General features: G+C 37.7%; 3 protein-coding genes and 1 pseudogene across 3 annotated transcripts; 1 reads left to right on the top strand and 3 right to left on the bottom strand.

The window, feature by feature from the left end:
* Positions 1 to 33,431: 33,431 nt before the first annotated feature.
* Positions 33,432 to 34,703, bottom strand: LOC114530808 (annotated as a pseudogene).
* Positions 34,704 to 35,077: 374 nt separating this feature from the next.
* LOC114530809 lies at positions 35,078 to 37,685 on the bottom strand. Its single transcript, XM_028552424.1, has 3 exons — positions 37,454 to 37,685; positions 35,320 to 35,691; positions 35,078 to 35,205 (listed from the first exon to the last, which is right to left on the bottom strand). The coding sequence occupies exons 1-3, from the start codon at positions 37,683 to 37,685 to the stop codon at positions 35,078 to 35,080; spliced, it is 732 nt and encodes a 243-aa protein (XP_028408225.1).
* Positions 37,686 to 54,041: 16,356 nt separating this feature from the next.
* Positions 54,042 to 55,927, top strand: LOC114530810. Its single transcript, XM_028552425.1, has 4 exons — positions 54,042 to 54,185; positions 54,436 to 54,679; positions 55,043 to 55,174; positions 55,267 to 55,927. The coding sequence occupies exons 1-4, from the start codon at positions 54,047 to 54,049 to the stop codon at positions 55,925 to 55,927; spliced, it is 1,176 nt and encodes a 391-aa protein (XP_028408226.1). The 5' UTR covers positions 54,042 to 54,046.
* A 771-nt stretch (positions 55,928 to 56,698) lies between these two features.
* On the bottom strand, positions 56,699 to 58,211 carry LOC114530811 (ATP-dependent DNA helicase hus2/rqh1-like). Its single transcript, XM_028552426.1, has 3 exons — positions 57,709 to 58,211; positions 57,541 to 57,626; positions 56,699 to 57,327 (listed from the first exon to the last, which is right to left on the bottom strand). Exons 1-3 carry the CDS (start codon positions 58,209 to 58,211, stop codon positions 56,699 to 56,701), a joined length of 1,218 nt encoding a protein of 405 aa, XP_028408227.1.
* Positions 58,212 to 72,089: the final 13,878 nt, after the last annotated feature.

Raw genomic sequence — 72,089 nt, forward strand, 5'->3', positions numbered from 1 at the left:
TTATCGAAATCTGTTGTCTTCTTTATAGTTTATACAATTCTATAGTATTCATACTTAGTTATGGACTTATGGTAAACATGTCATCATTTTTCTATGCATTATTCAAATGACTAAGTGAGTATTAATAAATAAATAATAAATGCAAAAATATGCAAAATAATGCAATGATTTTAAACCTCGTCTCGCGAGCGGCTGGGATTTCTGCTCTTTCAAACACTTGAAACATGACACTTCTTGCCCAAATCCTTCTTCTTCATTGTTTCCTTCCCCGCAAAATACGTGAACAAATTTGTCGCAGAGTTTACATTTGTGTGCAGTTTCAACCTTTTTTTCACAAACGGCACATCTTTGTCTTTCAGACTCAGATTGCACGTCCGCCATTTTGTTTCGCCACTGACCGATATTTAACAACTATACCGCTATTTTCAAGCGAAACAGTACGTTGAAAATTCAGTCAAAATTGTACGTTTCAATAAGAAAAGAGTGTTTGGACAGAGAAATATTAGCATATATTATTTTCTGAATAGCGAATACTTCATATTTGTGGGTGTACCGTCGCAAGAAAGTAACTCAAAAAAATAATGTGCAATGTGCATGATGCACTTGGGCAGTCGTAAGTCACACTTGGGGTAAATTTTACAACTCTTCAGGTGCGCACCTGATGTTTTAAAACACACTTGCACCTGAGAAGTCAAGTCTAGCGCACCTGAGATCTCATCGAAATGTGTCACGTTCTGCAAACTGGTCTGCTACTATTGGCATACAATTTTCAAGCTTGTTTTTACAATGGTCAGTGCAAATTGGATCACTGGTGGTTAAGGAACGCTGAATTTCGTTAACAGCGTATCTAACGAATGAAGAAATTGTCTTAACTCCTCGTGAGACGACGCCGCCATGACGGCCATGTTTGATGTTGAACTTTCGAACTACTTACTACTTGAAGTAACTTGAAGTATGGAGCCTAGTATTCAGTGATACCGCTGACCACATGTACAGTCACACTTCTCGTCTTATGTTTACCGTTTGCAAAACTCGCTTTACGCTTCGACTGTTTTCGGATTATGATTATCCTTCTCGACTAATGACATGTTTCTCGCCTGCTGATCGCTTTTCAACAGTCGATTTGTTTTTCGACACTTTATTTTTTTAACTCGTATGTCAATTTATTTGTCTCAACCATCGATATATTACCCTGGTCCATCGAATTACGGAACTAGACTATTGATTTATATTTCTCGAATAGTGAATTGAAACTCGATACACTTTTGTCAGCTTTGGCTTGCCATAACCCTGCGAGTAAAATCTCGACCCTGCGAGAAAAACTCGAGAGCTTTTGTCCAAAATTGCTTTCCATAATATTGCATGTTTCCACTCTCACCACTCTTTATTCCGGGTTTCGCCATGTTGGATTATATCGTGTTTTTGTCTTGCTTAAAATTTGTGGTTCTAAATAGTTTGTACCAAGAAACTATTTTAAAGCCGAAACAGGTTCTCCGCCTTGAGAACATGTATCTTAAAATGGATGTAATGTGCGTTTTGCCAACAGGTTATGGAAAATCTTTGATTTTCCATCTCCTGCCGATGTTGTTGTTCGCAAGGTTCAAGTTACGTGGCGATTTGCTTCTTTCGTGGAGATCGAAGGGTATTTGGGAGTGATTGCAGAATACCCGTCCATTTGAAGGGCGCATTATTGAGTGAATACGCAGATACATGGCTACGCAGTGAGCAGAATTTTAAATGACGTAATGAGCAGATAGCTGTAGGTTTTAATGGATACGCGGATACGTGGCTACGCAGTGAGCAGAATTTTAAATGACGTGATGAGAAGATAGCTGTAGGTTTTCAATGGATACGCGGATACGTGGCTACGCAGTGAGCAGAATTTTAAATGATGTAATGAGAAGATAGCTGTGGGCTATTTAGTGGATTCCCGGCTATGCAGTGAGTTTTAATAGGAGAAGGAAGCATATTTTCATTTCTAAAGCATATTTCTTGTGAATGCCTACGTACCCAATTAATGGAAATTAACTTGGTGTGGTTTTTTATTAAGAAATTATAATGTTTGACATCGATGAAGAAATTGCTACCCTAATCCTTATCGCAACCCTATCCCCTACCCCAAACCTATTTTCCCTAACCTTAACCCTAACATTAACCCTAACCTTAACCCTAACACTTAAAGAATATTTAATTTCCTTATGTCAATCATTCCAAGGGGGCCAGGTTACACATTTTTGGGATGAGTGGACAAAAATAACATCAGACAAACACATACTTTCAGATGTTGGTGGGATTAAAATTGAGTGTACTGACACACCAACCCAGCACAACGTGTATCATATCCCAGATCCTGCTGAGACTACACATATGCAACAGATATTGACCGAGATGTTAAACAAGAAAATTGTCAAGTTTGCAAGTAGTCAGCCAGGACAAATTATATCTAGTACCTTTCTCTGTCCCAAAAAGGACGGCAATTATCGTCTTATCTTAAACCTTAAGAAATTCAATGAAGTTGTTAAATATCACCATTTTAAAATGGATTCGTTGACAAACATCATTAGGTTGATGGATAAAGGATGCTACATGGCATCTATTGATATAAAGGATGCTTACTTTTCATTTGCCATAAACATGCATGACCAAAGATTTCTTTGTTTTCAATGGGAAGGTCAGCTTTATCAATTCACTAGCTTACCAAATGGCCTTTCTTCTGCACCCCAGAAATTTACAAAACTCCTAAAAGTTCCTTTATCTCACTTACATAAACAAGGACACATTTCCTTGGGTCATTTAGACGATTTTTACTTGCAGGGTAAAAGTTTTCAACAGTGCTTGGAAAATTTAAAAGACACAATTACATTATTTACTAGACTGGGCTTAGTTGTTCATCCTGACAAGTCGTGTTTTCTCCCATCACAAGTCATTACAATTTTAGGGTTTACACTAAATTCTTTAACAATGACTGTTAAACCTACTGAGGAAAAGGTCAAGGGCCGGACACAAGTTTGTAAAAAATTATTAGATGCGAGAGTATCATCAATTTGGGAAGTTGCTCGTGTTATTGGGAAAATTGTATCAACCTTCCCAGGTACAAACTATGGCCCACTTTATTATAGATATTTGGAAAGGGATAAAACATCTGCCTTAAAATATAACAAAGGAAATTTTGATGCCAGTATGACCTTGTCCACTCCTGCCAAAAAAGAACTTAATTGGTGGATAAGGAACATAGCCACAGAAGAAAATAATATTGTACAGGACCCACCATCCCTCCAGATTACTACAGATGCTTCGTTATCTGGATGGGGTGCTGAATGTCAAGGCACTTCAACTGGGGGGCAATGGACATTTGCAGAAGCAAAGTATCACATAAATTATTTAGAACTACTTGCTTCATTTTTAGGTTTACAAACCTTTGCTAAAGACAAGCACCATATTCATATCCGCCTTAGGTTGGATAACACTACGGGGGTCACTATTTTGAACCACATGGGCACAAGTCATTCGGAGGAATGTAATAAACTTTGTAAGGATATATGGGAGTGGTGTATTACACGACATATTTGGATAAGTGCTTCTTACATTCCTGGCATGCTTAATACAATAGCAAATACTGAATCCCGATGTAAAAATAACAATTTCGAATGAATGGTAGACACACAGGTTTTAAGTGGTGCATTGACAAAATTGTCTTTCACTCCAGAAATTGATTTATTTGTTTCCAGGGTGAATAAACAGTTTCCGATATATGCATCATATAGACCAGATCCCAAAGCTGTTGCTATTAATGCTTTTACAATGCAATGGAAAAACCTAAAACTATATGCTTTTCCTCCATTTAGTGTCATTCCATTAGTATTAAACAAAATATGTCAAGAAAAAGCCGAGGGGATAGTCGTTATTCCGGATTGGACAACACAATATTGGTATCCCAAAGCAATGCAGTTACTCAAAGAACCTCCGATAAAACTAAAGCCACGCAAAACGCTCCTTCAGCTACCACAAGATCCACAAGCGATACACCCAATGCATGCCAGTCTAACTTTACTAGTTTGCCTCTTGTCAGAGAGAGCTTAAACCAATATTCGTTTACGGATACGACTAAAGACATTTTAATGTCTTCATGGAGAGTAGGAACGATGAAACAATATAACACATACTTAAAAAAAAATGGGTGGAATATTGTGAAGAAAACAAAATATCGAAATTCAATCTTGGATTAGATGCGGCTATCGAGTTCCTGACTTTACTTTTTAAGACGGGACTGGGTTACAGCGCTATGAATACCGCTCGATCAGCATTATCGACGGTTCTTCCAGTAATTGATGGGTTCAAATTTGGGAAACATCCCCTTGTCTGTAGATACCTAAAAGGCGTTTTTGAGCTTCGACCAGCTTTGCCTCGGTATCAAGAGATTTGGAACGTTACAAATGTTTTAAGATATTTAGCATCACTTAATTCTGTTACTGATTTGAGTTTAAAGGAACTTTCACTCAGGCTAACCATGCTTCTCTGCTTACTCACAGCCCAGCGATGTCAGACATTGCATAAAATTGATGTTAATTTTATCCAGGCGTTGCCATTGGAAGGTAAATACCGCATAACTATACCACAGAAATTAAAACAATCAAGGCCAGGGCATCATTTGGATCCGATGGAACTGATAGAATTTGTGGATGATAGAAAGCTCTGTGTGGTAACACACTTACAGGAGTATCTAAAACGAACACAAGTTCTACGAGGCCCAAATAGTCAGTTATTGTTGAGTTACGTAAAACCATTTAAGCCAGTTACTAAAACAACAATATCCAGATGGGTAAAAACGGTTCTAAAACAGGCTGGCATTAATGTGGAAACATACGCAGCACATAGCAGTAGAGCTGCAGCTACCTCTCATGCTAAAAAACAAGGGCTTAAATTGCAAGAGATCATGAAGTCAGCTGGTTGGACATCGACATCCACATTTGAACGATTTTTTTCACAGACCAACAGAACAGTCAAAAACATTTGGAGAAGTTGTGTTAGATAATGTCCTTAGTTGATTCCAGCATATTAATTAAAGTTGTTTACACTTGGTAGTTGTCTCTAGTTTTGTTCACTGTCATACCATATGGGCTGAACTTTGAAGTCTCATGTGAATCCGTAGTGACGTAGACTGATGACAAGATAGAATTGATAATTAAACGAGACTTACCTGTAAGTTGAAGTTTGATTGTAATTCTGTCTTGTCATCAGTCCGGAACAAAGGAGTCACATGCCCTAAACCCTTCCCACCCTTTGTTGCGACTCCTTCGTTCCATGATTTCAGCACATATGGACTATAAAGACTGATTGGCGATGCACGCATGCGCATCTCATGTGATTCCTTCGTTCCGGACTGATTACAAGACAGAATTACAATCAAACTTTAACTTACAGGTAAGGCTTAATTATCAATTCTGCTTTACATAGGCACACAGGGTTTCTTGAACCTTTCCACAATCAGATTCTGATTTTTTGAATACTGTTCCTGTGTAAATCTCTTTGCACAGATTTGCTACATACCGGGCAAGAAATCAACTGGCAGCCTTGGACTTCAACCATCACAGAGGTAAAGGACCAGCAACTACAGCTGATGGCAAACCAAGGTAATTTTCTATTTAATCAATCATTTGCAAAAAATCTATTCAAAGTATTGATTGTACATTTTGTACATTCTGTAGGTATGGACGTTTGTTCAGCAAGCGAACAAATTGTTGGTGCCAAGTTCGTATTCTGACACCTAAGGAATATGAATACATCCCCAATCTTCTCCTAAAGGTATGTTTTATTGTACAGTATGTACAATTTGATTGAAGGCAATTTTTTGTTGCATTTCCACAAACTATAATTAATTCTAATATTATGTGTAGGTGTTTGAGCAAAGGATCAATTCTGAGGGGACAATAGACAATCGGATTGGTATTCCTAGTGATGACCCAAGGCGAATTGCTCCAAACATTGCTTCTATTCCCCCTCCCCCAGTCAGGTCACTTGTTGAAACTCATCAATCAAGATTTAATCGATGAGCATATACTAGTGCCTGTGAACCTTTGGGTAGGTGGAGCTCATTAGCCTTGGCAGGCAGTCCACCTAGGAGAAGGAAAATTCGTTGATTCGGAAAAGTCGGATTCGTTGATTATATTAATATTTCAATGTTTCCTAGGCATGCTGATGAGCTCTGATATAGAGTGAAACAGCCTTGGTTTTGCCTTACCCACCCTATTCATTAAATTTGTGTGAGAATTGGTAATAAGTTACATGTACATTTGGAACTGAAAGAAAGACAATATAAACACTGCTTCCATTTTTGAGCACCCAATATATTTGATCAATCCTAATGATGTCTTTATGTGTAATGAACATAAAATATTGCAACAGTATTAAACTAAGTTCAGCTATTCAAACTGCTAAGGTTTCCCTTTGTGGTGAAATTTATCTTTTTGAATAAATAGAATAAAATGGCCAAAGTACAAGCAGTGTGAACAATTGCCACATAACTACCTCTAGTTAATTGGCATAATGACTTTCTATCTATTTATAAGACAATATCACTTGTCAAAGGAAAAGACTAGCAGCTTTACCACTCAAATTTCTATTCAAAAAGCTATATAATATCAATTCAAATGTCTGAGTTCACAGCCTTGTGAGTTGATATCCCCTATAAAATCCATTTGGTGAAGGGTACCGAGCTTGTATTGCTGTAACACAGCAACTTGGGATGACTCGCCTGTTCCCCCTTCCAAGTCGTCTGTGTTGCCACAGTATGTATTGGCGATATGCAGCATGGTGAAAGTTTTCATTGTTCCTCGCATTGTTTAGAACAAGAAAGTCCTCCCTGTAGTGCATTACTAAATTTAGCACATTTCCATCAAGTACTAGTTGCTGAAAGAAAGGGACTGTGGTGATGCAGGGACAATTTGCTTGTGTACAGCATTTTATTTCCAACTGGGTTGGCATAGCCACACAGCGTCCACAATTACACCACTCAGGAACATTGCCAACTGGATCTGGTTGTGGTGGTGCATTTCCACCTGGCAACTCGCCATTCACCAAGTCAGCAAATACTACTGGTTGACGCCGAAGAAGCTCTAATGCAAATGCCCTCAGTGCATCAACATCCATTGCTTGGACAATATTCTAAAGGGGAAGATTCTGTTATTAGTCTTGCTAATAATCCCTCTGAAATTCCCCTCTAACATGCCCTCCTTTTAAAAATAGAAACAATGAATTTTCTTACCACTAATTGCTGCTCGTGACTGGCTACATTTTCTTCAGAATGCTCCTCTTGAATAAGTTGCCCCCTTCCACGCCCTCTTTGTCCTCCACTTCTTCCTCTTGCAAGTGCATCTCTCTGTTGCCCTCTCCCCCTGGAACGCCCTCTCCCCCTTGCACGACCTCTGGCCCTGGAGCGACCTCTTCCCCTTCCTCTAGTTATGGAACAACCAGTATCTTCCTCACTTTCCTGCTCGGAAGATGTTGAATCCTAAAAATAACAGAGTAATAGAGAAAAAGTAAACAAAATGTCTTCAATTACAAGCATAAATAAATGTTCTTTATAAAATAAACAACATAGCATACCTTGAAGTAACATATACTGCCTGGGTGGAATATTTTGCGTAAAAAAGACACATATACATACTGTACATGTATATCCAGAAGTTTAGAATACAAACTTACCGTGTCATCACTGTTGCTTTCTTGAACCCTTCTGTTGTTCATGCAACGACCAAAGTTATCGCCGTGGCACGAACTCGAACAAAAAGTACCTAGACTTTTGCACGGACAGAAGTTCCTTCCACTTGCACGCATGCATATGCCACGAGACTGGCATGTTGTCAAATTGTCAACATTTGGCACTTCTGCTGCAGTCTCCAATTCCCTTCGCTCGATATCTTCCAACGTTCCTGCCATGATAGCGATATACAGGGTGTATAAAAAAAATGTCCCAAATGTAAAATTTTCGTTTTTCAGGATATTTTGAAGAATTTGGCATTTTTTTGTGTTCCTGGAGATTTTTCATTAACAAAATGATGTTACCGGCGGGGTGGTTCCTTTCCACTTATATTGAGAGGGCTTGCGCGCGAAAATGTGAAGCTGAAATTGAGATATTATTTAGCTGTCTAAAAGTAGGAAAGCTTTTTAATAAACTGTCAAAGTTTCAGGAAAAATAATGCAAACTGGGAGCAACGTGCGACCCCTAAAAGTGACAAATATTTCATTGCACGCAGTGGATTAAATGCATCGTTGATTTTAGCGTGACCGATCTCATGTAAGGCTGGGTAAATGAATGAATTAAATCGAGAAACTGAACAAGAAGACGAAGCGATTTAATAACAAGATTTTTATTCTTGATGTTAATCCTCAACATTTCCACCATTTCTTTTTAAGCAAACGATTTTGGAATTGGATGGTTCAGCGTTTCGAATCATATAGTATTTATGCAGGTTTTTAAAAACAACATACACATCCCGCATTGTATGCCTCGTTCTTAAAAAAACGCTGTATCATATATTATCCTAAATGCAATATCACTAGCTATGTACACATCGTTTTTAAAAACCCGCATAAATACAATATATGATATGTATGGCTCGTTCTTAAAAAACCGCATCATAAATAATGGCCCGTTCTTAAAAAAAACCCCGCGTCATAGTATTATGATATGAATGCCTGGTTCTTATTACAAATCCGATCATAAAGATATGCTATATGCATGCTGCGTTTTTAAAAAATCCCGCATTGTATGCCTTGTTCTTAAAAAACCCGTATCATATTATCATAAATATAACATCCATCATAGTCTTAAAAAAACCTGTACGTATCATAAATACTATGATTTGTATTTCTCGTTCTAAAAAATAGCCCACATCATAAATACAATCGGATGTGTATGCCTCTTAACAGTTGTATTTCTTCTTTTTGAAAAACATGCAACATAATAAGCAACAAAGTTTTTTCATTAATACCCATATTACTGTTCCTATAACACATACATAAGCCTAATTTACTATATTTCAACTCAATTTACCCACTACATTAGTCAAAATAACAAAATACATGAATCAGAATGTTTTGTTAGCGTCTCCTCTACTGCTATCCACTTAGTCTTTACAGAAACATTGTAGTTTTAATATTAGAACTGTCCATATATTTTCTTCCCATCGTTCAAGAAAACTTCAAATAAATCTTCACCTTTGTGTTCATATCTCCACAGGAATTCAGCTAGATATGACGAAAACATACACTTCCTTACGCCAAAAGCTGGAAATTCTGCCTTCGCCTGATGCCAGTGTCCTTCAATTTTATTTGTGTGATCGCCATCCTTATTTACAAATTCCTTTGAGTGATTTACAGTCATATGCTTATAACCATGTTTCTCGAGCTTTGAATACGCCTTTCAGCAATCTGATATTATGGCTGTGCCCTTCGCGATGAAAGTTTCGATTATTAACAATAGCGTTGCCTCACTCCTATCTTCAACCGCAAACATAAAACTCTACGACTACCCTCTTCAATATCACCAAAAACCCATTGCCCTTCAACCTTGTGACCTCTATGATACTTGCGTTTTCCAAATTTGCTTTCGTCGATTTGCACTCTCTTATCTGGACCACCTAGTTTTTCCTCACATTCCAAATAGTTTACCTCACAGATTTCCCTACAAAAGCTATCCCAATCTACAACCGTATTTCCACTAACATCAACCTCAAACCTCATCGTTTCCTGCATCGTTTCCTGTGTTGCAACACTAGCGCATTGCAGAAATGACAATTCCGTTTGAATTTGCTTTTCTTTTCCTACCTTTCCGGCAACTTGAACCCCAATGTCAGCGAATTTTATTTGGCTAAGCATATTTTTGAAGAATTAGAATAATATCTAACAGAAGGACTACAATAATATCTGACCATAGGTTATTAAGGATAAGCTTAATTGATACGTCATTTATCACATACCTGTCAAAAATACTCAACGCGACAAAGTCATATAATATTTTGCCGCCTACGTGTCATGCCACCTAGATTTTCTTTTTTACTCTTGCGCATTGCCTGCCTACACTAAATTTGGCCATTTTTAATACTCAAATGAAAACAAAACATTTTAAATTGCGTGTGTGTTCCAAATATTTCTAAATTGTAAAATGTAACATAAAAAGACCTACAGTCCAACCTAACGCCGCTTAATGTTTCACTTGCTTAACAGGAAACTATGCATTCTCAAATATCTCACACTGTATATCACTCATACACCCAGTGCATCATTCTAACGTTTCATTGCATCATAAATTATCCTGGCGTTCGCACATAACCAAAGTTTCTCAAAGCTAAAAAAAGGATCAAAACAATGGCTTCTAATCCTATGACTAAAATATGCAGACAACAAGAAACTACGTGGACAGCTCTTCACAAACGCATTTCTGAAATATCGTATGACTATTCGAATCTTTTCGACGAAGATGTGCGACGATTCGTCGAAAATAAGGCCATTTCTCCGTGTAGCTCCATCGGATACTTCGCACCATCTCTGCTAACTTCGACAGCTTTCATTCTTGCCAATAACGGAGCTACGATTGATTGCGGGACGCACCACCAGCTACCCAATCTTTTCACCATGTTTGTGATCTACCCAGGCACTGGAAAATCCGCAACAATAGACCATTTAGCCACAACCCCTATTCTTTCCTTACCGAATTCAGATGGCGAACAGAACGACATGCTTATCGGCCGTGCCACTTTATCTGCCCTGGTTAAGCAGCTGTCGAACATTGGAAAAGCATACGTGGTTTCCTCGGAGATTTACGATGTTCTTCACAAGTCCGATGCAGAAACAGCAAGTGGAGATGTCCAACTGTTGTGTAAACTTTTCTTTGGAGAAAGAACGACATATAATTTTAGCACGGAGCAAACTCGTGAGATTGAAGCCAACACGCCATTCTCTATCCTAGGCGCAACTCAAATACAACGCCTTTGGACCAAGGTCATGGACTCATGGACAGATTTTTAATTTTCATACCATTGGCACTTCGACCTACACCACAACAGCAGACCGACGCAAAAAAACTTCATCGAAACAGAGCCTATCGACAGTTTTGAAGAAATCTTTGCTTTGATTGAAGATATTCATAAACAAATTCCACATCAGTACAAATTCCACGCAGATGCCATTCTACTTCTACAACAAATGAATACCTCATTTACCGCCGAAGTAAATGCCGCAATATTGGATGGTGTTATGCCCCCGAAATCCAAGAAGTCAGATTTGGTCCCTCGTATCGCGTTGGCGCTCCATGTTTTTACGCATGCTTCATTAGCATTGTTAATTGGACGACGCTTACATCAATTCCCTACTACCATTATGAAGAAAACTTTTCAAAGCGCGGTAACGTTTGTTGAACACCTAGAGCTGCAAAAAGATGCACTGTGCAAGGTAAAAAGCTATGTATATATATTCATCACATAATAGACATTACATAATATTACGACTTGTTTACAGCAAATAACGTTTTTCTAAGTTGAAAGTTGTAAATTAGTTGTGGGCTCTCGCATTTACGAAATTTAGGTGTGTAACTAAATTTTATCAAATTTGTTGTTATATTTTTCAGTTTATTCAATCGATCACAAAAGATTCTTGTGATCAAGTGAGAAAGCAACCGACACAGCATCAAATTAAGTCTTCAGCGTTGTTCTTCCCTGGTCCAGTTGTATCATACAGAGCATTCAAGCAGTCAGCTTCACCCAAATTTGTCCGAACTGTAACGCAAACAGAGTATGATGATGCTCTCAACCAACTTACTCCAAATTATGGCACAATGATTCTCACAAGAGTTGCAAGAGCGCAAAGACCAACACGAGTGTTCGTGAAAAAACCACCAACACAATATGAAGCATGGCCCTCAAACTCAATGATCACGCAAGACCAGTACGAAGAAAAGTACAGTCGTCAATGTCACAGTGCGATAACACAAAACATTAAACAATTATTAATTGGCCAAGGATTGCTAAATGAGGATCAGTTAAATTAACTTCGTGCAACTGTATAAATAAACCAACTAACACCCACATTCATTTATCCTATCTATGTAACATTTTTAAATAGCTATAGTTCTCAAGAATATATTAAGTACCTATATTACGTCGTATTATTCACTGCGTATCATCGTATCCCCGTATCATTGAAAAATTATAGTTACCCAGTCCTCTTTATGAAAATTTTTTAACACAACACTTAATTACGTCACTTCTTTCACTGCGTATCCCCGTATCATTAAAAATTATAGTTACCCAGTCCTCTTTATGAAATTTCTTAACACAACACTTAATTACGTCACTTCTTTCACTGCGTATCCCCGTATCATTGAAAAATAGGTACGCAACGCGTACATGTGGGTAGCCTGTAAAACATGATTAACTGCAATACTTTGTAGTCTTATGTTCTAATGCCATAGACAACAGAATAAACGCGCTATAGTTAGCTGGTTGAATACAGTTATAACGAAGTCGATTTATTACACAATCTATATATTATAATATTTTATTGTATTAAATACATTTTACGACAGATCAAAACATATATAAAAGCATTTTTACAAGAGATAGGAAATGAAACTTTTTTAAGCAGAATAGGTGAACAGAATAAAAAAGAGAGTAAGGTTCCGGGATGGTGGCACACATCGTCTGATAACATAAAGCTTAGTTTAGAAGGAGAAAAAGAAAGTTTCAGACTTTTTCAAATTATTTCGTTTTGATGTCCTTTGATTATCAGCATGTCTTTGTTACATACAAGACTGGTTCTTTTGTTGATAAATCAATGTTATAGTTATGTTAATAGTCAATAAAGGTTAAACATTATTGTTCCAGTAAGATTATACCACTTGTTTGCCAAAGTTTATTGACAATACATTTCACGATTATAACTGAAGATGATAGTATGATTTCATTGATCCAGTAGGAAGGTACAGATGGTTTGCAATGTTGATTACAGATAACTTATCAGCATCAATTAGCTGGACATAATAGCACCAGTTCGTATAGGTCCAAAAACTGCGTGGCTTTTTCCAAGTTTAAATTTATCAGTTGACAATATCTTATCCCTGTGGTGATCAGTCCGACAATCAGTCAACATTGAATGCCATCAATCATCATTGATATAAATGTGTATTGCTCAGTAGTAGTTACCATGAAGGTATGAGTAGCATTTACCAGTAAGGTTACCAGAGAACTTTGTTCTTGTTTGGCATTCGTTGCTGCGATGAACAGATTATAGTCGCGGTATGCAGAGAGAAGATGTCTGGAAAGAGGAACGAGGATTTCCGATATATGTGTTGTGGTCTTTTTATCTTCGGATTAATTTAGCGTTGATCCACGCGGTTAGCAACAAGCAACGCTGACATTTTTAAAACTTTGTGATTGTAGCTGATTCAGACCTGTAAAAAGCAAAAACTCGCGTCATCAAAGAAACAAACGCATATGTATAGCTAGTATACAACACGAATCTATTACTTACCTTTAAATTATTAGTGTTTCAGCTTCAACATCGTGTGAATAATTTGAAAATATGCCACCGGAACCTAAAAATAAAGGGAAATGGTCAAATTGCATGAGAAAAGAAAATGAAAAAAAAAACTTCGAAAAATTAAATGCTTACCTTTTGTTAAATTGGAGCCAGGCCAATAAATATTGGCCTGTGTTCATCTTACCATGTCAATACTATGGTTATTCTTGTAACATGCTAACGCTATAGTCGGACGTGATTACCTCCTTACCTGGGTTCATCTTACCATGTCAATACTATGGTTTTTCTTGTAACATGCTAACGCTATGTCTGGATGTGATTACCTCCTTACCTTTAGAGAGGCCCAAATTGCTTTGTGATCACTAAAGTAAGTTTCAAGAGTACCTGCCTGGATATCCTCTTCAATCAAATTCGTATACAGATGATCAATCAATGTTCCATTATCTGTTGTAGAACTAGTTATAAGTTGCTCGAGGCCATTGGTATTGATCATAAGATTGTACAGTGATCTTCGTTCTATCTCATCAAGCAAGTTGACATTAAAGTCTTCAATTATTATAACCTGTGGAGAAGGATGTTCCTCCAATGTCGTAGAAATGGCAGCCAAAAGAGATGACAATGCAAGTGTTGGAGATCTGTATATTCCAATTACAATTAGGTCTGGACGTTCGACCATCTTCATAATAGTTACCTCGATCCCATGACAGTTTCTTGCACAAGGATATCCAATAATCATAGGAAGTTTAGAATAAACAGCTGTTCCATGATATGGACGGTTGAGATTTGAAACGTCGTCATTTCTGAATAACTCATAGCCTTCAATTGCGTACATTTCACCAGGATCTTGTTCACGAAATCTCGTTTCGGTAAAAATTAGGATATCAGCAGACGTATAATTAATATCTTTTCGTATATCTTCAATGTGTTTGTGCAAAGATCTTGCATTAAGATAGCAAATTTTTAAATCAGTGGGATTCAGCATGTACAACGGAGTGAAACAAAGATCTAATTTATACTCATTTCTCAGTAAGTGCATTTCTTCTACAACTTTAGGATCAACGGAAATCTTACTTTCGCAAGATCAGTTATATATAGCCCTTCGATTGTTGTTACTCGGCTTAGAGCGACGTAATGAATATGAGGAATTGCTCTTCTTGTATTTAAATTAACGACGATTTGTGACTGAGTATCACCTTGTGATCGATGAACCGTTTTCGCGGCAGCTGGCCTCAAAGGAAATTGCTTTCTTACCACTTGAGCAGACTTCGTTTTACCTACAGCAAATTGCGTTGTAACAGGTTTTATTGGTGTCCAAGTACTTAGTATAGATGTACTTCGAGCATAGAGAATTCTATTTTCTTGTCGGGTTTTCTTTCCAACATCTTCGTCGTCAAACTGAACCCAAATGATGCCAGAAGGTTTAGTATTATCAGTCAATTGAACATACTTAATGACATTACTTGCACCGTTTGTCAGACCATCATCAGTGCGTATATTCACCGCAATTTCTGTTCGTTGTCCGACAGCAATATGCAGTTTATAAGCCAACTGTTTTGAATTTTTCAAAGGAACATGTGGTATTTGTCTCATTATCTTTTCTTTCAGTTCAGCTGAACATGCTCCAATTACGCTATCTTGTGCCCTGATTATGTATTTATCACGATCATCAAATGATTGATAAACTATATCATTGTATTCATCAACTAAAGCATTTTGAATGAATAAACGTGGGGCTTCTTTGGGGCAAGCACTCTCTTCAATACATCTTTCCTTTAGTTTTTGTAGATCATTCGGAGTATGATTACCTTCACGAAGTCGATTAAGTATCTCGGCAAAAATCTTGCTTTCTCTCTGTCGCATGATTTCATCAAGCTCAAACATTCTAAAATATTTTCTCCATAAGTTCGGGGCAAGGACATCATAAGAATTTAAAGACTGAATATCTGTAAATATGTAACCATCCATAACAGGTTTGAGTTGAAATAAGTCACCTATTGTGATTATGCTGACACCGCCGAAATCTTCTTTACTACCTTTTAAATCTTTCAAACGGTTGTTCAATTGAATGGTGAACATGCTGTTGCCAACCATTGATATCTCATCAAGCAATATTAACTTTAATGAACTTAGTTCGCATCTCATCGTATTCAGTCTTCCAGAATCTAATGGTTTATAATTTTTCAATGACTGACTGGCTGGAATGCGCAAGGCACTGTGAATCGTGTTACCTTTTATAAGATATGCAGCTTTTCCTGTTGGAGCAAGCAATAATATATGAACACGATGAAAATCGTCCCCTGCTCGTGAATTGTAATACTTCAATGCTGCCTGGTATATCGATTTAATAAGGTGAGACTTTCCAACACCTCCACTTCCACTGAGAAATGCGTAAAATGGTTTATCTGATGTTTTTATCAAATGCAGAGCATGATAGAAGAATTCTCTTTGCTTCTTATTCAGCAGCTGAACTAAGGCTCGATATTCGTTATCTTGCATTTCATTTAAAATTAACGGTTCATTATTTGGTAAAGAAGACGGTATGCCCAAATTTTCAGCAAGATGATCAAATGTTTCGTTTAAATCTGGATGTGTATCCACGCATCCTTCATCCTGATCATGTCGTTCAACATCTTGTGTCACAGGTGCAATGGTATCAAAAGCATCATCATCACATTCGTCTAAATGATGTCCAATTTCATTTAAGTCTTCACTACAAACAGCATATTGTTCCATTTGCTTACTGATTTCTTCATTTCGAGCTAAATAGTGCTCTTCAAAACAGGAGTAATTTCCCATCAAATCGGTTTGTTCATTCCGCCAAGGAGTAAAGAGCATAATTAACTCGCGATAATGTTTTTCAGGTTGAGTCTCTTTATTGAACCAGACACTTCGGATTACTCTAGCTCGAGATCTTTTCCTTATTTTCATATTTTCAGGAGTTTTTACAACGTGAAGATTATCGTCATTTATTAACAACTCGTCGTCATTATCTTCATCATTATTTTCTAATGGAAGATTATCAACGTCAGGCTTGTTTGTTTTCCTATATGTTTTTTGACCACAGAGTCGTACCATGCTGCCCAATCGGCCAGCGTCACATTTTGCAAACAATCAGGTCGTTCTACATATCTTTTTAAAAGACCACCAGACTGAATTTCTTCTGATTCATCAGACATTTTCTCTATTTCACTCAATGGTTTAAGTAATTCGACTCTTTCAGAAGGAGGAGATGTGTTAATGAAAATTACACTACGTGACGATTTTCGCATTGGAAGTTGCAAAACAATATACACGGCTTCTTGTGCACATATTTCAACAGAATTCAAAAATTTGTTGCCAATATCACGAACTTGCTGTTTGATATTTGTATTACCTTCTTTCGCTTCAGCACAAGCTTTACGCAGTAATTCACTCATTCCTTTTTGACCTTTGGAAATATATGATACAATATACATTGCACATGCATATACATCTAAGACATATTGAATGTCCATATTTGCTCGCCATGCCCGAAGGCAAACAGGATTGTAATTATTGATTCTTAATTCATTTGGACTTCTTTTTAAGAAGATTGTCGGAGTATTCAAAGATGATCGTATAGCAAGAATATATTGCCGTTCCGAAACACCTAACTCTTGCACTAATTCATCAAAAGTAATGTCTTTACCTTCCTTAAAATCATTTAGTTTCGTTTTAATCTCTTTCCACAATTCTTTGCTGGCTTTAGCAACAGTTGAAGAGATATCTCCATCGAGTGGATAAAGAATCTGAGTACATCTGATTGGTGGTTGTGGATAGTTGAATCTACAAATATTTTTAGACTTTTTGCAAGTATGAGAATGTCTGTGTGTCTGTCTATTTACAAGATCAAGTAATTCTGTATCATCTTCTGGTTTGCTGCAGGTAATTATGCTATCAATATAAGCAACAACATCTTCATCTTTATCAACACCAAACACAGGTGCATTTTCAAGCCATATCAACATATGAATATGAGGTGATCCCCGCTGTTGGTATTCAACTCTATAAAACCAATCTTTAATTTTTCCTAATGGAGCAAGCTCACTCATTAAGACATCTTTTAAGAAGGTATTGAACTGAAAATCAAAATGTCTTGAACAGGTTACTGGGTCACTTTGTATTAGTCGACACCTTTCCTCCCAATTAGATTGTTCAATTCCTCATCACTATAATCCTTGTGATCAATAAGTTTACCAAGAATTCTTAATAAATGATTCCATTTGGTTTCTGCTGACGAGAAGCTGCAAAATAATGATGCTGGTCCTAACTGACGAATCATGGCAAACAAGTCTTTTTTGGCTCGTTCAAAATAAGGTGGTGAACCCCTAAGAGTTTTCAAGAATCTGAAACCATCATCATGGTTTATTAAACTTTGTAAACCTTCTGTAGTTTTTAGGTCTCCAGCAGTAAGTGTTCTTTTACCTATTTTGTTTTTTCGGAGTGCAATCTGCGACTGACCAATCAAGAATTTCATTTGTAACTTCTTAGCTTTGAAGAATATATTTTCAACACACATGGCAGCTCGTCGATCAGATCTTCTTAACTCAGATTTACATATGTCACTATAGTAAACACTTCTTAACCTTTGTTTATCATCAGGTCTTTTTTGTCCAAGAAATATGCCTGGATATGACATTTCTTCAGAGTACTGATCTCTAAATATACTCAACGTCCTGTTATACCTTCACCAGGAGCAACATTATAGATTTCCTGTCTTTCACTATCACTGACAAAGTCTGGAGGAGTCAACATACTATCAATTACTCCAGCTGGTATTTCTGCTTCAGCCTCACTCCATTCATCTTCAGGGAGGTTTGATGTTAAATCATCTGCACCATTTGATGTCTCAATATCACTGGTCACATCTAATGACTCTTCCAGGTTTCTCAACCAATTCTGGTTTATAATAATTCCTTGATCTTGATACAAAGGACTTGTGTTAATTAACCATGCAGTTGCTTGCATTACTTTGTGAGGTCTTATATTCATTGAAAGTGCAGAGCTTTTGTATTGTAATCTTCGTTTAAGTTGAACTTTAATAGTACCCATCTCATCTGATAGTCTGGGCAGCACATTAACAGTGCTGTTTACATCTGCTGGAACATTAACAACATTACCAGTAATTTTGAGCTGGCCACCTCTTGGGGCCTGAAATATCTTTTGAAATGCTAACCGAGGAGCAATAAGTCGACATTCTAGTTTGTTTAGATCAAAGAAAGATGGTTTTTCTGGAAATTGCATGCCATTTGCAATTGCACATGGTGGAACTTTTCCCTTTTTTAAGTGATTATTACATGTGTTGCAGAGCCACTCTACATTAGCAATACTTCTAACACTTTGCAAATATTTTGAAATATCTGGATTAACTAGTCTTATTCGGTCAGCAGGACAGACACTGTGCTTATACCACAACTGTTCACAACAGGTACATACATACAGAGGTCCTGTAGATACAGAATTGTGAAAATTTCTTATTAGCTGTGTAATATTATTAACTCCAGGTGGACATACACTGTTGGTGTTCCTATTATTTGAGTTTGTTTTATATGTACGATTTTTCACTAAGTTTCTATAAGTTCTTTGCTTAGCCAACCTTATTTCTCGTTGCTGTGAAGATTCATTCTTTCTATTTGATCTTTGTTTAGCCAACCTTATTTCTCGTTGCTGTGAAGATTCATTTTTTCGATAAGATCTTTGTTTAGCCAACCTCTTTTCTCGTTGTTCTGAGGATTCATTTTTTTCTATTTAATCTTTGTTTAGCCAACCTTTTTTCTCGTTGCTGCGAGGATTCATTCTTTCTATAACACCTTAGTTTAGCTAATCTTTTTCTCTTGTTTCTGGAGACTCATTATCTCTCTGAGTTTTTTTGCAAATGTTTTCTTTAGAAAACCTACTTTTCCTTTCTTCAAAGCTTTCACTCTGTCTTATCAAACTTCTAGAATTCCTCTTCTGCACACGTTCTTTTTCTGAGAGGTAACACACTTCAGATTTATGATATTGTTTTGAACAAATTAGAAAAGGAGATGTCTACATTTGACAAATCAGGTCTTTTATTACATTTAACACCCTTCATTTCAAATGGAACAGAAATGTTTTGATCTGTGCATGATGTAAACTGAAAGTAGTGAACAAGATTTTGAAGTCCTTCAACTGAAGTTAAAACACAATGACCAGATGTAGATGGCATCCCATGCAAATCTCGTGAGTGAGAATCAAAAACCTTAAACACTTCAGGAAAAGGCTGGAAGATGGTTACTGTATTCATACCAATTGTTATTAAACAAGCTTTGTAATGCGAGGTAAAAAATATTTCAGTAAATGCATGTTCTAGTGTCACATATGGATCACTATTTACAGTCATGAATACTGCACCTGAAAAAGATTCGCTATACTCCAAATAAAATGCATCATTTTCTATGTCAACAAATTGAGGTACCTCGGTTAATAACAAAAAATCTTTATTCATACACTGACTAACAATACTGTAAAGGTTGTTTCTATAACATAGAATTTGGTTCATCATTGATGTGTCCCAAATGCTAACTGTTTTAATTTCATTGTACACAATAGAACTCACTGACATGGCAACACATTGTTTTCCAGCATTCAATCCAAACATGGATTGATTACCTTGATGAAAGTCAGCATGAACTGTATATGTGGGATCAACTATTTCATTAATATTGGTAGGACCTGGATTTTCTTCAACATCATTTGAAAGTCTTAATAGTAATGGTACATAAACATGATGATAGCACAGCATCCGTGCATGCCACATGCAAACTTCATGATTTTTCTCAGCTTCAGTGAGTAGGCTTTTCAAACATGGTAAATAAAATACTTTTAAATAGAACATCATCAACATTTGATTCCAAAATTTACCTTTTAATCACAACATAGCAATTTTCCCTTGTGTGAAATTGTGGTGAGTGCCAATCCTTGATCGATAGATTTCAATGGTGACACCCATATTTTTAATGGTAATCTAAAACTCAAATGCACTGCAGGTAGTTTGTGGACTACAACAGTAAATCAGCAATAGTCAAAATGTACCCAGCACAATGGCAATGGGATTGTAATATACTTGCAGAATGGCAAGCGTGATTTTTGTTTACCTGCACAATGGCAAGGTTGAATTGTTTTACCCGCACAATGGCAAGGTGTAGCTTTGGTACGTGGCCTTTCACGTAAATAGTGTCTGATCTTACGACCAGCGCGAGCACAATGGCCCCTTTTTTGATTTGATACGTGGTTCTCACGTGGATGTCTGATCTATATTGATCAGCGCAAGCACACTGGCTTCAACTACAAAATTTACTGATTAAGAAAACAAACAAAAGCAAAAAGACTTTAATACTTACCGTTCCCTTATAAATCACAGTATTCTCTGAAATAAATATTCTTGAATATAGTTGACGATATGGGTGGTTGACTACATCAATATCAACCATATCAACACAAAAGAATCTCAACTCCCAAGGCGCTTTGCTAGCTAATAAAAAGATGTCGCCAAAAGACGCCAATTGCTATATAAAATGTTTACATGAAGTAACTATCCCATGGCCTTCTTCGATGTTCGATAAACCAGTAAAACCACTGTTGATAACGCCCACTGATAACGCCCTGAGGCCAGGCAAGTTCAAGGTGGTTGATGGGATAGTTTTTCCTGTTTCCTCATGGTCTTTAGAATTTGGATTGGTCTTTGCTGGCGATATTCAAGGTAAAATACTTAAGAGGCTGTCTCCGTAAAAACCGACCGATGATCCAGAGGTAAAAATTGAAAGAAGCTTAAATCTCGATTACTGATAGCTATTTTATAGCTTTGCTAAAATACGATTTTGTGACGTTCTGGCACTCTGTTTTCTTGACGATTTTTAAACCTATTTTTATCATAATGACAGAACCGGAAATTGGCGGCAAAATCAGGAAAAAATTCCCGTAAAACTATATATTCGCTTGCTCTCCGCTTCTTTGAACTTCCCGATAAATCACTCGATCTTGTGAGAATATTTAATTGTTTAACTGGATCGTAATAGCCGTATTTTGTAAAATATACTGATATAGTTATAAAAACATTCGGTTCCAAAAACTGTACTGGAATGTCAAACTATAACATATGCTATTTATAGCAGATCTTTAATACCGAATTTTGCAAAAGTTCAGCGCACCTAGGATTTGTGCCTTGTATGGTTTTTGGTACCTAGGTTTGGAGTTTTCGTTTCAATAATAAAAGTTTGCTGCACAGCATTTTCGTCTTTAAAATCTGTTATAATTTATATTGAATATTTCGGCGATGAGGATATTTTATACTAATCAACGAATCAAAGCACTTTGTCAACACTTGCCAATGTTATCGTGGAATACGTTAAGGAATGTAAAAATGTCTTTATAAACTCTTCTATAACAAACGCTTACAGTTCTCAGGTGAATGTATACTATTTTGCAAGTCTCTATAAAATCAAAATGAAATTTAAATTGCATAGCTTTGACCCTAGAGCGCGGGGGTTCTGTATATATATAGAGAAACGTCGCGCATTATAACTTTGTGCATAACCTAAGAAATGTTGTGAATCAAACTAAAAATGATGGGGAAAAACATCAATTACATTATTCAGTGAGGCAGTGCCAAGAATAGGAGGTGTGTATTGCTGACGCTAATTTGTTGACATTTAATTAGCACAATCAATTAATGTCGATTTCAAGTTATGAGTCTTATTACATAGTGTGATAATGTCATGCCATGGAAGGCGAGGAAAGAAATACATGTTCGTTTGCTGAAAAAGTTACCTTCCCTTGTGGGAATTCTCGCGGTTGCACCGAAACTGTTAGGCTTGTAGATTGTTGTGATGATGTTTCAGCACATTTGAGGAAATATCACTTGTCAAAATCTAAAGTTACAGAATCTGAGTTAATTTTAACACGTGCCGGGTATTTTGACATCAACGATGCTCAAAAAAGGTGTATGTGGATATGTCCTAGTCATCGACATGGCTTGGGAAAATTCTGGCGTTCGGCGACACCTTGTCAGCATCCACGTCACAAGCACGATGTGAAGAAAGCATGTAAAGGACGGGAAGTAATCAACCTTGATCGTACAAAGGATATTTTTTTGTTATATGGTGTAGTTGTTCCGCTTGGATCCCGTTAGTATTCTTGTACAAAATATTCAAATTTTTATCCACCCTGTAGTTAGTAAAAACGCCATCGTATAAAAATGAAAGATATTGTACCTGCGACCTTGCCATTATTAGTGAGCTTAAGCAAGTGACGTTTCTGACAACACGTACGGCATGAGCAACGTAAAAAGACTGGGTCAAGGATTGTGATTCGCGAATTCGATTGTGATGAAAAAGTCACTTGCTTAAGCTTACTGTTGCTCACATGTGGTGACGTGGTGAATAAATTACGCGAACTCACCTGGACACTGAAGGGATATTAATATTTGAACAAGCACAATTTTCAATTTCTTGTGTGGGAAATTGTATGCTGATGCATGAAATTTCTACCTTTGCTCTGGCCTCTTACGTTTTAAATGCATGACGTGGAAGCGCGCGTGTGTTGGTAAATGCAATAATATACTACAGTATTTGGGTTGTCAATGTTTCCCCATTCCCATATGTGTTTATTCAATCATATACCTTATGGTAAGAATTGTAAACGATTATAATGTAGATAGGCCTTAATTAATCCTATAACTTTTTAGCTATTTGTACACAATGCTTAAAAAAACACACTGAAAAAATGTCTGGAACTGCAAAGTGGGTCAAATTTGATGGGCGTGCAGAGGCTACACAACCAGGTGAAGAACTTAATGAGGAGAAAGTTCAAGAAGAAAGGTAACTATCGTGCAAAAGGTCAAGCTGAAAAGAAACAAGTTTATTAGCTTTTTTTGCAACTTAGATTGGCAAAGCAAATGGCAAAAATTGCAATTGAAGACCATTTGGAACACTCAAGTGCTGCCACTCCCATTAACGTAAGGCCTTCCAGCGAAACAGCAAAGAGTCCTAACTGGATGCCAAGCTTTTCGCAAGATATGTCAGATTTTGAATGTGATATACCACAGATTCCAAAGACTACAGAAGCCGTGTATGCTTACAACAACGCTATGGAAGACGTTTCCCGTCATGCTCCCAAACATCAATTCACGCCTTTGACGTATCAGCTGAACAAGTCTTGGGAGGATACATCTGAACATGAACGTTCTGAATGCATCGAAAAAGCAGAGGAGGGAATGAAACTTATTTGTGAAATAATTGCTCCCGATGATGGTGAAGCTCTTTTTCAGTCCGTTTGCAATTTGTCGTCAGATAGGAATACCACAGAGCCAGTGTCGGATGATCTTGTCGCGCTAATGACCGCATTCAGAGACGCACCCACTAGAAATCTGAAGACTCAAATACTAAGCATTTACGCTTATGAATACTCTGCTCCCAAATTGCAGAAATTGCATGAACCATATTGTAAAGTAACGATGTGGCAAATAAAGCGAGCAAGGGAACACGCAAAAAATGTTGGCCCGGGGACACCAGTTGAGAAAGTGCATCGCCATCGCGTCCGCCTCGACATGGGTAAAGTTGATCATTTTGTCAGTTTCGTAGACAGGCCATACTTTTACCAAGACACTGCTTATGGTACAAGGAAATTAAAGTTTGATAGCGGTGAGAAAATTATCATCCCAAACGTCATTCGTACAGTGACAAGATCGACGATGATTGCCCAATACCTCGAGTATTGTAAAGAAGAATCTTTTGTTCCTCTGAGCCGAGCGACTCTATACCGTATACTTGAAGTCAGGGAAGCAGCCCAGCAGAAATCTTTAGCTGGCATTGATAACACTGCCGCGGATGGGGCAGAGGCCTTTAGCGTCCTTTCCCAGATTATCGATCAATTGCAAAAAACTGGTGTGGAGAAAAAATGGTGTTTGGATGTGAAGAAGCGACTGAACGATGGAAAGCTTTATCTCAAAACAGATTACAAGGTTCACTGCAATGAGGAAGAAAGTCCTTGTGGCGATCATTGTCGAAGATATGCCTTGAGTGATCCAGATGACAAGCACTTTAGAGAGAAATGTGACCATCAACATTCAGTCATATGCGAGCAGTGTGAAAGTCTATTTGATACATTTCATGATATTGAGAAGATGATTGGTCAACAAAAGGACAAATTCGAATCTGAGGAACAAAAAGAAGACATGCTTTGGGACTTCAAAAAATCCCAGATAACATTTTTCGTTGGAAAGCTCATGTACTAAGGTCTGTGAACCAAGAACGCGCAAAGCAGGATGTCATAGCCAACTTGCAAAGCAACTCCGTTCTGATTATTATGGATTGGGCAATGAAGTTTTTGCAGTTGAAGCACCGAGAGAAACAAAGTGACTGGTACGGTAAGAGAGGTTTAAGCTGGCACATAAGTAGCGTGGGTTCCGAGATCGTATTACATCCAAAATAAAAGTCATGTCTTTCGCCCACCTTTTCAATTCCTGTACACAGGACTGGTACGCTGTTACATCAGTTCTTGAAGATCTTCTGCATAATATTCGAAAGCAAGTACCAAATATCTCGGTGGCTTATCTAAGGTCGGATGAAGCTGGTTGCTACCATAATAATTATCTTATTCCAGCTGCAAAGGATGTTGGGGAAAGAGTTGGGATACGTATTGAAAGATACGATTATTCGGAGCCACAACAAGGCAAGGACATTTGCGACCGCATTCTTTGTCCTATGAAGCAAGCCATTCGACAACACTGTTGTGAGGGCCATGATATATTGACTGCATCGGATATGAGGGAAGCTCTCCTCAAAAAGAAGATAAAAGGCACAAGTGCCTCGGTTAACATGGTAAACGAAGCAAAGAAACCATAGAAGTTCATAAGATTGACCAAATCAGTTCTTTTCATAACTTCAAAATTGAAAAAGATGGAATACGAATGTGGAAAGCGTTTGGAATTGGTCCTGGAAAGTACATTAGTTCTAACGACATTTATGTTAATCACCAACAACCAACTGAACTTGAAACTCCTAGCAATGAGGATTTCTTTAAGTTTTCGGATTTACGAGAACTAAAACAAAAGGACGGAGAGGCTGGGCACAGCGGCGTTTTTGAATGTTCTGAACTGGGATGTATGGCGATTTTTGACACATTTTCGGATTTACAACTCCACCTGGATGTTGGGGTTCACTCAAGCGACTATAGGAACAGCGAAACAACATATGATACTATCCGACGACAGTGGGCCGAGAAACTTTCGTCTGTCGTAGAATCAGATGTTATTGGTTTATCTAGCAAAGTTACAAAATCATCCAGTGAAAAGCACTTGTTCCAGAGAGAAGGATGGGCGTTGGCCAAGGGAAGAAAAGGATCTGCGCGATTTGAAGAACACGTGCGTGCTTATTTAACAACGAAGTTTGATGTTGGCGAATTAACGGGAAATAAGTCTGACCCAGAACAGGTTGCTGTCGATATGAGAAATGCAAGAGACGAGCGTAACATGCGCCTTTTCGAAAGAGAATGCTGGTTAACAAAAACCCAGATTCAAGGATTTTTCTCGCGTCTTGCTGCTTCCCACAGAAAACGCCAGGTCGCATCTGTGGAATCGAATGTTGGTGAAGACAGTGATGAAATTCTGGATTGTTTGGCGGAAGATGCGCGACATACTGATTTGATAAACGAAATAGAAAATAGTCTGAACTTAAAACACCCTATTATTTATGATATTTATGATTTATGTTGCTACGTTCGGGTTGATAAACTGAACTCTTTCAATGTTCCAATGCTTAAGAAGATATGTGCATACTTCGAGGTCGCATTTCGCTCTACGGACAAAAAGGCTGATCTTCTAAAAAAAATACAAGAGATTATTTTTTCATGTCAGTGTTTTACGGAAAGATGACATATATTAGGCAATTTTCTTAATTTTGACTTCAACAGAAACTGATGAAAATAAAAGTTTTTCTCAGACACCTATAAGTTGTTTGATTTATCCGACTTACAACACTATTAAAACAGTAAATTAGCAAATAGTAATTGGTAAATAGTAATATATATATATATATATATATATCGACTTGGAAATTTTTCCACAGAAAAACTGTAAGCGTTTGTTATAGAAGAGTTCATAAAGACATTTTTATATTCCTTAACGTATTCCACGATAACATTGGCAAGTGTTGACAAAGTGCTTTGATTCGTTGATTAGTATAAAATGTCCTCATCGCCGAAATATTCAATATAAATTATAACTGATTTTAAAGACGAAAATGCTGTGCAGCAAACTTTTATTATTGAAACGAAAACTCCAAACCTAGGTACCAAAAACCATACAAGGCACAAATCCTAGGTGCGCTGAACTTTTGCAAAATTCGGTATTAAAGATCTGCTATAAATAGCATATGTTATAGTTTGACATTCCAGTACAGTTCTTGGAACCGAATGTTTTTATAACTATATCAGTATATTTTACAAAATACGGCTATTACGATCCAGTTAAACAATTAAATATTCTCACAAGATCGAGTGATTTATCGGGAAGTTTAAAGAAGCGGAGAGCAAGCGAATATATAGTCTTACGGGAATTTTTTCCTGTTTTTGCCGCCAATTTCCGGTTCTGTCATTATGATAAAAATAGGTTTAAAAATCGTCAAGAAAACAGAGTGCCAGAACATCACAAAATCGTATTTTAGCAAAGCTATAAAATAGCTATCAGTAATCGAGATTTAAGCTTCTTTCAATTTTTACCTCTGGATCATCGGTCGGTTTTTACGGAGACAGCCTCTTAAAATATGCATAAATATCTGAATCTGAAAGAAGTATTTACATATTTGCCGGATCGGAGGGAAATGTTTGTTTTTATGTCATTGATTTGACAATTGTTAACATTGTTGACAATTGTTAACATATTTTTGAACTTTGATCCGAGCAACACAGCTAGCCGACTTGCTCGGCCGACTTGTGAGTGTTAATATGTTCAGAAATTTCTATCCAAGTATTAAGGGCAAGCCCAATTTTGTAATATAAAGGCATCATAACTAAAAAACTGCACAGTGTCAGTGAGATCCCACTAACTGAGCTGTTTCACAGAACATGCCTGCCAGGGTTCCATATGAGCTACATTCTTGTCAGTGTATAAATAAAGAATTTTTGCTATTGACTGAGGTACCTGAATGTGGGTTGATATTTGTGGGCTTATAAAGGTCAATCTTTTCTTAATATACAAGTGTCCAATAAAATGGCAGAATATAAAACAATCAATATCAACATACACCTCGCCTAGGGGTTTATTAGTACATCAGCTACATTCTTGTTTATGTAATATTGAAATATATTGTATTCTTGTTTATGTAGTATTGAAATGTAGTATTGAAATATGTTTGTTTCATTTCTTTACAGATCCTGGCACCCCAAGTAAATCTACTTCTGTTAAGTGTTTTATACACAATGTTTCTCCGGTGAAAAAGTCTAACAATGGGAAAAGGCAGTACTTCCATTGCACATTACAATGTGCAGATAAAGTTGTGAGAGCAGTCTGTTTCTCACCTGAAAAACAAACTGAAGTGAAAGCAGTGGAGCTAACAAAAACGGCTGTTAAGATTAAGAATTTTCAGCAAAATGACCCCAAGAATGATATCTTCATAACCAAGTATACCCAAGTCACCCCACTGAAGAATGATCAAGTTCCATTCAAATTTTCAGAGGAGTTGACAAATGCCTCAACTGATACAGTCATAAACCTTTCATCAGTTAGCAGACTTGCTCCTGAGCAACTCATAGCTGTTAAAGGTCAAGTGGTCCATGTATCCGGTATAAAGCATATTACTACTAATTCTCAAGAAAAACTCAGGAAGCAAGAAATTTTAATAAGAGATCCAACAGCCTGTATGAAGGTTATCCTATGGGAAGATTATGTTGAGACTATAGAATGTGACAAGACTTATGAGTTTAAAAACCTACGAGTTAAAGGATCAGCATCTAACAGATATTTAAATACCCCAAAGTTGGAGCACTTTACTGCTTCAGAGTGTGAAGCATTTTGGAATGAACTTGTTCCGATTGAGCAAGGGCTGATGGCTTCAACTTCATTGAAGATAGCAGTGAAAATTCTTGGAATTCGTAGCACATACAAGAAGTTGGCTTGTGTATCTTGTAGACGAAATGTGGAACCAAAACCAAATACCAGCATATTTGGAATATGTCAGTCATGCAAGTTAATGCAACTCCTGTCAGCCTGCGACTCCCAATGGACACTTCGACTCTTTGTACAGAATATTAGTGTACCTTCCAACAAAATACATGTCACAGTACCACCCAACCTTGCAACAGAACTAATGAAAAATTTAGCTCCAGAGGTGAATCTTTTGACTGCATCAGAGGATGACATTGCAATGGGAATTTTGAGTGCGAATAAGTCACTGTCTATGACCTATGACACACTCTCATTTCAAGTGGATCAACTTGACTTTGAACCTGTATGTTAAATGTTCATCATTACAAGACTATTGCATGTTCAGAATATATTGTTGTGTTTGGGTTTGCTGTGTTTGGGATATGTTAAATGGTGATGATTACAAGACATGATTACAAGACTATTGCATGTTTACCATATAAATTGTTGTGTTTGGGGTTGTTGTGTTTAGGATAGGAGTATTGCACTCATTGCCATTGCAATTACAGCATATATTTTTATGTTTATATGCTTTTTTTTAAATTTGTTGTTTGTGAGGAAAATGTGTCAATTTTAAATATATGCTTGTGAAATTTGTTCTGTTTGATGTAAACATATCATTCTCAGTTTAACTCTTACTGAGACCATGAATAATAAAAAATTCTTTTTGTCGAATGAAAAAAAAATGTTATCACTTTGTGAACCATTGTGGCCTTGCCAGGCTTATCTGCAACCTCGTACACATGGGCTTTGTGTAAGAGTGGATAATGTGGTGTGGGTTAGCGTGACGCAATCTTGTTCCATGAACCTGCAATCCTTTGACCACAGTATTCTGTGCCACAGTCCACAAAGCACAGCCCAGAAAGCACAGCGACAGGGTTGAAAGGGGCCCCCAAAATGCTACAAGAATAAAATTAAACTATTTTTGTAAGAACCTGCGATCCTTTGACCACACTCCACAAAGCACAGCGACATTTCGCCGACTTTCTAAGTCTAAAACTAAAACCAAAGTGACATTTTGACATGCGTCGACTTATTATTATATTCTAAACGAAAACAACGGTATTGCCCGCCTTTATTTAAACCTGGCTGTTGTGAACCCCACAATAAAAATTTGATTTATATAAAGCTAACTTTGTGAATATAATAAAAACGAAACAAAAACATAAGAATGATCAATGAAATACTGACCATTTCTGCGAATAATTTATCATGAAAGTTTATACATGGTCACACCGATCCGATCAAGCTGACAAAATATCGGCTCTGCCCAGTCTCTTTGGTATTTAAACAAACTCGGCGGACAGACATGCATCATCGCTCATCGTTTTTTCCGTATAGCATAGTGGTTAGCCCGCGAACGGGCTACCCACAAAAATTATAGTTACCCAGTCCTCTTTATGAAAATTTTTTAACATCACACTTAATTACGTCACTTCTTTCACTGCGTATCCCCGTATCATTGAAAAATTATAGTTACCCAGTCTCCGCTTTTAATTTATTAAACACAACACTCAATTACGTCATTTTATTCACTGCGTACCCCCGTATCCCACTATTAGGTTAATGTAGCAAAAGTGACCGGGTATTCTATAATCGCTCCAAAATCTCTTTTCACATCTCTGCCAGAACTCTCTCGCAGCAATGTCCACTCTGGCGTCATCGGCCGAGTTAAGGCTGCTTTCCACTTACGCGTTTTTCTCCATACGTATACGCACGTAAAAAAACGTACGTATTTCTAATCTCCAGTGCCGCGTAAAAAGATACAAAGCGCGGTAAAATTTAAATATGGCGTTGCAGGAGTGTGAATTAACAATGCTCATTTTGCTTCGCCAAAAACGAAAAAGAAGAAATAAATACAAAAAAGGTTCTGGATGAAAGATATTCTTAAAACTCTAAAAGAACTTGGCGAATACCATCGTCTAATGCAAGAAATGAGGCTGAATGATCATGAGTCTTTTTTCCAGTATTTCCGAATGACTCCAAGCCGTTTTGACCAACTTCTTGCTCTCATTGGGCTATACTTAAGGAAAGAATCATTGCTTCGCGAGCCTATAAGGCCTGCAGAACGCTTGGCTGTAACACTTAGATTTCTAGCAACAGGAGACTCTCAGAAAAGTATTTCGCCTTGGTCATGCTAAGGTGACCAAAATTGTCAAAGAAACGTTCGAAGCTTTGTGGACGTCTTTGCAAGCCTTTATCAAAGCTCCCTCGAGCCCAAGCAAGTGGAAAAAAATCGCTATCGACTTTTGGCAGCTGTGGAACTTTCCAATGTGCTGTGGGGCCATTGATGGAAAGCATGTCGTCATGCAATGTCCTCCTTGTGCTGGTATATATACAGGGTGTATCAAAAAAAATGTCCCAAATGTAAAATTTCCGTTTTTCAGGATATTTTGCAGAATTTGGCAAATTTTTGTGTTCCTAGAGATAGTTAAGACTTATCTGGTATACCTAGGCCAAGTTTGGTTTTTCATTAAACAAAATTATGTTACCGGGGGGTGGTTCCTTTCCACAGATATTGAGAGGGCTTGCGCGCGAAAATGTGAAGCTGAAATTGAGATATTATTTAGCTGTCTAAAAGTAGGAAAGCTTTTTAATAATCTGTCAAAGTTTCAGGAAAAATAATGCAAACTGGGAGCAACGCGCGACCCCTAAAAGTGACAAATATTTAATTGCGCGCAGTGAATTAAATGCATGGTTGATTTTAGCGTGACCGATCTCATGCAAGGCTGCATGGGCAAATGAATAAATTAAAGCGAGAAACTGAACAAGAAGACGAAGCGATTTAAATCATTTAATAACAAGATTTTTATTCTTGAAGTTAATCCTCAACATTTCCACCATTTCTTTCTAAGCAAACTGCGGCTCGTCTCAGCATGGTAAACACTGAACGGCGAACCACATTTGTCTGTCCTGCCTCAAATTATCCATTTCGTTCGAAATTCTTTCTTGCAAATCGCCTACGCTACCACCGGCAAATCTAGGTGAATGGACAGACAAATGGTTCGCTGTTCAGTGTTTAGTATGCTCAGACAAGCCGCAGTTTGCTTAGAATGAAATGGTGGACATGCTGAGGATTAACATCACGAATAAATCGCTTTGTTTTTGTGTTCAGTTTCTCGCTTTAATTTATTCATTTGCCCAGCCTTACATGAGATCGGTCACGCTAAAATCAACCATGCATTTAATCCACTGCCCGCAATGAAATATTTGTCACCTTTAGGGGGCGCGCGTTGCTCCCAGTATGCATTATTTTCCCTGAAACTTTGACAGTTTATTAAAAAGCTTTCCTACTTTTAGACAGCTAAATAATATCTCAATTTCAGCTTCACATTTTCGCGCGCAAGCTCTCTCAATATCAGTGGAAAGGAACCACCCCCCCGGTAACATAATTTTGTTAATGAAAAACCAAACTTGGCCTAGGTATACCAGATAAGTCTTAACTATCTCTAGGAACACAAAAATTTGCCAAATTCTGCAAAATATCCTGAAAAACGGAAATTTTACATTTGGGACATTTTTTTTGATACACCCTGTATGTCTGTATGCCTGTATATGCCTGTATATGCCTGTGTCTGTATCTATATCTATCTATCTATCTATCTATCTATCGATCGATCCATCCATCGATCGATCCATCGATCGATCCATCGATCGATCCATCCATAGATCCATCCATCCATCCATCCATCCATTCATCTATATATATATATATATATATATATATATATATATATATATATATATATATATATATACAATATATATATATCTATATCTATATATCTATATATCTACCGGGTGGCGCAAAAAAATGTTCCCCCTCTTAGACTTATCGTAATTAAAAAACTAATACATATATCTTATTCAAATAAAGTTTGTTGAACGCTGTGATGTCTAACTTAAATTTTTATATATGTCTTACAGGGGAGAAGATGACTAAGAAGCTAAGGCTATAAAAATGTAGATGTACACGTACAAGATATTAAGATATTTTACGAGGGCAATACCTTGGTGGTTATGTTTTTCACAACCTGCATAAGAAATTAAAAAACAGCCCAAGCTGGAAATCACCAGAGTGTCAACAAGCAATTGCCATTCTTGAAGCTGCACATGTTCCCAACGGCTATATGGAAGACCAAAAATTGGTTTCTTGTTTAAACCGATGTGGATTGTGGGCTATAAATTCACATGCCCAAGTAATTATAATTAAAACTGAATGCCCATTTAGGGATTTAACTACATGTATTAAGGAAAATAAGGTAGAAGTTGATATAATATTGTTCAGATCATTGTCTCACCCAGACATTTTATCAGCATTTTATTCTGCAATTGCCGACTCTGAACTAAATCCAGAAAAACAAGTTGCCAAAGATGTTTTACATTCAATTGTTTATCTGTACATTAAAGTACGAGCATTTTCCCTTGCCAAAGACATAGTTCAAAAGTACAAGTTAGCTACAAAAAGTAAGTGCAAACAAAAGGCCTTAAGAAAAGAGATCCAAAGAGCTGCTGAAGTTAAGCCAGAAGAGAATATAAATGAGTATATATAAAATACTAGCCAATGTTTCATTCTTTGTACAAATATTACATGGAGGTAGAGTATAAAATAAAGGCAAGCTAACAGGGTTCTCAGTTTTAATTGAACTTTTTCTGTCTCTTAGTAAATACTGATATACAGTAAAATATTTCATGTAGTTAAGGGGGCAAATAAACACAACTATCTGTAAGCTAGTCTAGTTTTAAAGTTTTTTAGTATGCAGTACCTTTCTTTTAAGCACAGCTTGTTCTGAAATATTTTCCCATTTCGCCCTCTCATGTTGCCACTGCTAATAGAAACCTCCAGTTGGATTCGTAGTGTGTTTGTGCTATATCCAAACGTAAACATGTCTGGGTTGTCTGATTGAAGGCCCAATTTTCCTTGGTTTCCGAAATATTCCTCAACTGGATCTTGGCAGAACCTTTCGGTCAAGACAATAATCAAGACCTTCTGTGAGCAAGAATTTGGTTGCCTCGATTGTAGCCAAACAGGTCATTTGCAGACCTTCGTAGGTTTGTTTGCCAAGAAATAAACATCTTGCTTCTTGCAATTGGGGTGTAGTTGCCAACACGATCAGTTGTACTTTTCTTCCACTCTTTAAAATAGGATAGAAAATCGTTTTTCAAGCCACGAGAATCTTTCATCAACAATAGATGTGTAAGGTGCAAGGAAAGGCTTTCGTCTAAGTTTATGCTCATTGATGCTTCTGACATTATGACAATCAAAAGACTTGTCCATCATTTGTGCAAATACAGCAGTTCCTGCGGCTTCTGGTGGTCCAAAGGCTTCGAGAGCTGCTGCAACAGAAGCACTCAATACTTGAGCAGCTAGGTTAACTCGCATTACATCATAAGATGACAAGTGAATATGATCATTAGTGAGTCTTGGCAATAACTTCAGACCATTGTCAATATCCTGATAGTAGAGCTGGCAAATATGTTCCCAGATTATGGTCATTCCAGCATTCCACATGTATCGAGAATCTCCACTGTGGGAATGAGAAAGACAGTTTCTTGTCGTCTTAACAAGGTGCGGGGCATCACAAAAAAAAAATATGTATCTGTATTTTGCATAGAGATTAACAGTTCTGTAGCAAACATCTTTGTCAGAACCACCATCAAGCTGTTGATGCATGCGATAGAATGCTCAATTTGGTGAAGCGCCATCTGAAGTTGTAGCAATGACCCACAAGTTGCAAGTAACTTCTAAGATGTAAATAGCTTCCCAAAACACAGGCAGGATCTGTTCACATCTTTTATCAGTTGTGGCAAAATACGCCAATGCAAACTTAAGATTAGTACAAACGCCTCTGAGTAGAAACACCAAAGCATGTGTAGCAAGCTCATCACACTTTTCCAAGGTGTTGTAATTGACTTTAGGATCACCAAGGTCTGTAAAACCAATTAGTTCACCTGATTCTTTTTGAAACACAAGATTTGATTTTACAGTCATCTCATCAAAAAGTAACACAACATACCTTAGTGTGTTGAAGTATGCTGAGGTTAAAGTAATCAAATCCTTGATTACCTATGCATTAAATCCAACTTTTGGTCTTATAGCTTTTCTATAATCTCTCAGTGTCCTCTGACTGTCCTCTGACTGGGTAGAACAAAAACTCCGCTGTTTCTAAGTTCTTCATAGCAAGAGGGAGATTTAGTGGCCAGGGACATATTTTTCTGCTGTTGCCAAAACGATTGCATGAATGGTGTCATTTCTTTGTTGCCAATTTTTGAAAAAAACTTACAACATCATTGCTTATTTCATCATCAACTGGGATGCTTGCCTTTTCAATTTCAACCTTCATTTCTTCTATTTCTTTTTCTAATTTAGCATATTTCAGCTGCTGTTCTTTGAAGGGCTAGCTTGATTCTTTCAGGTGCTGTTTTAGAAATGGGAGCTTTCAGTTTAGCTGGCATTACCTGTCCTTTCTTGCTAGCTTTCTGTATCTTTTTAACTTGAGCAGAAGAGAAAGCTGTGCATGATTTGCATGACTTAGTCACAGATGCAGGTGGCATTAGTAGCTGACAATTGATGGATCGATGATAATCATCATGGTGGTAGGACTCACCAAATTCAACCTCATTACCCTCATCCCATAATGGATCGTATGATTTAGGAATGACATGGTGCTTTACATCATCACATTTTTGCATTTCATTAGTTACTCCAGTACAGAGGGTATAATCCATTATCTCTCCAGTCAACTGCTTTACACTGACTTGTTTTACTGACCTATAATATTTCTTATATATTTCATGATTTTCTGGTAAAAGCCAATGAAACAACACGGACAGGGTAAATCCAAGACTGTCATCAACCACAATTTCATACTCAGGCAAAAGATATGGTGAATGCATCTTCTGCATTGTTATTCTATCATCCAGTGTTGCAACATTCCAGTCTCTCAATTCTTTTAATTTGGAAACATGCTTGCAAACATCTGCAAGAGAGTCAAACTTCTGAGAACAAACTGGAGCTTGTACACGATGCAAAGTGCATCTAGGAGGAATTTTTTCTTCATCGTGGAGTAGACTTGGCGTGTTGAGCATGGTAAAACACCAAATACTAAAGTCTTCTTTGTCATTTTGTCAGTTACAACTAGCAAAAGAACAACTTTGTGTAAGTTTAAAATTTAAATTATAAACTATGTTTAAATAAAAGCATTCTTACTGTTAAAAGTGTGTTATTATACAGGGTGTATCAAAAAAAATGTCCCAAATGTAAAATTTTCGTTTTTCAGGATATTTTGCTGAATTTGGCAAATTTTTGTGTTCGTAGAGATAGTTAAGACTTATCTGGTATACCTAGGCCAAGTTTGGTTTTTCATTAACAAAATTATGTTACCGGGGGGGTGGTTCCTTTCCACTGATATTGAGAGGGCTTGCGCGCGAAAATGTGAAGTTGAAATTGACATATTATTTAGCTGTTTAAAAGTAGAAAAGGTTTTTAATAAACTGTCAAAGTTTCAGGAAAAATAATGCATACTGGGAGCAACGCGCGACCCCTAAAGGTGACAAATATTTCATTGCGCGCAGTGGATTAAATGCATCGTTGATTTTCGTGTGACCGATCGCATGCAAGGCTGTGCAAATGAATAAATTAAAGCGAGAAACTGAACACAAAAACAAAGCGATTTATTCGTGATGTTAATCCTCAGCATGTCCACCATTTCATTTAAGCAAACTGTGGCTCGTCTGACCATAGTAAACACTGAACAGCAAACCATTTGTCTGCCCATTCACCTAGATTTGCCGGTGGTAGCGTAGGCGTGCAAGAAAGAATTTCATACGAAATGGAGAATTTGAGGCAGGACAGACAAATGGTTCGCCGTTCAGTGTTTACCATGCTCAGACGAGCCGCAGTTTGCTTACAAAGAAATGGTGGAAATGTTGAGGATTAACATGACAAATTAATATCTTGTTATTAAATCACTTCGTCTTTTCGTTCACTTTCTCGCTTTAATTTATTCATTTGCACAGCCTTGCATGACATCGGTCACACGAAAATCAACTATGCATTTAATCCACTGCGCGCAATGAAATATTTTTCACCTTTAGGGGTCGCGCATTGCTCTCAATATGCATTATTTTTCCTGAAACTTTGACAGCTTGTTAAAAAGCTTTCCTACTTTTAGACAGCTAAATAATATCTCAATTTCAGCTTCACATTTTCGCGCGCAAGCCCTCTCAATATCAGTGGAAAGGAACCGCCCCCCCGGTAACATAATTTTGTTAATGAAAAACCAAACTTGCCCTAGGTATACCAGATGAGTCTTAACTATCTCTAGGAACACAAAAATTTGCTAAATTCTGCAAAATCTCCTGAAAAACGAAAATTTTACATTTGGAACATTTTTTTTATACTCTGTAGTATGAAAACGTTTAAAATATCCCCACTGAACACAATGTACATTATAAAATTAAAGCATCATTGCAGACAATTGTAATAGCTAATATGAATTTTCAAGTTTATTTAAACTTTCTCTGTGTTCTCTACTAAGAGCTCTACCTACAAATCATTATCACTTCGAATATCCATTAATCCATGGTAATATCACAAAGATAACTCGTGATATGCAATTACATAGTTTGCTTGTGAACTGATGAGGGAGGGACTTGACGGTGAATATGGAAATATACTCGTTATTTTACATAAGAATAGCTCAAACGTATATTGTATTTAACATAAAGCACAGTAATTACATTTTTGGATGTCTTGTTCTCTGAAATATCTTTCGCAGGTAAAAACCCTGTCGTTTTCAATCTGTGCTCGGAAATGTTTATCAATTACCCTTGTTTTAGTGAGCTCGTTCAACCATTGTGATCGCCATGACTTGTATTCCTCGTTCTTTGGCGCTGGAAGTTTAAAAATACCGACTCCTTTTGTCCTCCGGGAAGTCCCACAACCGACAACAGCGCAGTTATTGCCAAGCATTTCGCAGATAAAACTAGATATGGGTTTATTTCACCATATTTGTTAAAGTCAATATTAAACCAGATAGATTGTGCACAGTCTTTAGTCACGTGATATAAACCAGGGCGAAATCAACATCCGTCTTTGAAGTTTGCTGCATTTCCTAACCATGTTCCCCCTCCATAAACTATTGTCATAATAATAGACCAAGTAGACTCTGGAACACGCGCGAGCGCCACGAGAACGAAAACATGTCTGGGCTGCCTATGCTATTGTTCACGACAATGTTCACAATATTATTCATTTGAAAAAAAAGCCCAGAAAGCCTCTGTGGAGTAGACAAATTTAGTTTAAAAACCGTTGTTTTTCTTCAACATGTGATAAATGGACTTGTACGGTGGCCCATAGTTGCCACCGGATTTAAAATCATATTGAAGAAACTAAATGTCCTTAATTTGTTTAGAAGTTCATTTCTGAATTGTAAAATGTGGCGACACGCCACAAAATATAACACAAGACTGTACAACGTTTAGTTTATTAAAAATTCACGTAAACAAATAAAATATTAAAAAAGAAAATCAAAATTAATTTTAAAATGAAAGAAAATTTAAAAAAATCATCTATGGTCAGCGGTTCTCTACTATAACCAATAATGCATGTAAGATATACATTGTGGTCAAAAAGAAAGTAAAAGAAAGTTTTGCAGTGCCTGCGGAAAAAAGCTTACAGAATTTAACAATGTTTGCCCTGGCTGTCGTAAAGGCAAGTAGTTTTCTTCTTATTTACCTTTTTATTGTTTGGAGTAATGAATTATTCATAAACTGCATCAAAAATTGTAAAATAGGCCAAAATGGCAAAACCACCTTCCCGCTTTGTCCTGTGAACAAAGTTAGGCTCAAAGTCTCAAACACTGCCAAGTATTTTTGTACAGTCAACCTTTATTTAATGGAATAGGGATGGAGGGGCCTGTAAAATAATGAGGGGGGATGACAATTTTCTATAGGGGATTAAATATATTTTATATTTATGGTGACAAAAATACTACATGCTTGTACACAAACAGTGGGCAGCTTGTAGAGAAACTTCAACTTATAAGTTTTATAATGTTAAGCATGCTGTCATGCTCAGGGCTTCCACAATTTATTTGCATATGACTGTCCTCATGGGGGATGGGAAAAAGAAAGACAAAGAACTTTTGAAAAGAATGTATAATAATGCTACTAACATTGACCCCTCCCCCATAGTGAGAGTCTTTTTGAAAGAAATTTCCTTTAATATTGGAAGCCCTGGTCATGCTACAGAAATGAGAAAAAAAATAATTTAAATTGCTCTTTTCCCAAACCATGGAACATTACAGCCACCCCAGCTCAAAAGTCCTGTATCTGTATATTGTCCTGAGGGACTTCAAGTTTGAACTGATTGCAACCCAAGGTGAGGTTTATGTTTTCACAATCCATGGTTTTGTTACAAGCAAGATGTCAGACATGTAGAGCAAAAAAGGAATGGGTTATTTTTATTCTGTTTGAATTTATATTATTAAATAAAATTAATTAAAAAACCACTAGCCCCACCCTAAACCACAATCCTGGCCAACACATTGACAACATTCACTGTTTGGCTGTGTCCCATAACAAATTTATTGTAGCTCCTCCCAACTAGCCCTCTCCTCCCCTCAACCTTTAGATAATAAGAGAGTTAATAGTCAAAACATGGCGGACTGTCGTGTTGAAGACTCTTCTGACAAAATTGTCAATAATTTCAATGATAATTTTGATTTAAATCAGTTAAAAGAGCATATATCATCTGGGAATATTGTCTATGATGGAACAAGAGCAAAATGGTGCAATAATTACGATTCGTGGCTGCCAGGAAGCAGCACAAAAAGGTTTGATTCCTCTACATCCGATTTCGTAGTAATATGGTATCCCGGTAAGCACAACACTCTGACCTTTAATGGTGATGTTGGAAAGCGTGCAAAAGAATGTTTAATAAAACTTTGTACAAATATACTGGCGGACCAAACCGGTTGCATTGACTTCAGTGAGTGTCTAGACAATTTAAATTTGGAGATGGAAGTTTTGAAAAGCAGAGTGGACTCAATGCAAAGTTTAATGAGTTCGCAGGGGAATGCAACGACACCGAGGGTATGTGAACTAAGTAATGAAATAGCGCTATTGAAAGTTGATCTCGAGGAACAAAAGTTCAAAAATATATGTTTAGAGCAAGAAGTTAAACGCCTTCAGCAAGAATTTGATTCATATCGAAACGGCTCAGTAAACACCATGGGTAATACTGAACTCATTAACATGCCCACCCACACATGATGAAAATGAGCATCAGTTAAACTCTAAGTATTTGATACTAATGACTCGATTAGTATGCAAAAAAACAACGAAAACGTAGTTGTTATTGACGACGATCATCAGTTAAGCCCTAATTATATAATCATCGATCAATTACCAGTAACAGAGGAAATTGACGAACAGCTAGATTATTGTAACAAACAAGGTCACAAAAACACACAACTAAACAACGATAAAGATATTGTTGTTATCGAAGAGAATAATCAATTAAGCTCAAGTCATACAACTATTGAACATCTGTCAGTAGCGTGAAAAATTGACAGACAATTGCAGGAATATCGTACCAACCAAAACAAGTTATTTGACACTCGCATATGTACGATGACTACTCATAAAACTCCTGGAGCTACAAGCGTGGCAAGATTTGAAAAGACAATGCAAGACTTCCAATCCAAGCATCTGCCTAGGCAGGATAGCCATTATAAGACAATTCCCAAACCATCCTACAGATCAAATGGATTACATCAAAGACATCACCAAAATTTTAAATTTAAGCGGCAATATGGGCAGGATAGCCGTTTTAAGACATATTCGAAACCACCCTAAATCACATCAAAGGCATCACCGGAATTTTTTTCGAATGAACGCATTGTCAGAACGGAAACGATCCTGGAGAAAGCAATTAGACCTTGTTTCACCCCTAATCAGACCTCTAGGTTTCCCTCGCCGAATGGAGACACTAGTTTAGATTGTACTGCCTCTGATACTTACACCATACCAAACAAAAAAGAGAAAAATCTATTTTATGTTCCTAAGATTATGGTGTCAAATGTTAGAGCCTTGGTGCCCAAAATCGAAGAAGTACAAGATTTTCTTAATCACAATCAGATAAGTATTGCTTTTGTTACTGAAACTTGGTTGCGACCAACTATTACAGACGGGGTTGTGGATATTGATGGATACTCCTTTATGAGGAAAGATCGCTTGTCTGATAGCCATGGTGGGGTTGGTATTTATATAAAAAACGATTGTTTTAAGTATAAAAAATTGGAGTCACTTTCCTGTTGCGAAGACCATGAAATTTTTTGGCTTCACATACGTCCCAAACGCTTACCCAGAGGTTTTTCCTGTCTTCTTGTCGCAGTCATTTACCATCCTCATTGGACAGCAGGCAAGAACGACCACATGCGCGAACATTTGTTCCAAAGTTTAGCACGAGCTGAGTCGATATACCCAAACTGCGCAATCATCATTGCAGGTGATTTTAATCGTTTAAATGTCAGTTCCATTAAAAAGCATTTCCGTCTTAAACAGATTGTCAAGAAATCAACAACGAAGAACGCAATTCTTGACCTAATATTAACCAACATGCATGACTATTACGAAAACCCATGTATATTTCCACCGTTTGGTCTTTCAGATCATGATACAGTTACAGCTGAGGGAAAAGAAAGAGAACATTCCAACGTTAATAAATTTGTATATACGCGTGATAAACGGTCTAGTCGAAAGGCAGAGATGGGAAGGTATTTGAGTGGAATATGTTGGCCTACACTATTTTCATCCTTGGAATCATGCGAGGATTTGGTGAATATTTTTAACAATGTACTGCACACCGGACTGAGTATATTAATGCTGGTTAAGAAGATTCGCGTAAATTCGACAGATGCCCCATGGATGACCGCACATTTAAAGTCTTTAATTCTGAATCGACAAAATGCCTTTCACAAACATGGCGCTGAGTCAAGGCAGTACAAATTTTATAGAAATACAGTAAACCGAGAAAGGAAAGTGATTAAAGCTAAATTTTATCAGTCTAAAGTGGAACATATGAAACAAGACAATCCAAAAACGTGGTGGAATGAAGTTAAAAGGTTATGTGGCTCCAAGTCTTTTACTGACGATCTGATTAATCAAATCCAAGTCGAAGGAGTAGATAATTATTCTAGAGTGGATTTAGCAGACGCAATAAATAAAGCTTTTCTTGACCCATTAGAAGAATATCGATTACCCCATCCTTTAAATCGTCTACCTGTAGAAGAGTCCCCGGTGTACCCTAAAGTGTCAGAGTTACAAGTCCAAGCAGTTCTAGCAAAGTTAAATCCATCAAAAGCTTGCGGTCCGGATGAAATTCTGAACTGGCTATTAAAAGAATATGCTATGCTCCTTGCGTTTCCTGTAAGTAAAACCATCAACTCTTCCTTTAAAGAAATTAAACTTCCATCTATTTGGAAGGTTGCAAATGTAATTCCACTGCCCAAGGTAAAACCTGTGGAAAATCTAAACAAACATTTGAGACCTATATCTTTAACAGCATGTTTGTCAAAGGTTGCCGAAAATTTTGTGGTACAAGATTATTTAAAACCTGCAGTTCTAAGGATTCTGGACCCTAACCAATACGGAGCTGTACCCAAATCTTCAACGATCCATGCTCTCATCCATATAATTTATGTTTGGACAAAAGGAACTGATGGAAATGGTGCCACTGTTAGGGCTATACTTTTCGACTACCGAAAGGCTTTTGATTTAATAGACCATCGAATACTTGTCGAGAAGCTTTGTGATTTGGACTTACCTAACTGTGTAGTAAATTGGATAATTGATTTTTTGTCCAACCGTTTTCAACGAACTAAACTTGCTGATAACTGTCTTTCTGAATGGGGCTCAGTTCCTTCCGGAGTCCCACAAGGAACAAAGTTGGGACCGTGGTTATTTTTACTGCTAATAAATGATTTAGTTCTTAACAACAATATAACTTGCCCTTTTGTGGAAGTACGTTGATGATACAACATCTTCAGAAATCGTAGAAAGGGGGTTTCCCAGTTATTCACAAAACATAGCTGATAAAGTCGCCCAATGGTCTTCAAATAATAAACTGAAATTAAATGATGAAAAATGCAAAGATATACGGATATGCTTTGCAAGAAACCAAGAAGACTTTCAACCGATTTATGTATACGGAAAAGAATTAGAAGTCGTTAGAAGTGCAAAAGTGCTGGGGGTCACAATAACTAGCGACCTATCGTGGAATGTTCACATAAATAATGTTATAAAGAAAGCAGCGAAATGGCTATACTTTCTTGTGCAATTGACAAGAGCTAAACTATCTCGAAAATATCTCGTGCTCTTTTACATTACATGCATTCGATCTGTTTTGACTTATGCAATCCCAGTATTCTTCTATGCTTTACCGAAGTACCTCCTAAATGAATTGGAACGTTTACAAAAACGGGCCTTATCAATTATCAACCCGGAAATAACGTATCATGAAGCCCTGTTGGAAGCAAATATTCCCACCATTATGTCATACAATGAAAAAATATGAAGGGATTTTTTTTACCAAACTGTGAATGATAAACATAACAAGCTGAATAAACTTATACCCCCGATTCATGAAGGAGCTCATCAATTAAGACAAAATAGGCATTTTAAAATCCCCAATTGGAGAACAAACCGTTTCAGAGATACTTTTATCATGGCCTTCGCCATAAACTATGGTCGTTAGACTTGGCGAAATTTTTATCGGTATCTTAATAGTTAACGGGAACTTTTAAATATAGATTTTTAAATAGTTATATATAGATTGTTTGTAGTGTCTGTCAATGTGTTTTCCTTTTAGATTTTAGATTTAGCTTGTAAATACGCAATTCAGTTTTCGAGCTGCCCATGTATTTTACAATTTTACAATTACAATTACAATTACAATTCCCTAAGCAGTAAAATATGAAACTTTCTTTTACATTTAAATATTAAAAAAAACACTTTTACATCCCCCCCCCTCTTCCCCATCAATTGTCTCACACTAAAACCATGGGCTGTTTTTTTGTCAATACAATCATCAATTAGAGCAATTTTAGCACAGTACTTGCAATTGTGTTAATAAATTATGAATCACACATGAATGGTAGTTGGCAATGCTAGTGACCTGATTTGTATTAACACATGTAAAATCTGTGGTATTCAAGGGGGTGTATGGGTATGCATTTTCCTATCGGATGATGGATTTATAGGGGGGAGGTGGACCCAAAAAATTTTATTTACTGTGCATGTGTTTAAAATAATGATAGTATAGCCATACTCAAGCTTGAATTAATTTCAGAATTGCACGATGCCAGCATACACCGAAAAACCAAACCAACTATTCAGCCATGTTCCAGTGGGTTAAGTGTGAAATCATTTTCAAGCTTCAGAGCAAGTAAAGGAAAGGAGTGGCACGCTAAAGTCAGTAAGAATAATAAGAAAAGGGTGGGAGATGTCATGGTTTACATTGGGTTAACGGAATGGAGTATAAAAAGTTACTGTTATGAACAGTTGAGTGACACATGCGGTTGGACGCGGGCGCACATGAACATTTCTTTTTGCATGTACAGGGTACAAAGAGCACGATTGCGATGGCGAAAATATGTTGTTAAAATGGTTACACAAATATATTGTTAACTAAAATATTGGATTCATATTTTAAAGATCGAAACTTCAAACCTTTATAACATGGTGCCCAAACGTGGGGCTTTTGGCGTTAAGTACAATTGGAAATCGAGAAGAAAATCGACATTTTTTTGGAAATGACTTACGAAGCGGTGTAATGTGTTGCGTGTAAAAACACATTTTTGTGCAATTGTATAAATCGATATTAGAGCGAACAATGAGCGAATTAGCACGAAAACGAGCGGTTTGAGCAGGACATCGAGGGGTCATCACGAAATTAACAAAAGAAGGGGACTATATACTCAATAACGACGAGGAATGTACTGCCGAAAAATCAAAAGCAAGGCTAGCAACGATCAAGACAATGTTAAGCGGAAAACTCAAAGTAGTAAAGGAACTTGACAGTCAAATACTTTCCGAGTGCGAGGTTGAAGAAATATCGATATACAATCGAACAAAATACGGTTATGCCTACTACGTCAACAAATACGTCTGTACAAGTGTCTAAACAAGAATCAGCGACCAACAAGGTAACAGAGGTTCAAGCATTTTCAAGCACAGGTATGTCAACAAACTTAGAACAATTGTCAAATTCACAAGTGCAAGACGAAGGGAGCGTTTCTGTCGGACAGTCAGAACAATCGAATGTTCATCAAATAGGTGGGTCGAATTGTCGCCCAAAATTGCCGAAACTCGAAAAATTTAAGGGCGATATTACGAGCTATCGAACCTTTTGGGATAGTTCTGAGAGTGCAGTTCATAAAAACTCGGGATCATCTAAAATAGATAAATTCAACTACCTTAATTCCTTACTGGAAAGTCATGCAATTCAGGGACTAACAGTGTCAGAAGATAATTATGATGCTGCAGTAGAAATTTTGCAACAGCGCTTTGGAAAAACGCAGCAAACCATATCAGCCCATATGGATGAGTTGATGAAAATCCTAGCTTGTTTAACAGACAAATCATCACAATTAAGATATGTCTATGACAAGATCAGCGTTCATACAAGAGGTCTGGCCTCTTTAGGTGTTGATTCCAAGCAATATGGCAGTATATTAATCCCTGTAATTATGGCAAAATCACCACAACAGGTTCGAATTCAAATTGCACGCACGACCAAGAAAGAAATTTGGGACATTTCTGAACTTTTGGATGTCATTTTACAAGAGGTTGAAGCGCGAGAAGTCAGCAAAAACGTAAAAATTAACACTGAAAGCTGAAAACCACATTTGAACAAACCTAACTTCAGTGCAGCTGCTTCGTTAGTAGCTAACCACACTGCCGCCCCCAACAGAGAATCGTAGTGAGCAAGTAAGACCGAATGGCAATCAAGAGCATAGTACCCATGCCACACCTGCAGTGGTCCATACCACTACAACCCGCGCCAAGGAACGGCGTCAAGTACTCTTACAAACTGCAGTTACCAACGTACGTTCGTCAACTGGGTCCAAAGAGGTTCAGGCTCAAATTCTCTTGGACAGTGGCAGCCAGCGCTTCTATGTGATGAATTCACTCAAAGCGAAGTTAGGACTCACACCAGTTAAGACTGAAACATTGAATCTGAATACATTCGGTGACAGGCGATTTACGAAACAGAAATGTGATTTGGTCGAGGTGTCGTTAGAAGAAACAAACTGTTATCACACAGTCGCTGCATTATGTGACATCGACATACTGATCGGTTCTGATTATTACTTCGACTACGTATCCGGAGAAATTGTTTGTGGTGATGGAGGGCCTGTTGCGATCAAAAGCGAATTTGGATGGGTAATATCAGGTCCTACAACGTGTAACGAGAATTTTGCGGGAGTTTCTGTTTCGAGCTTGATTCTTGACGGTTCGAGTTCTGATGTTATCATGGGCAGTGAAAGTGTTGAAGATCTTACTGATGCGGTTCAGTGATTTCAGAGAACTGAGGCAATTGGAATCGAGGGGCAGAAGGAACTGAAACAGAGTTCTTGCTTACCTGGCGCTGAATTTAAAGCTGCGAGGTCCAATTACCATGGAAAGAAAAAAGGGTTCCAAAATCTAGTGGGTACGATATGAGTATCAAGCGTTTGCGACAACTACAGTCTCGTTTGAAGAGAGATAAAGCATTATTCCGGGACTATGATAACATTATCTGTGAACAAGAACGAACAGGTATTGTAGAACGACCAACTGTAAACGAGAACGATGGTTACTTTCTTCCACACCAAGGTGTCATACGACAAGACAAGGAGACATCCAAACTACGTATTGTATTTGATGCGTCGGCCAAGTCTTTAAAAGAGGACCAATCACTAAATGACTGTTTAGAGAAGGGTCCGAACTTGGTACCTTCTCTATTTGACATAATTATACGTTTTCGAGAGCACCCTATCGGATTAACAGCCGACATAGAAAAAGCATTTCATCAGATTCAAATTGCACCAGACCATAGGAATATGATCAATTTCCTATGGTTCGACGACATAGAGAAAGAACACCCCGAGGTACGGCATTATCGTTTTCAACGTCTCCCATTTGGACTGAGACCTAGTCCGGCCATCTTAGCAAGTACTATTAAACAGCATTTGTCTACGCAAAATACAACCGACCCTGTTGTTGTCGATTTGCTGAGAAATTTGTTTGTACGTTGATGATTTCGCGGGAGGTGCCTTGACTAATTTGCAAACATTCAATGTTTATGAGTCGTCGGCAAAGGAACTAATGAAAGGTGGAGGCTTCACCTTACGAAAGTGGTTTTCGAATTCTAAGGAAGCAGTACGTGCAACATAGAGTGAATGAGATACGTGAACTAATCGACAAAGAATGTTGGAAACATTGTCCCGGGCAGTTAAATCCGGCTGATTTACCAGCGCGCGGTTGTAACGGAAAGGATCTTGTTAATCACGAATATTGGTGGACTGGACCAGCCTTTCTACAGCTGCCCTACGCTCCATGGCCATCCGAACCCCAATGTATGAGGATGACAAACATGCCTACAGCGAGATTTTCAAACAACCACCTCTGGTTACTTACTCCTTAGCGAATAACTCCACTTGAGTCAGCGAACCAGTCCATTTGGAGAATATTATCGATTTAAAGAGATTTAGTTTGAAGAAACGAGTAATTCGCGTTCCCACCAACGCAAAACGCCTATACTTTTACCAACAAAACACAGTTTCACTGATTTAGTTATTCAGGAATGCCACAAATTAGTTCACCATGATGGCATACGAGAAACATTAAACTGCGTGCGAGATCGTTTTTGGGTACCACGCGGCCGAGAATCGATCAAAAGAGTTGTACGAAGATGCGTAGTCTGTCACAAGTTAGAAAGTAAACCCTTTGTTACTCCGGAAGAACCACAACTTCCTCACAGTAGAGTTAGGGAAGAACCACCATTTACCAACACTGGCGTTGATTTCGCCGGTCCACTCTACGTAACAAGCCCTAATGGAGAACGAAAGTCGTATATTGCGTTATTCATTTGCCTTAGTACCAGGGCAGTTCATTTAGAACTGGTAACGGACTTATCTTCAGAATTGTTTCTTCTATCCTTTAGAATATTTGTGTTGCGGAGAGGACTCCTGTCAACTGTGATGACTGACAATGCGAAGACATTTAAGGCCGCCTCAAAGGACATTCAAAGGATCGTTACGTCACCCAAAGTTCAAAGATTTCTTGCAAACAAGGGAGTGTCGTGGCACACTATAACCGCAAGGGCACCCTGGCACGGCGGTTGTTGGAAACGTATGGTGACAAGTGCAAAACGTTGTTTGAAAAAGGTGCTTGGTAGAACATCCCTGACCTTTGAAGCCTTACAGACTATTCTGGTTGAAGTCGAAACAACAATAAACAATCGTCCTTTAACTTATATCTATGATGATATCGAAGGAGTATCATATACCATCAGATCTCATATATGGAAGAAAAATTGCAGTAACTTCAAATGAACATCATTTTGAAGTGGTCAGTACCAGCCAATCGCTAACAAAGAAAGCTAAACCCCAAAAACGCCTGTTAGATGACTTCAACAAAAGATGGAAGAATGAGTACCTTCTCAGTCTTCGAAAAGCATCCTTTGCGAACCATGCCCCATCCCAAGAGATAATATCGGTTGGAGATGTTGTCGTCGGTTTGACCAAATAGGTGATATACTCTAATCGTGAAAAAAAGTTATAGAATATGTCTTTTGTTATAACTTGAATGCTTGAGCACTCTGTCTATGCGGGAGACAAACATTCGAAAACACATTCAAATTGAATTCTTAATTACCGGGAACATAAAATTATCACTAACTTGAATTTCATTTGCTTTTTATGCTGTCCTCACGCAACTAATAACTTCAATTTGTGAGCCGAAGGATTGCCTCATAATAATTTGCGTCGCTATGATATACAGGGCATGTATAAAACACACAACCTCTAAAACATCCAGGAAATCTAGTTTTTCTTTAAAGCACAAGGGATTTTAATTCCATAAAATTATAGCACATTAACACAATTGCATTCAATTTTATGTATAGCAAAATTGTTGTTGTGTAGTTATTTTCTCTACGCTATTAGGGACTTGCACGCAATACAATGAATCATTTCAGGCAGAAGCGCAACGCTTTAGAGTTAAGTGTACTGTTATATGTCACAAATTTTGTGTAAAACAACTTTCTCGCAATGCCTCCACGTCAAAGAGTAAGGATAGGAAACGCAGAAGGAAGACTGATTGTGGAGAATTATCAACAACATGGTGCTTTATGGGATATCATCATAAATGAGATTAACAGAAATCTCACATTTGAGCAGTTGCCACACAACGTGCAGAACCTATACAACAATAATGGTCGTCGTAATGCTGCGCGTAGGCGGGTTCATGAATACGTTCTGCGTGAAGTCAGGCAGTAAGTACAGAAAACAACAGTCATTTTTCAAAATATAAGACTGCGAAATACACAAGGCTGCCTGTATACTTAAAAAACATAACGACCATGATTTGTATACTATTTAGGGGTCTCGTGGAGAGAGTCAACAAAATGATGTATGCAAATATTGCAAACCCAGAACAACGAGAAGAAGCCCATCGTGCGATAAGGAATCGTGTTCAAATGCAAATCCCACAGCAACACCAAGAACCTGCATCTCTACTTCGCCAACAACCACCACTTCAACATCCCATCAACCATGTGCACCTTCAACAGCTACCACCTCAACAAATACTCTATCAACCACGTGCACATCAACAACCACCGCCACCCCATCAACCATGTGCACCTCAACTGCCACCACCCCATCAACCACGTGCACCTCAACTACCACCACCCCATCAACCACGTGCACCTCAACAAGCACCACCACCCCATCAACCACGTCTGCCTCAACTACCACCACCACCCCATCAACCATGTGCACCTCAACAGCTAGCACCTCAACAAATAATCCATAATGACAATACCTCATCAACCACGTGCACCTCAACAACCACCACCACCTCATGAACCACGTCCACCTCAAGAACTAGCACATCAGGCACAACCCCCCGCGCCTATGCATCAACCAGATATTGAAGATGATGACCTTCCACCGCTTTATCATGAAAATGAAGATGGTAACGATTTCCATGGTCCTCATGTGGGAGAAAACCGTGGGCTAAATGGTGCTGCTGGAAGAGCTATTCCTGTGCCACAGATACAAGGAAGACGACCATATCATGCTCTAGCACTTGAAAACGCAGAGGCGTTAAACTTGTTTTTAACTAAAGAGTTGCCTGTTATTACACATCAAATGCAGCAAACAATGGATAGATTAGACAAACTCATAAGGCGACAAATGCAAAATCAAATGTAGCCTAATCAAATGCTACTATTGCTATATTTGCATCATCCACTTAGTTGTAGTATTTTATTATTTTCACGATCACAAAGTCTTATTTTTTATAATTTATACTCTTCAGTTTTTTGTCATAAACTAGTCTTGTTGTTTAGCCAGTTTTTTCATTTTTTTAATACACGTTCTCTTTGAAAATAAGACATTCCAGGGAAATACCCTATATAGGCTATGTTAGATATATACAGTGTATTTATTCAAATTATTAACGTTCATATTTGAAATATGAATTACAGCATTTGATGTTTGCTTGTTCAAGGCAACTAGGTATATTAATCATGTTATCGCTCGCTACTCTGTTTTAAGCCTACTTTCCACTCGTGGATGCAACCGACAGGAAAGTTTTGCTTTGTGTTTTGAGCACTGAGTTGGAACTATGACTTCAACACAAAGAAAAATTTTCCTGCCCGTTCCATCCGCAGAGAATTTTCCTGAGTGGAAACTAGCCTTTAGGCTATATAAATGACTACAAAACCCAGAAGAAGCGAGCGATAACATGATCAATAACAGTATATAAATATTCATTACAACAATGAAACACCCAAGGAGTGAGGAATGTCAGTCACAGTAACAAAAGGCCGCAGAGCAGAAAATGTCATAAAACATTGGAAAGCAGGATATGTCTCTGCGCTAAAAATGCACACAGTTCTGCAACGGCAGGAAACATCCAACGCTGATGGCGCCAAATATGCTGCATAGCTCCATATTCCTTCATATGCCTGATACAGTGCTCAATTCTAACCCTATATCGACGAAACTCTAAATTGAAAAGCTCTCGTTGAGGCTCACCAGCAAGAGCAGCTTCACGCCATGGTGTAAGAAGGGGATATTGTTCAGGGTAGCCTTTGTCTGCCAGGATATACAGTCCATGTGGGAGATGCAGTTCCTCTCCTGGCCCAATGCGTGGCATCATGTAGAATTGCCCGGTATAATTGTTGTGCCCCAAAAATCCTGATTGTATGAACACAATGTTCCCGTGATTGTCCATAATAATTAGGGTGGAAAAAAGTTGTTGAGGCTCGATTCCGGGTATTTCGATTTCGTGTCTTGTTCCAACAATTACGGCAACAGCTCCAGGAAATTGTTCCCAGTGGTAAGCCATCTCTAGCCACTGCTGATGTGTAGGCCATTGCACTTGCCTCTTAAAATAGTGCCATAGTAATGGAATAAGCATTCGTATTTCTCTTTGCACAGTTGTAGGACTTATCATAAACATACCAATTAGTACGACAACTTCAGGGTACATTCTAAGCCAAATTAACACCAGTAGGATCCTATTCTGCATATCCAATATGTATGGATAATTAATTTGTCTTATTTCTCCTCTTCTCGTTTGCGAGTAAACTGTTGGGCCCACATCACGTACAATCTGCAGAAAGGACTCAACACTTTCCCCTGTTAGGTTCCAAAACAAATGTTCACATTGCTGTAGTTCATTAAAGACATTGCGACCACTGAACGCCGAACGCACAAAATCCGGAAACAATACTCTTTCCATACGTACTCTTGGGATGTTTGCTTGAGAGCATACTGATGTCAGGAATAGCAATCTGAAAAAGCTTTCAAGTAATAGACTCGCAGTTAACAGTGCATGGTTTCTTTCTTCATTTGACCTGACATAGCTTTCTTCTACCAATTCGTTGCCTGCACTCAACACAGGTGTATGCACGGAGAACAAAATGTTACCTACATTTGCTAAACACTGCAGAGTGATTGCAATCACATGTAAATCGTCTGCCATAACTGCGGTTGATATGATTTAAAACGTACAAGTATTTGCATGAATATAGAAAATGGGCAAAGTCAATTTCCATACTTCATTGTCCTTCATTGTTATGAATGACAAATCACAAAGTTTGTTCACATAGATTAGTGCTTGGTAGCCTGCATGGCAGGCGGTCCCTGAAATCGGGCGAGGCGAGGACACTGATGGCGAGGACAGCAAAAGACCGCCTGCCGGGTTTGGCTATGTTTTTTGTCAACCGCCCCTTTTCTGTCTGGGAACAATTAGCCAATCAACAAACAGCTAATATATTAATAGCAAAACTGTGTTATTGAGTAACTAGGATTATTATATATTCCGGTTATTTATTCAACTCTGTTCCTCGAAACAATCGCTCAAAATGTAGTAGGAAAAATGAAATTTCAATATATATAAATATGTCAAAAGAAACGCCAAAGAAAGTTACAACCAGGGCAAGAGGTAAAAAAGCAAGCGCAGAAAATGTAAATGAGCACTGCCGTTTGTGTAAGTGTGCGTTGAAGCTAAAATATGGGCCAATAGCAAAGGTGTCTTATATATCGTCGGAGAATTTATTCAAATCATCCAGAAGAAAAGAATTCGTCAGTGGAGAAACCTTGGCCGAGTTGTGTTCATTACATTTAGGTATCGAAGTTAGTTCTTCCACGGAACTTTCCGACCGAGTTTGTAAACCGTGTGGGCGAAAGATTCGAAACGCAAGCGAGCTGATTTCTTTGATAAAGCGAGACATAAACGCGATCGCTGAATCGAACAAAGAAACCTTTGTAAAGCGTCAATTACCCACGACCGTCCTGTCCCCGAACGAAGCCCTGTCGTTAAGAAAGCCTTAAGAAGAACAGAACTCGAAGCAGCTCATGGGCCTAAGCCGCCTAGCCGAAGTGGTCCTGCGAAGAAAGCTCTTTTTGTTAGAGAAAATGTCGAATGCGCGGAATCGACGGGAACACTGCCAAAAGAAAACGATAGCACACTTGACCCATTGTTGTCAGCCCTAAATGTAGATCACCACGACGAGAAACCGACGACGCAACTAAAAACGGTAGTTTTGCAACCCAACGGGATTGTAAAAACTTATGAATCATTTGATGATACGACAAAGTCCTTAATAATCAACCTCATTCTGAAGAAATGGAAACCCGCAGCTAACATAATCTTCAAGCATCCGGAATTGAAAACAGAACTGTTCGATCCGCTGAAAAGGACAGTTAGTGCGGAATTTAATGATTATTGTTCGAAAAGTGATGATTTCGAGTCAATGCTCAAGCAATGTCATCCCACTGATCTGGAGTCTTTTTCAAACAAGATTTTTTTAGCAGAAGTCCGACTGTCTTGCCCTTACTGGATGTCATGCCTGATGGGGCATGTAATGCACCTGGTGGGAATAGTCAAAGTATCAAGCAAATAAACTACATGGCTTTATCTTCAGCAGTTGCTGCCCGTTGTAGAAATCAATTGATGTCAGCAGTTGCTTACAGAATCTCGGCAATTCTTTTCCATAGTGGTGTAAAACATCAAGACATTCGTCGCTTACACAAACTTGGTGTTTGTATGTCTCCAGATATGATAATTGATATGGAAAGGAAAATGGGAGAAGGTTGTGAAAGAAAGCTTCTTTTGTGGAAAAAAGAAATTGAATTGAACAAATCTGCTGAGTTGCTTATGAAGGAAGTAAAAGAGAAACAAGTGACGAATGTGGTTTCCAGAAATGCAGAAGACGACATGGAGTTGGAGGTGGTGGTGGATATGTCAGAGACAGTGGTACAGGGGTACAGGATGTTTGGTGAAGATACATATAAACAATGTAAAACGCTTGTTTTGCATGGTAATGATGATTTGTCTTGTGTCAGTGAAGAAGATTTAGAATCTGCAATACAGCTTCAACACCATAGAAAGCTGCCATCATACAAGTAAGATATTTATTAATTTAGTTTATTAAGTTTAAGTGGCAGCACTAGTCCAATATTCACCAGATGAGTAAATCTGCCATTAAAATAACAAATAATCTTTCTCATTTCTTCCGTGAATGAAATTGGAACGTCTCGAGCTAGTATGAATAGGACTGGAAAAACAAATGCTTCAAAAGGTGTAGAGAATCATTACAATGAATATAAAGAATTTCATCTTTGTGAAACAGAAGCACATATATGTGCATCTTTTATGGAAATGTGTGGCATGTTGAATATGGAAGGTAATTGAATTTTTTATTGCATTTGGAGCACATTTTGGTTTGTCTTCATATTATATAAAACAACATGATTGTTGGTTACCACATAATTATGTACTTTAGATATTCTTTCAAATGTTACTGATGAATGGAAACAACACTCTAACTATTACTGAAATTGTATGCAATTTTTGTAATCACAATGCCTTTTGGATAGACACTGTAAGGTACTATCTCAAGTGATATGAGGGTTCCAAATTGTTTTTACATTTAGATCATCCTACATTTGATGTACCTGATGACAGTGTCACAAGAGAAATTCAAAGAAAATGGTTGATGGAGACATGTGCAAAATTTGTTGACAAGTATGTGATGCAAGTGGATGTGAACACATTGGTTCAGAAAATTGAAAAATTTGATGAACAGAATAGAGAAATAGAGGTGAACCGTTCTCTGGGTTTCGTGTGTAGAGTACCTGGATGCAAAGTAAAATATATCAGCCATTCAAACAGGGTTAAGTAAGTAATTTTTCTACTTGATCAAGTATGATGCCACACTTGTATTATGCTTTGGATCTCTCAATATTTGTCAGAGTGTTTGCCCATGTCTCTCGGTTAGCTAGTTATCATTTAAAAGTTTGAATAAATATAATGTTTGTTAAGTTGCTCTCTGATGCCTGCTAGGATAGGTTTAGGTTTAATCAATTTCAGTATGCATAATTTATGTACTGTAGCGATATGTGTACTATTATAAAAAATTACATGTATTCTTTAGACATGAGCAACATGATTAAAGAAATTTTACCAAGAAATTTTACATGGCCATCAAACATGTGTTATGATGCTATTTTTTAATAACAACTAATCTATCTAAATTAACAGGCATGAAGTTACAGCACACAAAATAATTAAACAAGTGTATGAAGAAAGTGGTATGGAAAGAGATGAATTTGGTTACTATTACTGTAGATGGGGGTGTGGCCTAGTATATTCTACATCATCAATTAGAAACAGGTAAGTAATGGATATAGATAATTCAATTAAATATGAAGTAATCCTTGGTTATATGTGGATCATACTAATTGTGTCATATGTCTTGCCTTCAGACATGAAATTGGAAAGCATTCCCAAGTATTTGATCCTGACTCAACCCACTCAATTGAAATCAATGAAAGTCAAGAGGAGGACAATCTTTACAATTACCACTGTGCTAAGTTAACGTTTGGACTCCTTCTAATGGAGTTCAATGATGGAATAAAAGAGGGTGATGGGGAAAGACTTATTGATGTGTATAAAGTGGCACTCCTTCTATTCAAAGAACATGGCAAGACCAAGTATGCATATGAAGTGCTTTTGTTACTTGTTAAGATTAATGGCATTCTTTCAAAATATGATGCACACAACTTGAAGTGGAACAGGTTTTTTAACAAGCATGGAATAAAGGGAGGAAACATTCCCTTAGATTTAAGAATGGAGCAACTGAACAAGATTGTTAAAACCTTGTGGAGATCTCTAGGTGCAAACCTAAATGAGGCATCCGCTGCAAGGCTTGCTAACACTGTTGATGAGATGGAAGCAATTCTTGATGAAATAGACCAGGACTGTGACCTTGCTTCTAATATTGGTTACAGATCCAAAGGCAAGCCTGAAGTTGCTGTAGCCCAAGTTACTAAGGATCTTGTGAAAATAAATGCTTCAAATTTTGCAAAGGCAGAAAAGGTCACCCAACATTTGCAAACTTCCCAAAAACACTTCTTGGAAGATTGAACTATAGGGATTTACATGCATGGTTGAAAGGTCATATCAAAACATGGGATTCTGCCTATAGAGATTAGAAACAGCCTGAACACAAGACAGTTTGAAAATCATTCTATATTTTTTCACTATGTATTTATATGTACTCAAATTTCCAATGTAAATAGGTGCACAATCAGTCAGAAATTATACTTAGACAATTAAATAAAGTCATACTCATTCAAATCTTCAGCCAAGGCAGTTTCATTGAATTCACTTTGCAGCAGATCATCGAGTGAAAATTGTTTGAAATCAGTAGTGCCACCATCATCATCAGTACTTTGAAATGTGCTTTCATCAATGTCATCAAACACCTCATTAATTACACTAAGGACTTCTTTAGCATGGACTGTAGAGAATACAGGGACACAATATAAAATGTCCTTAATAGTGAACAACTTGTGGCAATTGTCCAGCACATCTGAAATAGCTTCTTTGGAGAAGCCATAGCATGATAACAGGCCAAAAGCAGTTATATTTCCACCTATAGAAAACTGTGTCTGGTGAGCTTCAAGTGCATCTTTCAGTAGAGATCTATCTTCTTCATTTACGGACCGGCGAAGTGGAGATACATGTAACATTGCATCACCAGTTATTGTTTGTTGTTCATGGGGAATTTGAACCACTTTACACTCCAATGACCCACATTCACAATTCTTAGAACAAGTATTGCAGCAAATGTGATGTGGTGATAAAGGAGTTATGGTCTTATCAAATTTACTGTAGCTTGCTACGCGAAAACAATCAGATGAATTGTAGAAATTCTCTCATCTCATTCTCAACATGTGCAACTTGCTGGCCATAATAGAACAGTACAGTATGAGCTAATGCTCCATCTCGCCCGGCTCGCCCTGCTTGCTGGTGAAAATCTAAAAGATTCCTTGGTGGACCATACATCACCACATATTTTACGTCAGGAAAATTTACGCCCATACTCAAAGCTGATGTAGCAACCACAACTCGTTTTGTACCACTTCCTTTTAAAGATTCAAAAATGCGTTGTTTATATTTCTCCTTAATCATTGAATGAAATATGCCAATCAAACAGTCCTCTCTCTTCTTTGAGCTGTTTGGGTAGAATGCATATGTGCCAAGTTTCATTTGTAAATAGTTCACTACTTGGGCAAGAGCATAGATTGTGTCACAAAATATAATTGTTTTTGGCATGACAATATTATATTGTTTTATCATGTTGGCAATCCAATCCAGTTTGGAAAGCATAAGTGTTTTTGGCACCTTGTTTATGTCAAATCTCAAATTTGTTCGATTTGGACTGACAAACAACTTTGTTGCATCAGTTATTGCCAAATTGGAACAAATGACCTTCTGTGTCACCTCATCAGCAGTGCCAGTTAGTGCTAAAACAGGTGTTCCTATATTAGAGAAAAATGTTACAAATTTAGAATAGGGTTAGGGTTGATTTACTTAACCTTACACAAATCTGTGCACAAATGCCTATTGGCTATTGCAATTAAATTATGACAGTATGAAAGAATGACAGGTGTATTCAAAATTTTTGTGACCATGACTAACTTGTTTCCATGCTTTTCTTTTTATAAAATTTGTATTTAAATTTAACTACTCACGTTCTTTACACATTGATCTCAGAATTGCCAGTTTGCCATAAGCATCTCTGAATGCTTCACTCTGGATGCTTGATCCTCTTTTACTTCTATCAAGGTACATAAAACCAAGTGTTTTTTTCAAAAATACAAAAAAAATATTAGAGATAAAATATAATTTATCTTAATTACCTTTTCCCCGTCCACGTTTCCACAGTATGAGACTCGTCCACGACAATAAGAGCAATGGATCGATGAATCGCAGAATTGCTGTTCTTGAGCGAATCAAGAAAAGCTTTATTGATTGCGCTTTCCGCGCTTGCATAAATATACTGCGGTGGAGACTTGACGACTTCTGAAACGTTTTTATCCGAAAGTTCCACCGCTGAGAAGTCCATCGAAAGCATCTCAGCTATTTGATCTTCTATAATACTGCGTAGAGGAGAAATAACAAGAACGCTACTGCGTTCAGTTTTATTTATTTTTGCCATATTTTCTTGCGCCAACAAGAACAACGTAAAAATCAAGCTTTTCCCATAACCAGTGGGGAGAACGGCTAAAACATGCTTCCCAAGAAGTAAATCTTTAACCGCTATCTCCTGCTCGCGTTTAAGAACCAGTTCTCGTTTCGATTTTCGAGAATTGTTAAGTTTTAAAACAGCAGAGCGAACACAATCGTCAATAAATTCCGCCATGACCGACCAGACGCGTGGAATATGTAAAGTAATTTGATCTAGTTTTATGTTACATATTAACAATATTTACTCTTGATTGACAGCGGATTAGACTCGCAGCCAATCATCAATTCCCGTCCACCAGTGGACGGGGTTTTTAAAAAACATAGCCAAACCCGGCAGGCGGTCTTTCGCCGTCCTCGCCTCGCCCGATTTCAGGGACCGCCTGCCATGCAGGCTAAGTGCTTGGCGGCCCAATTACTATTAGCATAACTGAATATTCGTATGTTAACGTTAAGTTGTGCATGTTAACTAATTAGCCTACCATAGACTACCTTAGGGTACCTTCTTTGCCTACCTTAGACAACCTTACACAACCTTAGGCTACCTTAGACTATGTTAGGGTACCTTAGCCTACCTTAGAATACCTTAGACTACCTTAGAACACCTTAGGGTACCTTAGACTACTTTAGACTACCTTAGGCTAACATAGCCTACCTTAGGGTACCTTAGACTACCATAGGGTACCTTAGACTACCATAGGGTACCTTAGACTACCTTAGCCTACCTACCTTACACTATCTTACTGCTTTAGGGTACCTTAGACTACCTCAGAGTACCTTAGAGTACCTTAGGCTACCTTAGTCTACCTTAGACTACTTTATAGTGTACCTTAGCCTACCTAATTCACGGTAGGTTTGCGCGTTTGAGTTGTTCTCCAATTACTTTTAAGAAGTATTTGTACCAAACACCATTTTTACACAATTAAATATTTGTTCTAAAACAGATGCTTGGCCGAGCCTATAGTCCAAAGTAGTCTAAAGGCACTGTAAGATAGGCTAAGGTTGTATAAGGTAGGCTAAGGTGCCCTAATTAGGTAGTTTAAAGTAGTGTAAGGTAGTTTAAAGTAGTTTAAGGTAGTCTAAGGTCCCTCAAGGTAGTCTAAGGTAGTCTAAGGTACCTTAAGGTACCCTAAGGTAGTCTAGGATACCCTAGGGTAGTCTAAGGTACTCTTAGGTACACTAATATGTGCACTCAGTTGCATCATATTCTGATATACTATGATGAGGGTTAAACTAATTGTCTACCAGCTAAGGGGAAAAAGTTCCACAATGGGTGAAGGTGGGGGGGGGGTATGCTTACAGAGACATTAGATATTATTTCTATGGTATATTCCAGTAAATTGTGTGACTTCATCAATAAATTATTACCCCTAAATTAAAGAAAATATTCAATTTATATGTACAATACATACCATTTCCGCACATAGAGCAAAATCTATCTTCTGGCTGAGCTTGTTCAGCTCCACAAGCTAAACATATCATTGCTCTGTTTTACATGATTGGAAAACTCTTGAATATACTGCTCAAAATTTTGTAAACATCCCACTTATATACTCTAATAATACTCTATTTGTTCTCTCAATTCTCAAACATATTCGCATATATATCTTACATGAATTATTTTTTCATTGTAGAGAACCGCTGACCATAGATGAACTTTTTTTAAATTTTCTTCTATTTTAAAATTAATTTTGATTTTCTTTTTTAATATTTTATTGAAAACAAAATTTTTTACGTGAATTTTTAACAAACTAAACGTTGTACAGTCTTGTGTTGTTATATTTTGTGGCGTGTTGCCACATTTTACAATTCAGAAATGAACTTCTAAACAAATTAATCACATTTATTTTCTTCAAAATGATTTTAAATCCGGTGGCAACTATGGGCCACCGTAGACTTACGATGCCACCACTTCCCTTGCGATAGTAACTTCTAGTTTACAAACCTTGCTGATTTTTATGATACACCTTTTTGTGCCCCACCACTGGGTCTGGCAAATCATGCAACTGTTCTTGCGTTACCTAAGCTCTGGTCGAAAGACATTCAAACGACACAAGTATGCCATGTACATGATAAAAGACCTAGCACTGTACAATGTCTCGGTCGGTTTTTCTGTGAAGTTCCATGGGATCTTGTGATCACTCCTGAATCCAGTTGTGAAGAAAACCTAGATACTCTAACCAACATTATCAACTATGGATTAGACACTCTGGCGCCACTAAAAACCGTTAAGATTAAAATGACCGACCGTGGATGAATTGTAATCTCAAATCCATAAAAAGGCAAAGAGCTTTTGCACAGAATAACGATATTTTATACAAACAGTTGCGAAATAAAGTTAATAGAATGAGGAAAAAGTGTCGGAAAGCATATTACGAAGCTAAAGTAAAGGATATAAAGCAAAGTAAGCCTAAAGATTGGTGGTACAAGGTAAAACGTTTGTGTGATCTTCTGTCAGGATCAGGATGTAATTCCATATTTTCAAACTTAAAACACGATATTCAGGATCCTGTCACACTAAGTGATACGAAAAACATGCAAGGATATCTCCCTTTGGATAATAATATCTCACCCATGACAGAGAATAACGCTACGATTGTTGTGACTGAAAAGGAAGTGTGCACACACTTACACAGTATCAAATCGGGTAAATCAAGTGGTCCTGATAACTTACCAAACTGGGTTCTGCGGAAATTTGCAACTGTTTTGGCATCTCCTATTGCAACAATCTTGAATGGTTCTTTTAAAGATGGCCGGTTGCCTTTGGTTTGGAAATTGGCAAATCTTTGTCTGATCCCCAAAGTAAACAAGTGTTAGACATTAACAAAGATCTTAGGCATATCTCATTGACCTCAACTTTGTGTAAAATTGCAGAAGATTTTGTAATCACGAGGGATCTTCTACCAACGTTAATGAGATGTATTGATCCTAATAAATAAGGGTTTATACCAGGATCAAGTACCACCTTTGCATTGATTTCTTTGATCCATCATTGGTCAGAGACAGTGGACAAGGCTCTGTGCCTTGGGTCTGTGCAAACACTTCTAACAGACTATTGTAAAGCCTTTGATCTTATAGATCATAATATACTTGATGAGAAGTTACGACGACTTGATTTGAAATCATCGGTTCTAAATTGGATTGTCGATTTTCTACGTGGAAGATTCCAAAGAGTGAAGCTTTTCAAACTGTTTTTCTACGTGGAAACCAGTTAATGCTGGGGTTCCACAAGGGATGAAGCTTGGTCCGTGGTTATTTCTAGTAATGCTTAATGACCTCTCGATCTCAGATGATCAGTTCATGGGTGACATGATTAGATATGCTGATGACACCAGCATTTGGGAGAATCTCACTTATCAAGTTAATACCAACTCTATCCAAGAAGTGACAGATTCTATTGTGGATTGGTCCCAATGCAACAAGTTTGAACTTAATCCGTCCAAATGCAAGGAAATAGTAATTAATTTCCAACAGAGCGAGCCTGATTTTTACCCTATTTTGATACAAGAACAAATCACTGCTCGAGTAGAAGAGGCAACAATACTGGGCATTTTGATAAGCCAAGATCTAAAATGGAATGGACATGTTGATAAAATAACAACGAAAGCTGCCAAGCGTCTTTATCTATTAAAGCAACTCAAGAAGTCTGGTCTTGACAGTAACGATTTAAAATGTTTTCACATTGCATCGATCGGGTCGACTCTCAAATATGCTTGTCAGGTCTTTCATTACGACGATAAATTGTTGTATAGCCTCATGCAATTCAGCCGATTGGCTGCCATATGAGTATTATTAAACGGTTCTATCATTAAACGGTTTACCTACCTACCTACCTACCTACCTACCTACGTACGTACGTACGTACGTACCTATCTACCCACCTATATAGATATATATGTACACATGTATACATGTATGTGTATGTGTATGTGATTATAATTGCTCATATTATAATTGCTCATTTGTCTTTCTGGTAATAAATTTATGTTTTAAGTTAGGGGATGAGTGGTTGTTTAGTATTTTAAACATCAAAACAGATTTATTCATTTTATGTCTATCAGCCCCTGATTTGCGATCAAGATTTATGAGTTTTGCTTCAATTTCCTCAGCTTTTTCTCCTTTCACCGTTGGAGTTTTATTATTTGAATAGCAAAGTATCAATACTTCCCCATTTTCGAATAATTTACAGTGTCCTCCCGGGCATGAACATGTTCCAGGCTGTATATGTAGTCGGTCAACAGCCATGTGAAGGTCTTCTAGATTTCGGAGCTATGACACACATTTGAAAAGGTAAAGAAAACAACCAAAACAACAAGTCCTGCCCTATTTAGAGTCATGCAGTATTTGTCAATTTGTCATATTATATCCCGACCACGTAACGCTCACCAAAGGCACAGACAAAAATCTTGACTATCGTTTGCATTTTCTCAACTGTCGCACACAGCAGCAACACTCTCAACAATCATATATGTTTCTCGACTTACAATAATAATTATCGAAAGTCGTTTATACATTTTTGGACTACATTTGCAAACGATATGAAATGCAAACGATACTCGAGATTTTCGCCTGTGCCCTTAGGTCAGCGGTACGTGGTCGGAATATAATTTGACAAAATAAAGTGTCAGGGATGTTGCTGTTCTTGTGTCTTTGCATGCTGCCTTTAGTGCTGAATCCTGAGTGACATATTTCACACTTCACCTTTATACCTGCATGCACTACTTGATGCCTCTTTAGATTGCGCTTGTTAGCAAAACACTTGTCACAATCATCACACTTGTATGCTTGTGTATGCACCAAACTAATATGGCTGTTACGTAAATGGAGGTTTTGGAAGGACTGACCACAGTCTTCACAAATTTCAGGATGGCAACCCTTCTTGTGCAACCGAAAATCCTTTTCACGGCTAAATTGTCGGTTGCAACTAGGACAGTTTTGTTATAATCCCATAATAAGCCCATATCTAAATCCTCACGTTTCTTCTGGGCTTCCAGCCTCCAATCCTGTAAATGATAAAATAATATTGTGTGATTAAAGTTGACATTGTATATACATTGGATTTTTTTATCCTTTGGTAACTGCCATGCTTAAAGTAAAACCCACCAGCATTAGGTGAAATATTTAAGTATTTCATTGACCATGCAATGGAAGCTCCCATTATATGGTATAGCTGTGCAAACAGTTTTCCATTGCATGGTTGCTTTCATAATATTCGATAACTCGATTATGTGTTCGTTAATTGCACTATTTTGCATGCATTGAAAATCCCACAAATCCCTGTAATATGGCTATAGATTTATTTTAGGGTCATACAAAACAAATAATGAATGTTTTCATTTATGCAATGGTAAGATTTGCTATGTTGCATGGGACTTTCCATTTTTTAGCTAATACTAGAAATACATGCATACAGCAACCCCTCACCTCAGTCAAACGAAATTAGTTAAGTGTAGTGATGGAAACAGATTGTTAGAAAATTTATGTTGGTTGGGGGTTTTGGAGGGTAGGCATTGACCGATTGCGCTCAGCAACTTTTTAGCAACTTTTGGCTTTGGGAGCAACTTTTTTCATTGGGAGCAACTTTTTTCACTGGGAGCAACTTTTTTCATTGGGAGCAACTTTTTTCATTGGTAGCAACCTCGAGCAATATTTGCCTTTCAGGGCAACTTTTTAGCATCTTTTGGCAAAAAAGGACAATTACTATCAATTAGAAATTTAGATTCCACAATTAAAAACCATGTTTTGATGTCTGTAGTTCTTAGTTATTTTTTTGCACGAACCCAGTTGTCCCAGTGACGTCCAGTATCATGTATCACATGTATGCACTACAGCACTATACCTATATGCTCAGTGTAAACACTGACAAAACTGACAGTGTTAATATCGAATGTCGTGTTGCTTACTAGGGTTTCTGTGCATGTGTTTAATAATAAAAGCAAAATGGCGTCCGTTTATTTCAGTAATTTAAATTGCTCAATAAAGGAAAATACAAGCAAAGGGAGAGTAAATCTACCACCAGCACAACTGCTTTGGATCAGTTGAAGGAATTTCCTAACCATCATTTTGTTGTGATCGACCAGAAATTGCAGTGCAATGCTTGCAGCAAAGAAATCTCTATGAAGAAAAGTTCTATCACAAAACATATAGAATCAAGAAAGCACAAGAACGGATTATCCAATATTAGAAAAAACAAATCAAACAACCAGACTATTATGGCATGCTTGCAAAGGAGAGATAAGAGAGAAAATGCTCCTGAGTCAATTTTGCCTGCGGATATGCAATTATTCCGCTTTGAAGTAGTGGAATCTTTTCTTAATGGTGGAATACCATTAGCGAAAACAGATTCCCTATGGCTGGTACTAGAGAAGCATGGCCATCGGTTAACCAGTAGCAGCCATTTGGCTCTACTTATTCCAGCAGTACTAGAAAAAGAAAAGGACAGGCTCCAGGAAGAACTCAAAGATGTGAAAGAGACAAGTGTGATCTTTGATGGTACAGCCAGATTGGGTGAAGCCCTTGTTATCATAATCCGCTTTGTTCAGAAAAAAATTGTACTCACTCAGCGGCTCATACGCCTCGAAATTCTTGCGAAGGCGCTGAAAGGAGAAGAATTGGCTCAGAGACTAATTTCTTGCCTTGCTGTGGAATATAAGCTTGGTCCGACTGTAGTTATTGGAGCTACAAGAGATGGTGCATCTGTTAATGGATCTGCCTTGAGACAGCTGATGTCCTTCTATCAAAATCTCTTCGATGTTGTGTGCTTCTCACACACTATAGGCAATGTCGGCCATCATTTTCAATTTAGAATCCTTGACCTATTCACTCGGTATTGGATAGGCATGTTTTCCCATAGCTACAATGCACACCTGGTCTGGAAAGAGAGAACGGGGCAGTGCATTTGTATGTTTAGCGACACACGTTGGTGGAGTAAATGGGAAGTACATAACCAAGTTGTCAACTATTTTGGTTTTGTGGAGCCATTCCTTCGTGAAAATGAGGAAATCTGCCCTGCTAATCGCCAACATCTGCTGGAGATATTTGATGATCCCAAAACCTGCCATTGTTGATGCAAGGGTTCATTTTGTTAAAGCAACATATTATTTGGAAGGAGATGGGCCACTCATTTTCTCCTGCTATGAGAAGCTTTCGGCTGTTGCCCGGGCTGTGGCAGTGGACAATTATCCCTACACTGTGGCTGTCGCCTGGGAAATTTCTTATGGAAATGCTGTGCTCTGCAGCCAGTTAATTGCACAGGGCCTTCAATTTTATCAGCAAAAGTTCAGTGGCCAGTTTTATGAAACCATACGAGCGTTCAAAGCTGCATGCCTTTGCTGCTCTGTACAAGTGCAAAGTCTCAATCCGACAGCTGAATCACTTCAAGAGTTCAGAAGTTTCCAGAGTAATTTTGTAATTTAATAGCTTCACCGTCAAAAATACAAATACTATAATAAAAGACAAGCACAAGAACTAAGTTAGCAAACAGGACGGTAGGGTGGCCGCAACAGCGTGAGCCAATTACTGCGGGCCCTGGTAAAATAAGTTAAGATATATTTATAAAAAGCATGCATTGAAAAGTATGAACTAGTAGCAACAAGTAATGGTGTTCTTAAGACTACGCGATGTGTTGCATTTACAACATATAGTCTTAAAAGTTCTAGGATTCTCAGGATCGTAAGTCACTGCAAGCGAAGCTTGGTAATAGCTTTTCAAGGCAGTTTTAAAGGAGCTCAGACTATTCATGCTAAGATCAATCTCACAAGCTAAAGTATTCCAAGTTCTAACAGAACGCACAAAATATGATCTTTGATAGGTTAGCGTCTTACATTTAGGTACGTTGTAAATAACTGCAGATTTAGCAGCGGATCTAGTATTTCTGCTTGTTCTACGTACACTTGGTATAAGGCTAGGTTTAACCCTAACAAGACCATGTGTAATCCTAAAAAACAGCACAAGATCTAAATATTCGTGTGCCAGTAACAAATAGGAATTAAAGACAATGATGTTAATCTGGACGAATAACTAATCGTGGTAGAAAACGGCAGATTGAGAATGAATTTTGTTGCACGCCTTTAAACTCGTTCCATTTGCTTCATATGATCAACGTTTTGTGGCGACCAAATTTGGGTGGCGTATCCCAAGTGAGGGCGCACTAGTGACAAATATATAGTTCGTTTAACAGTGACCAAGAAGATAAGTTCAAAACGTCAATCTGAAGATCATCACAGTCGTGAGGCGATTTGATTTCTTTAAACACTTTTGTGTCGTCAGCAAGCATGCTTACACAACTCGACGCCATTGCGTCCGGCACATCGTTCACATATATCAAGAATAATGCCGGGCCAAGTATAGATCCCTGGGGCACCCCCGACGTGACAGGCAGCGTGATCGATGTCGCCCCAAGGACAGTTACTCGTTGCCTACGGTTTGATAAGTAACTCTTAAACCAGTTCAATAAATTTCCCGCCAAAACCAAAGTTCCGAAGTTTCCGAACGAGCAGCTGATGGTCTACCCGATCAAATGCTTTACTCATATCAACATATATCATATCAACCTGACCGCTGCGGTCTAAAATAGATTGAATATATTCCAACGCTTCGAGAAGGTTAGATATGCATGACTTCCCAACCACAAATCCGTGCTGACAGGGCTTGACTTTTTCATAAAGATTAGCTTTTATTTTATTGAAAATGCAGCACTCTAATACTTTCGACACAATAGATAGCAAGGATATAGGTCTATAATTTTCAGTACGCTCCTTATTTCCCTTTTTAAACACGGGAATTACATTTGCCAATTTCCACTCGTGAGGAATTTTGCCTGACTTAAGAGACTTATTACCTTCTCTAATTGGCTAAACGTACCTGCTGGAGTACCGCAAGGCACCCGGTTAGGCCCTTGGTTGTTTTTGGCAATGATTAATGACCTTGACTTGCCTGACGATCCATCAACTGGTATATGGAAGTTCGCCGATGATACTACAGTATCCGAAGTTGTTCCACAACATGAAGAAAGCAACCTATCGAGTATTATTAAACAGATATCTGATTGGTCCTGCGAAAATTCCTTCCAACTAAACCCGATCAAATGTAAGGAACTAGTCATCTCATTCAAGAAGGAATGTCCAACTTATGTTCCAATTGATGTGAATGATCGACGGTTCGATCTGGTTGCATCTGCTAAAGTGCTGGGAGTCACAATCAGGAACGATTTAAAATGGAACGATCACATTGACCAGATTACAACGAAAGCTTCTAAACGTCTATATCTTCTCCGCCAACTGAAACGAGCAAAAGTTGAAACTGCAGACCTAATACATTTTTACTGTTCGTGTATTAGGTCTGTTCTTGAATACGCGTGCGAATTATACCATAGCAGCCTCCCCAAGTATCTATCTGATGAGATCGAAAGAATCCAAAGAAGGGCACTGGAGATTATTTTCCCAAAAATCCCCTACAAGGAATGTATGGCTAAAGCAAACCTCCAAACACTATTTGAACGTAGAGAATCTTGTTCCCAAAAACTTTTTCAAGAGATTGTTGCTAACAGCTACCACAAGCTAGCTAACCTCCTTCCACCTCGGACTGGCACCGCCACAAGTCGTCTGCGAACAAAGAGAACATTCCACACATCACGAGCTCGTACCGATCGTTGTAAGAACTCCTTTATCACGTATTATGCAGCGAAACATTCCACCTAATTATTTTTCCATCATTATATATCTGGATTTTATTTGTATTTAAAATATCTTACAAACTTAGATTTTTAACTATAATTTATTGTAAATATCTTTCATGCAATTCAGTTTTGTAACTGCAATATGAAGATTTTTTTAAATAAACTTTCAACATTTCAAATAACTCACAGAGCGATGGTGCAATGACAGAAGCAGTTTCGCGTAATAATCTAGCTGGAATATTATCCGCGCCTGCAACTTTGGACACATCCAAAGACTGGAGGACAGCTTGAACTTCGTTTTCAGTAAGTGTCACTTTCGATAACAATGGGTCACATTCACTTTCCGGGGAATTGTCAGATTGTAAGCAACTGTTTGTGAAGATGGAAGCGAAGTATTTATTAAACAAATTAGCAATTGTTTGCGGGGTATCACCTACAACTCTTGGTGAGTTCTCGTCTGTTGTTTCTGTACATGGCATTGAAACTTTATTCGGTACGCTTCGCATTTTTCACTTCTGTTTTAAAATAGACCAAAATCGCTTTGGGTTTGTCGTAATGTCAACCTCAATGGAGTCAAAAAATTTTTCCCAACTTGCGCAGATCAAATGTTTTACTTCAGTTCGCAGATTTCTAAATTTAGCTTTTAAATAAGGAGTAGGTGATCTCCTTAATTTTTTTCGTAAGGTATCCTTTTTCTTAATAAGGTTCAGTATTGTTCCGTTTATCCACGGGATTAGGTTTCTCTCCTTGAGTTTTTTGTAGGGATGCTGTCTGAGACAGCAGCAAGAAAGATATCTTTCCAGCGCTGCCAGTCCGTATTGATATCGTCATTACCCAAGATCGACGACAAGTTTATTGCTCTAAGAGAAGCACACAACGCGTCCAGGTCGCCTGATTTGTAATCATAGATGGTCCGATTAATTTTCGTTGGGGCTTTAACAAAAGCAGAGAACTCAAAGGAGATAGTACAATGGTCAATGTAAATACCAGTTTCCTCTGGGGACAATACTTCTAACGCACTGATGCGATCTGGCGCGTTTGTTATTACTAAATCGAGCACATTGTTGCCACACGTTGGTATGTGGTTTAATTGTGACAGATAATGATCATTTAGTGCTTCGATGAAGCACATCTCATTAGTTCCGCGTGCTTGAGTCAATGGCTCCCAATTGATCTGTGGCAGATTGAAATCGCCAGCCAGAATTATATTGTCGTATAGGTCTGCAATATTGTTTAAGAAGACAGCAAATTTTTCGTTCCAACTACCGTCTACATTTGGTGGGCGGTAGAAGCTGCAAGCCAGAATTTTTAAGTCACAATCAGTGACCAACTCAGCAGCCGCGACTTCTAATTGTTCAGATGAAGCAGGCAAATAATCTCTGACAGACTTAAACAAGTCTTCCTTTATTGCAATACATACCCCGCCACCACTCTGATTTGTTCGATCTTTCCTTACAATATTGTAGGGTTGACGAAGAATTTAGTTGCAGCTGATGTTACTAGTTAACCATGTCTCGTTAATAAAAACAATGTCCGATTTGTCAGCATACATGAAATCTTGAACACACTGTAGGTTACAAACTGTGGTAGTACCAATTTGATGTAAACTTTTAAGGCTATGAGTGTTAATCACAAGGCATTTGAAAGCTGAATTTGATGACACGACATTGTTTATAGTAGCCGGTCCAGGATGACAATGTATGTCTCCGCACAGTAATAAAAGACCAACAGCGAATCCCCTGAAGTTGTGAAAGTTTCGAGATGTTCGACATTTGTCGAAGGTCTTAGATGAAAACACAGGCTTAAAATACTTCCATGCCGAAGATTTAAAGCCCTCATTGAGACAAGCCGATGGGTTAATCGTTCGATCGTCTTGTATTGTGAGAAGATTAATAAGGAAGCATAAAATAACCAAAGAATACACAGAACTCGCAAAAGCGTGACTAACCGCCATCTTGTCTATTGCCTCACCTTTGTATCTGGCTGCAGCAGAAGGCGTCACAGTGACTTGTGAGAATGATAAGCTGACATGGTGGGCAGCTCATGTGAGTGCCCTTCCACACTGGTCTTCGCTCGTTAAATCATTGCTGTTGATCCAGCCAAGTTCTGCATTATGCACATCTAACCAGTGCATTTTCCTAACAACAAGACAGAGCCCTTGAAGATTACCTTGAAGCTAGCATTATGCTGCAATACAATAATACATAACTGCCTCAACTGGGTAACAGGATTGATTTTGTGTTATATGTTGCTAAATGAACACCTAGGTTATGTATATATATATATATATATATATATATATATAATATATATATATAAAATATATTACTTACCAATATGCAATCTGTAGAACTATAGTTCTATTGGAGTAATCTGGAAAAAGTATGCCAGCAAGATAAAGTCAAATGAACAACCAGAACTTCAGACGTTTTCTTTCAAACTTTTCATATTATTGGTTTCTAGCAATGTTTTGTAAAAACACGTTAATGCAAAAGATTTACTAAAATATTTTTAGACATTTGTTCAAATTTCAAGAAATTTATATTCCTAGGTATCATTTTTGCAATATTATTTTAAAATATAGAAACTTTTAATTAAGTATGCGTGAAAATATCGTGAAATTTAATTGAAAATTAGGTGCAACACTTAGAGTTTACGTAGCAACTTTTTGTATTTTTGGCAACTTTTTAGCAACTTTTCGCATTTTACCAGCACAATACAATACAATAACATTTATTTAACATGATCAGATACACATAGCTATATAAAGAGCTAATTTACAGGTATTGCCACGATAATGTTGATTAATTTAAGCTATGGTAAAAACGAAGGCAAAATTGAATTAGTATTACCTAAGTTAATTTGGATTAGATTAGAATTAATAATTATTACATTAAAATTAATTACCCTAAGTAAAGAATACAGAATTATTGTAAATTATCTAAGTTATTAATGTCTTTCAGGCTAATGTTGTTTAAAAACATTTGATAGTTATTGGCCGCTCTAGCAGTGTCGGGAAGGGAATACCATAGTTTTGCTGCCTGGTATCTCCAGGATTTCATTCCATAAGTAGTTGTATTCACCTTTGGAATTTGAAGAATGTGTTTTCCTCTCAGTGAATATTTGCTTTGCCTTAGGTTTAGTAATTCCTTTAAGCTCTCTGGGTGGTTGCTATGATTTAATGACCTATAGACATTTCAGATAATTTTTTAAATTTGTTTGTGCCTCAGAGTTGAGAGTCCCAATTTTGAGAGAAGTTCCTCATAAGGTGTGTACCTGTCCTTGAAAACAAAGCAGAATGCACGTTCGTTCACTTTTTCCAACTTGTCAGCCATGGTCTTGTTACAAAAATGCCAGGTTTCAGAGCAATACCTGAAATGCGGTGCGATAAAACACATATAAATGTTGGATCTTGTTTCAAATGGGAGTATATTTCTCAAACGCTTTAAAACAGCTGTTTGTTGAGACACTTTCAGGCATATTTTTTTCCCTATGTTTTTCTCAAATTTGAGCTTATTATCCATAGTGACCCCAAGAAGTTCCATTTCCCTGCAGTTGGGGATAGTTGTGTTTTCACAGCGAAATTCAAGATTGACTTTTGGTTTTCTCATTATGATTGCTTGGTACTTGGAAAGATTTCTTTGCATTCTGTTTTCTTTATACCAATGGTCGACTTTGGCTAAATCAGAATTAATAATTTCTTCCACTCTCGCAAGATCTTTATCTGCATAAGAGATCTGTGATAATTTGCTCTGTTTGATACCGTATGCAAGTTCATTCATGAAGATGTTAAAAAGCAGTGGCCCAAGGATAGAGCCTTGAGGTATTCCTGCGAAAATGTTCTCCCATGAAGAATTATACAATTACTTAATGGCTTCCGTGTTTGGATGGCCTGATCCAAACACGCGGGAATGTTGCGAGAGTTAAGAAAAGCGTGCGAAACACGAGCCGAAGGCGAGTGTTTTGCGAGCTTTTCTTAACTTGAGCACATGTAACATGGTTCTAGCACTTTAATTGCTTGACTAACTTAGACTGCTACCTATGTTGATCACGTTACCAGTACTTTAAAGTCTCATGTAACTGCCTAGTGACTACGACTGGTGACGAGGTAGAATTTACAAATTAAACAAGACTTACCTAAGTCAATGTTTGATTGTAATTCTTGCTTGTCACCAGTCAGGAACGAAGGAGTTACATGCCCTCCCTTTTCCCTCCCGTCTCCTTCGTTTCTTTTGCTGGTAACCTTCACTGTGAAGATTGACTGAATGCGCACGCGCATGCTTCTCATGTAACTCCTTCGGTCCTGACTTTCAAGCATATACATAATATATCCAAACTAGTGTGAGAAAATCTAAATCTTTGTAGACATTCTTTCTTGCA

The sequence above is a fragment of the Dendronephthya gigantea genome, unplaced genomic scaffold (assembly GCF_004324835.1).
Source record: "Dendronephthya gigantea isolate DGI-Jeju-01 unplaced genomic scaffold, DenGig_1.0 000066F, whole genome shotgun sequence".
Lineage (NCBI taxonomy): Eukaryota > Metazoa > Cnidaria > Anthozoa > Malacalcyonacea > Nephtheidae > Dendronephthya > Dendronephthya gigantea.

What these genes read in the sequence shown, in the direction of transcription:
- LOC114530809 (XM_028552424.1), bottom strand. Translation starts at nt 37,685, where the DNA reads ATGCTTGGCAATAACTGCGCTGTTGTCGGTTGTGGGACTTCCCGGAGG. An exon ending in AGAACAAGACATCCAAAAAT is followed by an intron (nt 35,692 to 37,453) that starts GTAATTACTGTG and finishes ACTCTCTTGCAG; the next exon opens with ATGTTTGCAAGCATGTTTCC. An exon ending in GGGTAATGAGGTTGAATTTG is followed by an intron (nt 35,206 to 35,319) that starts GTGAGTCCTACC and finishes CTTCTGCTCAAG; the next exon opens with TTAAAAAGATACAGAAAGCT.
- LOC114530810 (XM_028552425.1), top strand. Translation starts at nt 54,047, where the DNA reads ATGAATAGGACTGGAAAAACAAATGCTTCAAAAGGTGTAGAGAATCAT. An exon ending in TGGCATGTTGAATATGGAAG is followed by an intron (nt 54,186 to 54,435) that starts GTAATTGAATTT and finishes TTTTACATTTAG; the next exon opens with ATCATCCTACATTTGATGTA. An exon ending in ACATCATCAATTAGAAACAG is followed by an intron (nt 55,175 to 55,266) that starts GTAAGTAATGGA and finishes TCTTGCCTTCAG; the next exon opens with ACATGAAATTGGAAAGCATT.
- LOC114530811 (XM_028552426.1), bottom strand. Translation starts at nt 58,211, where the DNA reads ATGGCGGAATTTATTGACGATTGTGTTCGCTCTGCTGTTTTAAAACTT. An exon ending in GAAACGTGGACGGGGAAAAG is followed by an intron (nt 57,627 to 57,708) that starts GTAATTAAGATA and finishes GTACCTTGATAG; the next exon opens with AAGTAAAAGAGGATCAAGCA. An exon ending in GAGATCAATGTGTAAAGAAC is followed by an intron (nt 57,328 to 57,540) that starts GTGAGTAGTTAA and finishes TCTCTAATATAG; the next exon opens with GAACACCTGTTTTAGCACTA.